This window comes from Cupressus sempervirens, chromosome 8, assembly GCF_028749045.1.
Source record: "Cupressus sempervirens isolate cs-2001-9-10 chromosome 8, ASM2874904v1, whole genome shotgun sequence".
Lineage (NCBI taxonomy): Eukaryota > Viridiplantae > Streptophyta > Pinopsida > Cupressales > Cupressaceae > Cupressus > Cupressus sempervirens.
In genome coordinates this window covers 114,818,716-114,890,804 of record NC_143125.1, presented here as the reverse complement: position 1 = coordinate 114,890,804, position 72,089 = coordinate 114,818,716, and the positions used below count along the sequence as shown (strand labels likewise).

Sequence of the window (72,089 nt, the reverse complement as noted above, 5' to 3'; positions counted from 1 at the left end):
CCAATTTCTATAAAAAAAATTCAGTAATATGGGGTTTGTAGCCATGCAATTTCTCTAGGTAACTAGTTACCTTACCTTTGTGAAGGACGTTCCATACCTCTACTTTCTTCTTCTAGTGCTTATAATTCACTGGCTCTTGCTTCCTCAACTCGCCACCCATACTATAATCCAAACTAAAAACTAAACTTCTACAATAAGGAAAAAAATTGCAAGAAATATTTTTGTTAGCTTCACTTTTGATTCCAATATCACCCACAAAGCGTGCTGATTTAGGAAGGTAATAATGAAGAGGTACCCCCTCGAAAAAAGATTACTACTATATCTAAAGTTATAGATGCCTTCCAAATTTGAAAAAAAACTTAGTTAATGTTTGCATTAAACATAGCTTTGACTACATTTGTCACATCAAATTGAATGATCGCCTTTAAACCCACTTCCTTGCTTAGGTCATCCACTCATGATAGTGGTCTATCTATTCACACTACTTTGTTGGAAATCTAGTTAGTAACCCTATTACCCTCTTGGTAAATATGGGTAATAAAAACTTTTTCAAAATTATTAAGGAGCCTTTTGATTTCTCCAATAATCATTTCAATATTCCAAGTTATGGAATAATTATTTTTAAGCACATTTACAATATTCAAAGAATCCTATTCTAGCCATAAGTTTTGAATACCAGTTTCCACAACCCTATGAACAATAAACAAAGTTGCTACCACTTCCATGTTATGACCAGTGGAGGAACCAATAGGAACAACCATAACATCCACCACCCTAAAATTATGATCTTTAAGAACTCCACCACACCCAACTCTCCCTGGGTTAGCTTTAATCCACCCACTAAGAGGAGATTTTCAAATCAATCCCTCTCTACTAGTTTTATCTTTGATTTCTTTGTGACTCATACGGCGATTAAAATCAAAGATGCCTTCATTATTGTATTGATCAAGGAAATTTTCTTTGAGATCCCTAAGGATTTTGTGGCAAACCACCCAAGTAGGAAATTATTTATCTCTAAAAATCTTATTATTGCTTTCTTTCTAGAGCCTGCAACATAGGCGTAGAAGAGAAAAGTTCCAAAGGGAACAAACTATTGAACAACTTGTAGGAAATTTCCAACTTTGAAGACATTCCATTAGGTTGTTGGGCTAAACCTATTGAAGATTCAAGTACTCAAGAAGGATATTCTAGACATTGTGATTGAAATTGTGATGGGGGATAAGATGATTACTATCTTCATTTTCCTTTTTATACAAAATACATCTCTTAACTATACTAAAACCCCTTTTATGGAGATTGTCAATAGCTAGGATCTTATTTTGAAGAGCGATCCAAATGAAAATTTTAATCTTAGGGATAAGTCCTTTCATCTAAGCTTTGGACTATGAAGGTTGATTGGCATTAGAGTTAGTCCTAAAAATAGAGGCCACTTTAAAGTTTCCACTTGGGCCAATACACCAAACCAAAGAATCCTCCTTGTCCAAATTAAGGCAAAAGGTATTGAGAGAAATTTGGATAAACAAAAGGTCATGACTAATCTCCACAAGATTCACCCATTCATCATTCCTCCATTAGTTAGAAACATAACACCCATAGGTCTTATTGCACCTTTCAATAGTAAGGGCATCAAAGTAAACCTGAAACAACGAAACATCTAGAATCTGTATATCTTCCAAAAACCTCACCTTTATGCCATCTCCAAGCTTCCATCTACACCTTTTATAAAGAATATCTTCTATTCCAGATGGCAGAGGAGTTATAGAACCCTAGACAATTCAAGTACTTAGAGATAAGGGACATTTTAAAGATATTTATGCTTCCAAATGGTACTCCATTCCTTTTCTTCTTGATAAACTCTCCAACTTTGCTTTGCTAACAAAGCTTTATTCATACATCAAATGTTTCTAATACCAAGGTCCCCTTCACGTTTAGGCTTACATATATTATCCCACACAATTAGTGGAAGCCTTTTCCTTTCTTCATACCCTATCTGTAAAAAAATCTTTTGGACCTTTTCAATCACCTCAACATATTTACCTGGAATTTTAAAGAGGATAAGGGAATACGTAGGAAGGCTTTGAAGAGATGACTTGGGAAGATTAACTTTTCATCTTGACTAAGAATGTTTCCTTTCTAACCTACTAGTTTTTTGTTAAACTTCTCAACCAGTTTCTCCCAAAAGGAATCAATAGGTTTTTGGCCCAGCAAAAGCCCAAGATAGGTGCAATAAATGTTATGATGTTCAAACGGGCATATAAATCTTTCTGAATTCATACTCTTACTTTATTAAATATGCCCATACCATTTTTCCTTCAATAGATAAATGCCCATCTCAGTTTTTATTCATTGAAAGAATGCCCATTTGCATTTTCATAGAATCTATCCATTATTCATGTTAGCATAGGTAGTTTGACATTTTTTTTATGGGCCAATTTTTTTGTGCACAATATGATTATGACATAATTTTGTAACCTTTTTTTCCTTGGACATATTTATTTTGATTATAGATTGGTGTTTTGGCACAGAGATTTGATGGTGCTAAACTTGCTTTAGACCTAATTGACCTCGTTGCATTAACCTTGTTTATGCTTCCACACTTGGCATGAAAATGCTCATCCCACTCTAAAGCTCCCATTTCAAAATATCAAGGGAGGATGCTAACAAAAGTTGTAGAATTTGGCTTTACACTTGCCAACTGCATTTTTATAAATGCCTTGAAGGCCTTGGAAACAAAACCATGGGCACATGCCAGAAAAAAATAATTCGATTCATTTTAGTTCAATGTATGTCAAAGGAAATAATTGAATATCAAGAGAACAACATGGAAGGAATGGGTTATTTAGGATTACCTTGCAACAAGTTGTTAGGATTAAACCTCAGATAGAAATAACAATTACATGCAAATATAAACAATATTAAAAAATAATAGATCACACAGAAGAGAATGCAAGACACCAAGATTTAACATGGTTCACCCAATCCCTAGGCTATGTCCACCAAACAACAAGTCCAATATTATTACAATCCAGTGATTACAACCTGATTACAATATGTAATCCCTTATAACTCAATATCGCTACAAGAAGCAATTTTTGTATTACACCTTATGAAAACCCCTAACCCTAAGCTCCTTTTATACAAGAATTTTTACCACTTTAGGGTATTAATTAATAATTGCATGTCGACCCAAAATCTCATTAAAATAGGGCCCAAATTAGAATTATGAAGTATATACAGTACTATCATGTTTAGTCATCACAAACTAACACAAGTAGCCCTGCACATGCTCTTAATTTTGATGAGTGTGTTGGAAATTGTTAGCCATTTTTTGCCCGCCCACCAAAATTTTGAGTTTTGCCTATCAAGCATGGCCAACACCCATATTTTCAAATATTCAAATGTCATAAGGATACATTTAAAACCTTGGGTTATGTTTTATATCCTAAGTCTTCAAGTGGTTGCATGTTATAAAGATCCTGACAGGCCCGCATCCTCTCATCCATCCGATCTTTTAGGATCTATGGTCATCGTGTGGTAACTATGAAAGATTGTACTTCCATTTTCCCTAGCGACATAGTGACAATGGCATCCCAATGGGCCTTTCTCCCTTGTGGCTAGTGGGGATGTCATAGAAATGATAGGTGTTAACATTCTATTCATTACCTTTTGATGTGGGCCAATTTCTTGACGTACCTTATCCACCATCAAATTGAAGATAATCAATGGTTGTCACCTTGTCGCTATGCAAAAATGTATGAGCAATTTTCATAGAGAGATAGTGCTAGAGTGACATGTGGACAAGTAGGGCTTGTTTGAAGCTTAAGTCATGCAATAAGAAAGGAGTTAGGGTAATTTGATGATGTGGCAGTACTTGATGGGTTAGAGATACTAATGAGGATGATCAACTGGGGCTTTGTCATGATTGTCTAATATTTCAAGATCAATGCATGTCGCTAAGGAAAAGTGTATAATGAAAATACATAGTAGGGTAGTGATGATGTAACACATGTCTCAGTGTGCCCATCGTAGTTCATAAGGTATTATGCTTCCTACACCGTCAGATCAAAAGAAAATCGAGGGTTGTCGTTATGTTGCTATAAAAAATTGTTAGACCTTTAGTCATAGTGACATAATGACATGTTGACATATGTCTCAGTGGGCCCAGGTGGAGAGTACGCAATGGTAGTTAAGTCCATTTTTGTAGGGTTGTGGGCATTTTATGTTATATGTGGGCTAGTTTCTTAACGTACCTTATCCACCATCAAATTGAAGATAATCAATGGTTGTCACCTTGTCGCTATGCAAAAATGTATGAGCAATTTTCATAGAGAGATAGTGATAGAGTGACATGTGGACAAGTAGGGCTGGTTTGAAGCTTAAGTCATGCAATAAGAAAGGAGTTAGGGTAATTTGATGATGTGGCAGTACTTGATGGGTTAGAGATACTAATGAGGATGATCAACTGGGGCTTTGTCATGATTGTCTAATATTTCAAGATCAATGCATGTCGCTAAGGAAAAGTGTATAATGAAAATACATAGTAGGGTAGTGATGATGTAACACATGTCTCAGTGTGCCCATCGTAGTTCATAAGGTATTATGCTTCCTACACCGTCAGATCAAAAGAAAATTGAGGGTTGTCATTATGTCGCTATAAAAAATTGTTAGACCTTTAGTCATAGTGACATAATGACATGTTGACATGTCTCAGTGGGCCCAGGTGGAGAGTACGCAATGGTAGTTAAGTCCATTTTTGTAGGGTTGTGGGCATTTTATGTTATATGTGGGCTAGTTTCTTAACGTACCTTATCCACCATCAAATTGAAGATAATCAATGGTTGTCACCTTGTCGCTATGCAAAAATGTATGAGCAATTTTCATAGAGAGATAGTGATAGAGTGACATGTGGACAAGTAGGGCTGGTTTGAAGCTTAAGTCATGCAATAAGAAAGGAGTTAGGGTAATTTGATGATGTGGCAGTACTTGATGGGTTAGAGATACTAATGAGGATGATCAACTGGGGCTTTTTCATGATTGTCTAATATTTCAAGATCAATGCATGTCGCTAAGGAAAAGTGTATAATGAAAATACATAGTAGGGTAGTGATGATGTAACACATGTCTCAGTGTGCCCATCGTAGTTCATAAGGTATTATGCTTCCTGCACCGTTAGATCAAAAGCAAATCGAGGGTTGTCATTATGTCGCTATAAAAAATTGTTAGACCTTTAGTCATAGTGACATAATGACATGTTGACATATGTCTCAGTGGGCCCAGGTGGAGAGTACACAATGGTAGTTAAGTCTATTTTTGTAGGGTTGTGGGCATTTTATGTTACATCAATCTCAAGCTACGAAGCAACAATAGCAGTTAGTATGAGTTCACAGTTTTGCAAGGTAAAACAATTAGTTAAGATAAAAGGTGGCAAAGCTGTGACTAGGGTAAAGATGTGGGTCAACATAAGTTTGAACACTGGCAATGTGGCAAAATGTTTATATATGTCTAGTCCATGTGGTAGAGCTTGAGGATTGACTCTAGTTGACAAATGACATGGCTAACTTGGTGTGCTGATACTAAAGAAAGACAACTCTTTAATGACAAATCTAATCTTTTCAATCACCTTCAACCACTTTAATCATTCTCCATGCCTAATAAGTGAAAAGAACATTCCCTTCACTTCCTGGTTATCCATCTACTTAGTTAAAACATTAATGGTCCTCATTTATGTCTCCTCAAGGTTTTGTTTGATGAAGAGATATGATTTTCCTGCATCTAGATGTGTACCAAGATCAAATCTTTCCCAGATTTGTAGTGATTGTTCTCTGCAATCTTAAATATAGTTGTTGTGCTTTGCCTTAGGGTCAAAGCTATCTGAGTTATGCTCGCACTATAAAAGTAGATTTTGTAACCCTTCTTAAGGTTGGTCATTTCTTCTATGATTCTATAACAAAAATATTCTATACTCTATTACTGTAATTCTCTTTTGTCTATGAGTGAATGTAATCCTCCACTTTACCTCATTCTCCCATCAATATTAGTGCAAAATCTTCTTTCCTCTATTGATGTTTTTTTGTCATTCTTCAATCTGCATAACAATATCTACCCTTGCCTTTGAGTGTTATAGAGTGAAGTTCCTTCCTTATGGAATTTCATTTGATTTCTAATTTGTGTGTAACTATTGGATTAAGAAAAAGGTTGAATCAATGTATTTTCATTTATATTGATAAATAGTGCATTGTTAGGCAGAGATATGACTGAACAAACTATTTTGGTGTATCACCCCCTTTAGATTAGCTTAGGTAGTTTTCTTTCATGCATTCCTTCTTCCTTTTCCTCTCAAGGAGTAGTTAGGTGCACCCTAATAGTAAGGAAGTCAGCCTTCTCTGGAGACTCGATCTCATAGTTCAAGTCCCATAGCTTGGAGATTATTACCATGTTTCACAAGGTTGCTTTTAGGTAAAAATTGTAGGAAAGGGTGCAAGCTTTTGTGACAATAGTTTTTGGCTCATTTTCAAATACTTGGTGAATCCATTTCTACATTCTAGTTTCTAGACCAAAGCTGTTGTGATTCATGCCGAAGCTCATACAAGGGCATCTTCTAGAGGTAATTTTAAATACACTAAACTTTCATTTTCAAACCCTAGGAGAAACAGGAATAGATTATCTCTATCACTAGTTAAGAGTGTAGCAATAGCACATACACCTACAAGATCTCTTTCCACTCCTCTTGTTGATAGATCACAGCCTTGGTTGCCATCTTTTCATATAAATAGGTCATTATTCCATATGGCACAGCCTAGGGCACATTCATTTGCCACCTTTAATGGTGGGAATCCTCTCCTATTGGCTCAAAGACATGATATTCCAGTGTCAGCTCTCAAGAGTATACCTAATTTCACTAGCAAAACTTCCATCTCTCCTATAGAACATATTCAAGAGATTTCAAATGTTTGTAATATACATAGTATTATAGAAGATGATGTTTCTATTAGGTTGCTAGCTTCATCCTTAAAGGGAAAAGTATTACAATGGTATAGAGCTTTGCCTCATAACTCTATTACTGATTGGGATGGGTTAGGAGCAGGGCTCTATAAGCATTTTGAAGACAAAAGTGATCACCTATCACTTTTAGAGTAGCTAACAACTATCAAGAGAGCACCCTATGAATATTTGATAGATTTTAATTATAGATTTCAAAAGACATGGGATAGAATACCTATTGCAATAAAGCCTTCCCCTAGTAATGCATTCTTGTATTACCTTAGAGCCTTTAACAGTGATATTGCTATCGCTCTACAATCTATGGGAGGAGACGCCTTACCTAATGCTTATGAAATTTCCATATGGGCATAAAATATCTTGATACAAAGTGGGAAGTTAGCTCTAAGGCCTCCGATGCCTTTCTTTCCTAACATGCCCAATCATCAACCTATTATAGCCCCTATCCTTACCACATCTACAAGTCAAAATGTTGCTATCGTCCCTTCAACCTCCACATCTTCAAATGGGATAAATGAAATTAAAAATATGATGCAACCCATTATGCAAAATAGAGATAGGAAGGTTCAGGTCTAGGAGAAGAAGTTAGAGGATAGTTTCTCAGTGAAACATAAGATGAGTAATAAGGTGGTGACCCTAGAAAGGAAACAAGCTGAAAACAATAAGCCTCCCCCACTTCAGTATCAAGGTCCCATTCATAATAGGTCTCCAAATTAAAATCAAGGTCATGTTCCATATAATCATAATAGACCTATTGGCAATACCCCTACTGCAAATACAAATCCAAACAAGACCTTAGTCCCTCAAAATAATCTTGCTCAAGATCAAAATTTTGGCCCTTCCTACAACTATTCCCATGGATATTGTATGTTCCAAAAGGAAGAATCATGCTAACATTAGCTACACAAGAGCAAGTAGTAGGGCATCAATATAATGTTAATAAACCTATTGATGGTTCTCACATACAACAACAGGGTGATTGTTCTTTCATAAACCATCGACTAGAGGAGCATTGGCATGCCAGTCATGATGCTATAGCCCACAATACCAAAAGTAAAAGGAGAGTTGTTGAAGATGCTACATCTCCCTCACCTAATCAAGCTTCAACTTTAGATGTTGCTCCTCATGTGCTAGTGATGAATTCACAATCTAATGTTGCTCTTCAACAGAGACAAGATATGAGCAAAAAAAAGTCTATTGAACCTCAGACTTCTCAAATTCATCCACCTATCCATGCAACTCCCAAGGCTTCAATCAAAGCAACTAATACTCCCTTCAATGTGGTAGATCAAATGAAAAAGACTAATATCAATATCTCTATATGGGAAGTTGTTGATACTATACTATTACAAAAGAAGCTACTACAACAAGAGTTAGAGGGTATAGAGGTGAAAGACCAACCACCTAAAGAAGAAAATGTGACAAGCTTGATGCAACCAATCAAAGAAGGAGAAACAAGTAAGAAAATCAGGCCTCCTCCTTTCTATGTCTCTTTGATCATAGGAGATAAACTAGTCCATAATTGCATGATTGATTTAGGGGCTAGTAGTTTAGTAATGCCTAAATGTGTAGCCAATCTCCTTGGTATCAAATATGAGCCCATAGTTAGGGATGTGCTCTAATTGGATGGAAGCTCTTTCAAGACTGTAGGAGTCTTAAAAGATGTAGAGATGGCATTACATGCTTGCCCTAGTTGTATTGTAACCCAAGACATATCAGTGGTTGAGGTACAACCCCATTTTACCATCTATCTTTCTATAAATTTTATTGCACAAATAGGAGGTCACATTGCAGTAGATTGGTCGTATGTGTTTTTTAGAACTAGGTATGGAATAGAAGCTTCCATAAGGGCAGAGCCTCTAGTCCTTAATCAAATAGAAACCTACACCCCTAGCCCTATACAAATGAATTACACAATTAGGGAGGAGGATGAAGGGTGGACATCTAAGGAGCCCACTACTTCTTTAGAAGAGGTGCCTGATTATCTCTTGGATGAGTGGGCCACTGCTTATCAGTTTGATCTAGTACATGAAGCCCTAGAGATAGGCCTTGCCACATATTCAATATCAGAGAAGGCTGCTCCTATTCCTAACCTCATAAAGAAGGAAGAATATATTAGTGAATTGTGAAGCATGTTTTTTGATGGCTTAAGGAAAAAAAATGGTTTAGGGGTTGGTGTCATGCTCATTTCACCTTTCTCTTATAGACTCCAATTAAACTATACCAATAATGTAGCAAATTATGAAGCTCTGATCCAAGGTCTCCAACTTGTACAAAGGAGGGGAATCAAGTCTCTAAAGGTATTTGGGGATAGTGAGTTGGTCCTTAATCAAGTGAGAAGCTAGATATTACCAAGAATAACATCCTCAAATCATACAAACATAGAGTATGGGATTTTCTTGAGGTTTTCAGGCATTCAACATTCAGAGTGTTCCTAGGAACAAGAACAAACATGTTGATAGGCTTGCAACCATTGGTGCTCATTATGATTTACCAGAGAATGTTAAGGATAATAAAGAACAACATATCAGAGTGGTTGTCAAACCTGCAATCCCAGACAACAATACCAATTGGCAAATTTTTAATTTTGATGTACAAACTATCAACTTTTTGCAAAATGGGGCAAAATTCTCTGAGAGGAATCAATCTAGCCTACAAGGCCAGTATGGTGTTCAAATCATGAACCTTAGTTCAAATAAGTTACCCAAATTCCTAATCACTTTGGAGAGTATTTTCAACCCTGATGATCAAGCACAAAGTAGAGGGTAAAACTAGGCTGCAAATATAGATGATCACATACCAGTTACTATTGTTGATGGGAGAACTCTCAATGTGGGAAAGGCATGTTTTGAAATTGAACAAGAAAGTTTTATTCATCTATATCAACAGTTTAATGATATATTTACTTGGACATATGATGATTTAAAGGGTTTTGGCCCAAGTTTCTTTCAAAATATCATAGACTTGAGTAATAATGCCAAGCCTATTAGACAAAAATAGAGGCCAGTTAATCCTAGAATTGAGTCATTAATGAAAAAGGAGTTATCCAAGTTAATAAAGGCCAATATAATATTTCCTATTAAGCATTCTTCTTGGTTAGCCAATCTTATTCTTGTTAGGAAGAAGAATGGAGAAATTAGACTATTTGTAGATTTTAGAGACCTTAATAGGGCTTCTCTTAAGGATCACCATCCCCTCCCTTCCATGGAACAAATGCTATCCAAGGTTAGTTCTTCTAAGAGATTTTATTTCTTAGACGGGGTTTTTGGTTATAACCAAGTATTAGTTCAAGAGTTTGATAGATATAACATTGCTTTAACTACTAAATGGGGAACTTATGCCTATTGCAAGATGGTTTTTGGACTAACTAATGCAGGTGCTACTTTTCTAAAGAAAATTGAAATAGCTTTCAAAAATATGCTTGAAATATTTGTGTTGGTTTACCTTGATGATATCACAGTCTACTCCAAGAATGTGGCAGATTATTTTGGTCATATGAGGAAAGTGTTCATCAAATGTAGGGAATATGGTCTGTCACTAAATCCAAGCAAGTGTATGTTTGCCACTAATCAAGGGAAATTGATTGGGCATATTGTGTCTAAGGAAGGTTTAACTATTGATCTAGAGAGGTTAGAGGCAATTCTTGCTATCCCACTTCCTACTCATAAGACAGGGCTGCAAAGCTTCCTTGGTAGAATCAACTTTATGAGAAGATTTATCCCTAATCTTGCTACCATGGTTAAGCCTCGTATAGCTATGCTAAAAAATAATATGGTATTCACATGGAAAAAGGAGGGGAAAGCTAGTTTTGAAGAAATTAAGGCAACAGTAGCATCAACTCCTACCCTTATCAACCCCAACTTTGATAAGGACTTCATTCTCTACACCCTAGGGGGTGAGGCAAGTATCTCAACTGTCTTGACTTAATTAAATGATGCAAATGAAGAACAGCCTATAGCCTTTTTTAGTGAAGGGCTAAAGGATTATAAAGATAAGTACAATTATGTGGAGAAATAGGTCCTCTTTCTCATAAGATCGCTAAAGAAATTCAGGCATCTTTTATGTCACAACAAGATCCAACTCCTAGTTCCTCATGCAAGTGTGAAGGACTTTATTATTAATAAGGATGTCAATGAGAAAAGGGTTGGATGGATCACTAAGTTCATAAAGTATGATATTGATATCAAGATCACCAAGCTAGTCAAAGGTAAAGAGTTGTGTGAACAGATGATTTCATCCCGGGAGACAACTGAGGAGGTTGCTTTAGTTATAGAAGAGGCAGAATCGTAGGGGATGAAAGTTTGAACAATTAGATACATGACATGATAACCTTCTTGTTGGGAGGAGGATATCCACAAGGATTAGACAAAGCCAAAAGAAGGCAATTTAGATTGTAGTCTATCCCTTTTTTCCTAGTGGATGGGATTCTATTTAGAAAATATTTCAATGGAGCCCTATTGAGATGTATCAACATTGATTAGACTGATAGGATGATCAAGGAATTTCATGACAGTCTTGATGGTGGCCATTTTTCAGCTAGAACAATAGCTATGAAGATCATGAGAGCCAATCATTATTGGCCAACTCTATTAAATGACTATTATAGGTATATAAGAAAATGTGAGAAGTGTGCTTTCTTTTTAGGCAAACAAAGATTAGTAGCTCTTTCCCTCTATCCTATCCAGGTTGATCAACCATTTTCTCAATGGGGGCTATATTTTATTTGTCCAATTAATCCACCTTCCAGCTTTGGTCACAAGTGGATCCTAGCTACAACTAATTATTTTACAAGGTGGACAGAAGCAATAGCTTTGAAGGATGCCACAAAGAATTTAGTGGTAGAATTCCTTAATGGAATTGTTACTAGGTTTGGTACTCCTTCAACCATAATATTAGACAATGCCAAGTCTTTTGGTGGGACTCATATTTTCTCTTGGGCAATTGATCATGGAATATATTTGAGTACATCTTCAAATTATTATCCCCAAGGAAATGGCTTACTAAGTCCTCCAATAAGAACCTGATTAGAATCATAAAGAGGACCATTGAGGACAATTAGAAGTGTTAGCATTCAAAATTAAAGACTACCCTTTGGGCTGACAAAATTACACCTAAGAGCTCCATTGGGAACTCTCCCTTCATGTTAGTTTATGGAAGAGAAGCTAGGCTTCCTATTTCACTAGAGTTCCCCTCTCTAGAATTAGCTCATCAATTGGAGCTAATTGAAGATGATGCTATGATTATCAAAATGTCAGAATTAATGGAGTTAGAAGAAAAGAGGCAACAAGCTATGCAGACTCTTGAGGCACATTAACAATAGGTCAAAAAGAGCTTCAACAAGAAGGCAAGGCTAGAATTTTTAAAGAGGGAGATCTTGTCCTTAAGTGGGATGCATATTAAGCCAAACCAAGCAGGCACTCCAAATTTGATGCTTTCTAGAGTGGACCTTATGTTATCACCAGTTGCAAGTAGGCCAATGCTTTCCAACTATCCAACCCTATGGTGATGTCCTATCGATTCCAATCAATGGAATCTACCTCAAACCTCAAACAGGTAGAGTTATGGTTTCACAATGCATAAGGTTTCATTTTATGACTCCATAGCCCAATGGATGCTTAAGGTCACTGGTCATATACTTAGTAGCCTAATATCCCCTCTGAGTCACCAAATTGTTAGCCATTTTTTGCCCTCCCGCCAAAATTTTGAGTTTTGCCTATCAAGCATGGCTAGTGGTCATATTCTCAAATATTTAAATGTCATAAAGATATTTAAAACCTTAGGTTATGTTTTATATCCTAAGTCTTCAAGTGAAAGATTGTACGTCCATTTTCTCTAGTGACATAGTGATGATGTACCATGCGTCTTGGTGGGCCTTTCTTCCTTGCGGCTAGTGGGGATGTCAGAGAAAATGGTAGGTGTTAAAATTCTATTTGTTACTTGTTATCAAAATTTCATTACCTACAAAATTTTGTTTTAACATTCATTACTGTTTATCAATTGCATTCATTTGCCAATGTTCATAGAAATAGAAAAAGTACATTGCATTGATAAAATGAGAAAATTTCTTTATTTGTATTAAACAATGACAATTTTCAATTTGGAGTTTATACATTAAAGAATTAAAGAACATGTACTGAATGAAAAAGTGATCAAAATCTCTCACACAAGGCCGTGAGAGTAACCTATTCATTATTCTTGCACAAATAAGGAACATGTAGAAAACAAAATAAATGATACAAATGGACATGAAAGAGTATAAGAAAGGGAACTAGCCGTTGCCTAGGAGTATATGGCTGGTTTGAGTCCACATTCCTGAGGTCGCCTTGCTGAAATAGAGTTCTCCTTGATTCCCCAAGCATCCAACTCCTACAAAAAAGAGAAAGAAAGGTATATGTTAGATCCATATGGATCTAAGCAATGTCTAGTTCCGTAAAAATATACATGTACACTTGTACCATTTACCCATGATTCTATTTTGAACAAGAACAGTGAACTCAATCAATCATGGAACAACAATATCAGAGTCGAAAAATAGAAACCATGTATGCAAGTGATTCTGTTGCTAATGTGTTTGTGCCATGTGCAGAGAGGAAAAAATGTTATTCATGAGTGTCACGAGCCCGTGTTCGAAACTCATAGAATAATATGTTACAGGATTACAACAAGTAAATGATGATTAATGTTAGAGATGGCAAATATAAGAGATCAGCAAGGAAAAATACTTCCAAGTTTAGTGAAGATTTTCATTTTTGCGAACATTTTCAAATATGCTAGTACAAGAAAAAAGAGAAAAAAAAAGTGAAATTATTAACTCCAATATCAAAATCTTGTGGAGCAATACTATATATCAGTAAACAATGTGTTGATCATGCTAAAGAAAGTTGATACATGGAAAATATATCCGACAATTATTTCACCCAGTATACTCACTAGCAATGACAAATCAAGGAAACTATAAAATGAATTTGCTGTCACCATGCAAAAGTCTAAAGTTCATAATAAGAGGCCCTGCACAGGGACAAGCTTTAAGGAAGTGGTATTGATCAGTCTGAAGATGATTTATGGGATCGGTATACAGTTGACAACTATAGAGTGCAAGCAGGTTCAGTGAAACAATATACCATGTGGAGCTTAGTTTTGTTAAAATATACACATTCGTGGTAGAATGTGTTGAAACTCGTCTTAATCACTTTGACATATATAATTCAGTTAGTGCTATGAGAAAGAATTATTAAAAGTTAAAAAGAAAAAAGAAAAAAACCCGGCCTAGTTCTTGTTTTAATACAAGGTCATTTTCAAGGAAAGAAATCAAACCCATATACAACAATGAGCCTAGTCACAGTAAGAGGGAAAAAGCCATTTTATTATGTCATTCTGAGAAGAACATAGATCTCTATGCAAAACTTTCTCATGAGCTATGGTAGCAAATAAAACATATAGCAATATAATCAACATGGTCAAATTGATGAACCTGCAAGTATCAGCATGAGGAAAATATTGGGTATTTCGAAGAAAATACACAAGATGATGTTGGAAAGTGCAGTCTAAACATGACTTTAATCAGTACCAAAAAAGTCATGATGACCCAAAAAACTTAATGGGTGTATCAAATAATGAACCCATATGGGTTTTTCTTACAAAAATGGTGTTCTACAGTAGTGTCCTATTTTAGCAAAAATGAATCTCCAACAAAAAGACAGCATGATAACAGCAACAGTAAAACAAAAACTAAAATCAAGTTCTTACCTTTAGTCACGTCTACAATAGAAGATACAACAAATGCCAACAATGGATCAAACTCAGATATAAATGCCGACCACGGTGTGAAGAAAGTGTAGTCTAAACACGGCGCCTGTGCAAGAACCATCGAATTTCCACCAAAAACGACTGATGAAACCCTCACTCCTCCTTCCACTTCAAAAATTCCAGAATGAGAAAACAATAACTTAGGTTTTCTTTAACATATTGTACCCTTTTCCATTTTGAAAAGTCATTTGAAGTCTGCGGGCAATGAGATTTTATCTCATTTTAGCATTTAAAGTGAAGGGTGTAAAATATGTTGTATATGTTTTTCAACCTTGACAATCCTTTTATTTATTTTGCATAAGTTCTAAATATGAATCATTTAAATGAGCAATCATTTTTAATGATTTTGTTACGTGGAATAAAGGATTTTATTTTATTTTTGCCAAAAATCCAATATTGTAAAAAATTAACATTTAATGATGAATTATAAATCATTGAGTATTAATTTTTTTTTATTCAAATACAAAAAGAGAATATGAGTCATTAGGTTCTCCTTATCGTGGTCTTTAAGGCTGAAAATAGTTGGGAAACATATGGAGAAAATATAGGGGGTCAAATTTGGCTTTGTCAAGTCAGTTTGGGGGTCTTTATGACCAGTTTGAGCATTTTGTGGTCAGTGGAAGGTGAGTCATAAGGTTCTTTATGACTAAATGGAGCTTTTTGAGCAAAAGATCATTATTTCATAAGGTTCTAAGCCCTGTTTTGGAGACTATCTTTTTGCATACGACCTAAGGAGTTGGGCATTGTACATATAGATTTTTGTAACTCATTTTTAGAGGAGTTCTGAGTTATGTAAAACAATATTGAGTGAATTTTTTTTATCCTGAGTATTGTTATGCATTTTTTTGTAACTATTTTGGAGATAAGTTGAATATATGATAATCTTTTACAGGTTCATTGTGGGAGTTTTCTTAAGCATTTATTATTTTTCTATGATGTTGTGTAGTGTTTTTTTCTGATTTGATAGATTAATTTGTGAATTCAAAGGTTCCTCATTAATCTGTCTCAGTTTCTACCTTGTCACTGGACTGTATTTTGTCTACAGGTCACTTTTTGTGTTTATTTTATTTTCATCTTATTAAATGAAAATTTCTATTTCCTTAATGAGTGAGAATCAAAACCTTAATGTGAAACACTGTTGCAGGCCAATATAAAGATTGAGTGCTTACTAGTGTGTTCCTATATATTGATGGTAAAAGATTGTTATTTGTTGAAATCTCTCTTTAAACATCTTTGTTGCATCACCTTTTAGAAAATATTTTATTTTATTTTTTTCAGTTTGCATTCTTCCGTAACCCTTTTCTTAGCAAGAAAGTACTGTTAGAAGAATCAATTAGGTGATTTCCCATAAAGGAGCCAGCCTAGAATCTGGAGGTTCAACCATTGATAGGTTACCCACAACCTTTGGCTGTCCTAATGTTGGCTTAAATTTTCAAGTTTCTCTTATAATTTGATAGGGTGCAAATTTAGGTGACAACATTACCATTTGATGTGGGCCAGTTTCTTGACATACTTTGTCCACTATCAGATTGAAGATGATTAACAGTTGTCACCTTGTCACTATGTAGAAATGTGTGACCAATTTTCATAGTGAGATAGTGATAGAGTGACACATGGACAAGTAGGGCCAATTTGAAGCTTAAGCCACATAGTAAGAAAGGAGTTAGGGAAATTTGATGATGTAGTAGTACTTGATGGGTCAGAGGTACTGACGAGGATGGTCAACTAGGGCTTTGTCATGGTTGTTTGATCTTCTAAGATCGATGCATGTCTCTATGTCGCTAAGGAAAAGTGTACGATGAAAATGCACTGTCAGATCAAAAGCAGATTGAGGGTTGTCATTATGTCACTATAAAAGAACTGTCAGACCTTTAGTCATAGTGACATAACAATAGGTTGACATGTGTCTCAACGGGCTTGGGTGGAGAGTAAGTAGTGGTTGTTAAGTCCATTTTCATAGGGTTGTGAGCATTTTATGTTACATTTATTTCAAGCTACAAAGCATTGATAGCGGTTAGTATGAGTTCACAGTTTCACAAGGTAAAATAGTTAGTTAAGATAAAAGGTGGTGAAGCTACGACTAGGGTAAAGATGCAGGTCAACATAAGTTTGAATGTTGGCAAGGTGGAAAAATGTTTTAATATGATTGGTCCATGTGGCGGAGCCCAAGGATTGACTCCAGTTGATCGATGACATGGTTGACTTGGCGTGCTAATACCAAAGAAAGACAACTCTTAAATGGTGGATTTGATATTTTCAATCAGCTTCAACCACTTTCATCATTCTCCATGCCTGATAAGTGCAAATGACATTGCCTTCACTGCTTGATTATCCATCTACTTAGTTAAAATATTAATGGTCACCATTTTTGTCTCCTCAAGGTTCTATTTAATGAATATATATGATTTTCCTGCATTTGGACGTGTACCAGGATTAGATCTTTTCCAGATTTACATTGATTGTTCTCTGCAATCTTAAACACAGTTGTTGTGCTTTGCCTTAGGGTAGAAGCTATCTAAGTTATGCTTGCACTATAAAAGAAAATTTTGTAACCCTTATTATGGTTGGTCATTTCTTCTTTGATTCTATAACAACAGTATTCTATACTTTGTTACCATAATTCCCATTTGTCTATGAGTGAATGTAATCCTCCACTTTACCTCATTCTCCCATCAAAATTAGTGCAAAATCTTCTTGCCTCTATTGATGTTTTGTTGTCATTCTTCAATTTGCATAACAATATCTACCCTTGCCTTTGAGTGTTATAGAGTGAAGTTCCTTCCTTATGGCATGTCATTTGGTTTCTGATCTGTGTGTAACTGTTGGATTAAGACAAAGGTTGAATTAGTGTATTTGAGGTTATATTGATAAATAGTGCATTATTAGGCAGAGATATGACTGAACAAACTATTTTGGTGCATCACCCCCTTTAGATTAGATTAGGTAGTTTTCTTTCATGCATTCCTTCTCCTTTTTCCTCTCAAAGAGTAGTTAGGTGCACCTTGATTGTAAGGAAGCCGACCTTCTCTAGAGACTCAATCTCACAGTTCAAGTCCCATAACTTAGAGATTGTTTCCATGTTTCACAAGGTTGCCTTTAGGTAAAAAAATTAGGCAAGGGTGCAAGCTTTTGTGACAACAAAAACCACAATTAGAATAATTATTATGTTGTCATTGATGGTAAACCCTACTAGTAAGACATTTATTAATAGTGTAGAGTGTCATATCATTTGATTGATGAAAAGGATTTGAAAAGAGGAGATAACAAGGTGAGTTAGTCAAGTTGTTGAGAAGAGAAGTTAAGTATCATGAAATTATAATGGGTACTTGATAAGTTGGTCATTGACAAGATAATGTGTTGTTTAATCATTACATGAAGTAAAGAAGACAAGTGAATTGATGCATGAAAGAAATGACAAGAGATTGAGTAAATCTCTAAGCTTGACTGAGTACCAGTGTTGGTCAGTTAATGAATCAAAAGCTCAAGGAACTTAAGAAGGAGTTGTCCTATGGCAAGGATTTGACAAGAAGTTTCTAGACAGGAGACATATAACATAATGATGAAAGGATTTAATGAATCTGACCTAACCCTAAGATCTACAGATGTGTTTAAGTGGCAAATGACTAAATTACCTATTTAAGGAGGCATATTTGATGTTTTACAACAAAGTTGGAACTGGTTGCAAGGAGAGGTTGGCAAAATTGTGGCATAGAAAAATTGGTATGGAAAGGTGAAAGATCTTCATTGCTTGAAGGGTTTCCAAGTAGACCAGAGATGAGGAACCCGATGAAGTCCAATCAGTGAACCAAAGATGAGTTGAATGGAGATCTAAACATGCAAAGTGAGTTGTAATTTACAGATCAAACCTAACTATTAAGTTTCTAACCATTGTGATAGTAAAATATTTTAATCAAGATAAGCTAACGGTCATTTGTAAATCCTTCAATCAATGTGACATTCTAAGGGAATGTTCAAAGTGCTCTAACAAGGCCACTCCTAACAGGGTGATTAAATCCTTTAACATGGTCACACCTAACAATGTGTTTTGTAACCTTTGCTCACTTTAGAAGAGTGGAAAAATGATAGGATATTACTTGGTGGTTTTTCCCAAATTGGGATGCTATTTACTGTTAGTTGGCATACACTAAAACAAAGAGTTGAGTAACTATATGAATAAGTTGATCTAGTGTTAAGATGCTATATTGACCAAATGGGTTTATGAATTGGATTGAGTTGTTTGAAGCTGTTAAAAGTTGAATTGGTACATATGGATCTGAGGATAACTAATTCACCTCCCCCCCTCCCAAGCATTCTAATAATTCTAACAAAGTGGAGTATTGTCAATGATACAAATTACTCCATCTACCACACTCCTCTTCTTGCTCATCCTCCTATTCTTATTCTTATTGAAAATAATAAAATGTGATAGAAAAGGAATGGCCAAAACTCCAACCACAAAAGCATTCTGGTTTAAGAATCCCATGGCTGAATTGTTGTATGACATTGAGGGTGAGCATGAGGATCTGTCTTTTCCTTCCACATTATTTTGTGCATTGGTAGTGTGCAAAGATAGCCATGTTTGTGGGCTAGGATAGGAGGGTTTAGCACCTGGTTATGGCCTTTTAAATAATAATTAAAACAATTTAGGGCTTTCCATTTTTCCAGTATAGGGAGAACGGTTGATTGCATCACGGGTTACTGAAACCTTGAAGCAAAGGACTTGGGTGAATGTTTGCATTAGGTCTTTTTTGTTATCATGCCACATTCAATTGTATTTTTCCTAGCTATGATTTTCCTCATTACGTATCTCTCTTAGCTATCAATTATGAAAAGGGTTTTCCATTCTTCCCACTTATTTAGTGATAGTCATTGATTACTTCATTTGTTAAATGGGTTACAATTTTTTTTGAGGTAAAGGATTGGGGTTGAAGTTTGAATTGAGTCATTTTGCTATTGTGCTAGAGTTGCAGGTGTTGGAAATGTAAGAGGAGTGACTGAGAGGGGAGGGGTGAATCATTCACCACAAAAACAAATCCTAGATCCCTTTAGATGTCAACACAAAACAAAACCAATACACTATTGAAAGTGAAATACTGTTGTAACTCGGTTAGCACTGAAATCACTCAGTTAACACTAAGAATTTTTGTCACTCAACAAATAGTGAAATACTTACTTCTTAAGATGTTTAGTTTTGTTAACCATAATTAACTTAGTTGTAGAATCATAAAGAAAATAAAATGAACACATGAGACGCTAGAATTTAATGTGGAAACCTAATTTGGGAAAAACCACCAATTGCAACTAGTTACTATTTTTCACTCTTCTGAAGTGAACCATGTTAGGAGCCAACCCTATTAAAGGTTACACAACACATTGTTTGGTGTGATCTTATTAAAGGATTTAGTTCACCCTGTTAGGAGCGGCCTTGTTAGAGGTCTTTAGACATTTCAATCTAGAAATGCCACATTGTTAGAGGATTTGACAAATAACTGTTAAGCTAAGTATGTTAGGAGATTTGATTCACTGCTACAATTATTAGAGAGTAACAATGATATGACATGATTGCTGATGCAAACTATATTTGTTGATTTTAGATCTCTGCTCTGGCTTGAATACTTGATCCCCCTTGATAAGAATGTTCTTTGTAGCTCGATCAATACGCTTCCTTGATTTATCTTTTCAATCTCATGCTTCTTCCACACATTCACAATTCAATCCTCTAACTTGACCTTATATGTTTTACCTTGTCAAATTGGCTTGAATACAATTTCAAATAAATGAAATTCATCCCATGAGTCAGCTAGAACTCACCAACAAAACTGATACAAGAAAATCCTTCGTTAGTCGACCCAACTCGGTCAACACTAACTCAGAAATGATTTTTCCTTCAGACTTCCTTTGGTAACTGAGTGAGCTCGATTAACATTGGTTCCATGCAAACTTTTCTTTAGCTACTGAGTGAACTCGATAAACACTGTCTCCTGCAAACTCCCTTTGGTAGCCAAGTGAGCTCGGTTAACACTTACTTTGGACTTGGTTAACACCAAGATGCTCGTCATACACTGCAACATCCTTTGACTCCCAAGTGAGCTTGACATACATTGATTGCTAGGTATATACTTGACATTTTGTAACATCAAAGACAACATACAATTAAATGATTGTATCCAACAACGGGTTTCTGAGAGAAGATATGATGACTGTTGTCCTGTATGGGAATCCTCTACTCGAGTGTCCCCTATTCAATTCTCAATCCACTCCTATTCCCCCTACTTTGTTTCTTCTGGTTATGGTGTTTGTTACTCTCAGTGCACTGCTCTCTTACAATAAATTCCACAATCAAGAAGCTTCTATGCTTATAGAAAGTTCTAATATAAGACATTATAAATCCATACTTAATGGAGAAATTTTTTAAAAATGTATTTATTTATAATAAAAATTATTTTTTCCCTTACCATTTTTACTCTCACCCAATAGAAATAAAGATAATTAAAAATTTTAATACTTAAAAAATAGACATTAATGTATAAACATAAGACATATATTTATGTTCAAAAAATTCTTAAATATCGTTATTGAGTAAATTTATGTATTTGCATCAAACCAATGCATAAATACCATGCCACAAGGAGAAACTAGCAATTTCTTCCCTCAAATACAATTTAGATGGAACTATTCTTCCCATAGAATAGCTAACACAAATGTATCATCTAATCTTCACAGATCAAACACATGAATTTATACAGATTTGTATTTTCACATTAAAGCAATTTTGTGTGGAGAATTTCAATTGAATTCGGGATACCCGGAGTCGACGGAAGAACTGAATTCTATGCATTTCTCGTTTTTAACAGAGTATAGTAGTATTTAACTGTCTACAGTGAGGACCGAGGATTATAGGTGGAAAGGGTTGTAGTGGCCATCATAGTTTATCTTTTTGTCAACTTGAGAGCTGAAATAAGAAATCCACCATTAAAGATATAAAAGAGGATGGCATTAATTTCAGGGCCTTCTCCATGCTGCAGAACCATTATTCCTACGAACTCAAGGCTACAAAATTCTCATTCTCCAGCTGTGGGAGCGGCCACATGCTTATGCACAAAGATATGGACACGCAGCCCTACAAAACAATTGAAATCTCCGCTTTTGCGGTTGGGAATTGTTGCTTGCTTGCCTTCTCCTTCATTGTCTACCTCAGAGGAAATCGATCCTCTGGAGTCATTGTTGAACAGCAAAAAACTCTTCGTTAGCGGTATGTTTCCTATAAAATCCTCGTTTTGAATACTGAGTTCGCATTGATACGTAAATTCAGTGAGCAAAATAGTTTATTGTATCTTATTTGAGTAGAAACCTCTGTAATATTTTACCCTTAAAAGAACTAATGCCCTTATACCCCGGAACTTCCTGAACCATCTTACTCACGTTCTTGAATGAGTTCCGCATTGCAGTAATAGTTTTAAATCCAGTTGTACATAGGACCAAGCAGTACCTACTAGAATAAACTTGATAAACTGCTATTGTACGTTTTGTCCAACCAAATCTCAGAATATTTTTTCTTGTTGCTTGGTATGATGTTTTTCAGATTATATTTAATAATATTCTTAAAATCTTTGTGAATCCAAAATTAGGCTTTGGGGTGCAAGTGCCGAGGTCGATGTTGTAGCATTTAAGCTTTCTTTCAGGCATCGATCATGAATAGAAATAACACACTCATGTGATTGCTTAGCTCATTTTGGCTATCCCACCTGCTGCTTATTTGTGGATGTGATAGCCCATGTAGCTCATGGTTATTAAACTTTTTTGCTTACTTTTTAACCAGCAGCAATCATAGATAGTATGTTTAAAGTAAATTATTACTCATTTTTGTAGATAACATGTAGAGAAAATGAAGGAAGCGAAAAAAAGAGGGAGATGAATTTGTAAAGCTAGGTGTCATTTTTCTCTTGTTTTTCTCAATAAGCAGCCACTGCTTATTTCAGGCCTCATTTTTTTAAAGTTATTTTCAATTTTAAGCAGTGGCTGCACCATTAAATTGGAGAAAGGTTCCAATTTGTCCTTTCCCCGTAATTAAACTTTTGCATGTGAACACTCAAACTACTTAACAATAAGCATAAATTGTCAAGTATGCTAGCCAAAATAATTACAGCTGCTAGGCTTATTTTGGCTAGCAGCCTCTTTTCAACATATTAAGGAGCATTTTGTGGAGCGTGTGGCCCCATGAATATTAATAATTCTGTTTATTTTTTTATCAGTCAACTTATAAAAAAGAATTAATAATAAATTATATTTTAATTATTAATGATTTGAAATATGTTAATTCTCAATATTACGGACATGATTTCTTAGCAAAAAATTCTGAGTTTCATAGTGTATCCATCTCATGCATTAAAAAAAGTGATTTATACCGCCTGGCTGAAAAGGAAAACTCTTTCAGAAATTTCTTCCATTATTTACAGTCTTCATAAGCATCCTGTATGAGTAAGGAGACATAACATTTGAATAATTATTATTTACTTGTAAAAACATTTTCATAGCTCTACAGCTTTTTTCTAGTGCACAAATTTAGTTCTTCTCCCAAAAAAAATATACACATTCCCTAATTTCCACTCATTGTGAAGCATGGTATGTTACAAATTACAGATTTAATTTGATCAACATATTTACTATTTTCCTCCATGACTTTTATAATGAGAATTCTTTCCTTGGACCTTGGAAGCCATATTTCTTAGATGTCCGTAACAAGGTGAATTAAGGTTAATTAGAGGCGAATTCCTAAGAAAGGTGCAGATTTGTACAGGGGCATGAAATCAAAGGCAGATTCAAGTCAATTTAAACTTCAGCAGAGGCATGGAATCAAAGGAGAGGATTGATGCCTTCTGTAAAGACAATAGGAAAAGGCCACACAGCCCCACAACCAGCCCATTTATAGAATCCACAGTTTCTATCATGACCAGTCACATAGATTTCAATAGCAGCCTTATAAACGTGAACAATTATGAATGATGCTCACTGTAATTGAAAAGTTTTTGTTCAAACAAAGGATAAAAAAAATACTGTGGAATTTCAATGCAGAGATTTAACACACAAAGAGGTTTTTAAAAGATTGAGAAAATAAAAACAGATGATATACATACTGTTAGGATTAACGAGACAGAAATAACAATTACATGCAAATATAATCAATATGAGAAAATAATAAAGCACACATAAGAGAACACAAGACAAAGATTTAACGTGGTTCATCCAATCTTTGGGTTACGTCCACCAAACAGCAAGTCCAATGTTCTTATTATCCAGTGATGACAATCTGTAATGCTTTACAGCTCAATACCGCTACAAGAAGCTACAATCTCATCATACATTATGAAATCCCTAACCCTAAGCCATTTTATACAAGCTTTTTGCCACTTACAAAATTAGCGCTAGAATAAGTTGTCCAATAGAAAAATAACAGCTGACGCTTTTTACAATAATAAAGTCAGTTGAGCTTTCAGGGCAGCGCGTCTGGGGCTCTGTCCCAAGACTCTGCAAGGGGTGCTGCCCCTTGACCCCATCTTGGGGGTGCTGCCCCCAAACCCTCAAACCCCCAAACTCCCGTAGACAAATCTGGGGGAAAACCATGCCGAATGAAGTAGGGAAAAATTGACCTCTGGTTCTGATTAGGCTCCACATAACAACACATACCTCCAAATTTAGAGTCTCTGAAATAGTTTTCATCAAGTCTGCAACACCCATGGTTGGTGAAATATGAAGGGTAACTATTTGTATTTATAATAATACATGTATAGAAAAAATGGAGGGAGAAAAATGGAGGCAATTGTGAAAATGAAGGGAGGAAAAATTGTGAAGACACTTGGTCTTATTTATAGTATGCAGTCACCGCATAACTTCAACCCCTCCTTTTAAAAAAAATGTACTTCTAATTGTTAAGCAACAGCTGTTCCATGAAAATAGGAGAAGATTCTGAGTTATCCTTTTGTGCTAATTAAAAAATTAGATGGAGACACTTTTGCTGCTCATTTATAAGCCCAAAGGAGACTTAAGCAGCCATATGAAGACATGGGGTTTGAAGCCCTCTAGAATCCCTTTACAAGCCTTTAAGCTAGCTTTCAAGCACCTCCCGAGTTTCAAGCATTCTGGGTGTAAGCCGAGTCTTGACAACTTTGTCACGAGTCTTAAGTATGCTAGTAAAATATATTCCACACAACTACAGTAGCCAACCAGAAGGTCAATCTATTTTAGATTCATGTATGTGTCCGAAATTCTGAGTTGAGTCAGTGGAACTGAGCATTGATGGTGCTACCTTCACATTTTAAACTTTGTGTGGTTGTTTCTAAAATGAGCCGACATCTTTGGAGCTTAGCTTTGATGGTGCCTTCTTAAGCTAACACACACAACTAACAAAACACTGATATTCTTGTCTCGTGCTCAGGCTGCCTGTTAGTAACATAGCTAGCAAAGAACCTGATATTCTCGGCTTGTGCTGTGTTTCGAGCCTTCTTCAATGTTTACAACAGATCTAGTTCTTCATACATAACTTTTTATGATTTACCATCACATACAACTGTATCTCTAATAATCACAGACTTATTCGTAGAGACATCAGGCAACTCACATGCCTTTAAGTGCTCCCTATAGCTGACAAAAATATACTTTTTACATCTAGCATTTAGTATGTGTCCGAAATTCTGAGTTGAGTCAGTGGAACTGAGCATTGATGGTGCTACCTTCACATTTTAAACTTTGTGTGGTTGTTTCTAAAATGAGCCGACATCTTTGGAGCTTAGCTTTGATGGTGCCTTCTTAAGCTAACACACACAGTAGCCAACCAGAAGGTCAATCTATTTTAGATTCATGTATGTGTCCGAAATTCTGAGTTGAGTCAGTGGAACTGAGCATTGATGGTGCTACCTTCACATTTTAAACTTTGTGTGGTTGTTTCTAAAATGAGCCGACATCTTTGGAGCTTAGCTTTGATGGTGCCTTCTTAAGCTAACACACACAACTAACAAAACACTGATATTCTTGTCTCGTGCTCAGGCTGCCTGTTAGTAACATAGCTAGCAAAGAACCTGATATTCTCGGCTTGTGCTGTGTTTCGAGCCTTCTTCAATGTTTACAACAGATCTAGTTCTTCATACATAACTTTTTATGATTTACCATCACATACAACTGTATCTCTAATAATCACAGACTTATTCGTAGAGACATCAGGCAACTCACATGCCTTTAAGTGCTCCCTATAGCTGACAAAAATATACTTTTTACATCTAGCATTTAGTTCACTCCTATTCTGTTCATAATTCATTGCAAAAGAAACACATCAAAAATATTCTAGGCACCTACTAGTATTCTGCCTCCTGATCATGCTTCTCAGGCGTGATATTCTACTATGCCTTATGAGGACTCTAGTTAAGCATGTAAAAAACTGTATTCACAGCTTCCTTCCGATACTGATAGGGTATATTCCAGCCATGTATCATGCACATCGCCTTTTCCATAACAATCTGCAGCTCCATTATGTTGTAGAGTATGTGAAGTTGTACACAATTTGTGTATATCATTCTCATTTCAGATTTTGTTGAAGTGATTGGAGGAAAATTTCCCTTAATTATACTCACTTGATGGGTCTATTGTGTGCTAGGAGATAAGAGAAACATCTAAGCTTAGTTTTCAAGATGTAGGCACACATTTTCTTAGGAATGTGTTACATCCCAATTTTTGACCTAGCTTGAAATATAGCCATTGAGAATGAGTTTTAATTTCTGGATTAGATTGTGTATAATTTTTTACCATCAACGTTTTGGATCATACTACATGATCCATCATCAGGATGCAAGAGGATAGGAAGAACAAAAAAATTATGGATAAACCTCAATGAGTTTTAATTTCTGGATTAGATTGTGTATAATTTTTTACCATCAACGTTTCGGATCATACTACATGATCCATCATCAGGATGCAAGAGAATAGGATGAACAAAAAAATTATGGATCCTTATAGATCTTTGTTCTTCCTGTTCTCTTGCATCCTGATGATGGATCATGTAGCATGGTCCGAAATGTTGATGATAAAAATTATACACAATCTAATCCAGAAATTAAAACTCATTGTCATGGATTGTGGAAATCTTATAGATCTAATAGCCATTGACGTTTGCATGAAGTCAATTGGTAGTTTAACTTGATATAATTTGGCGAAACGGTAAGATAGTTGGTCATTGTGATTTCAAGTGAAGATGACATGCAAGTTGATCGTTAATTGCGAATTCATGGAATTAAGATGAAAGGTTCACTGTTATAATTATTTATGATTAAATAATTTATAATTTAATTACTGAGAAATTCCTTGGAGGGAGCATGTTGAAGGGGTGGAAACATTGTCAGAAAAGAATTGGGTAGGGCATCACCATCACTGGACAGACAGGTAGAGGACCTAGTGATTTGAAACAGGATACATTTGTGGAACTGCATGAGTTATTTAAATAAATAATTTAATCAAAATAATTGGGTTAAAATATATAAAAGGATTTTAATATATATCTTTCATCATATTATTTTTAATATTTATAAACATTCATATATGTATAAATGATTTAGCACCATTATAATTTAATAATTAATTAAGTAATGTTGCTTGTACATATAAGATTTTAATAACGTTAGAATTATAATAACATTTCAATTATTATAATTCTCGAATTATAACTTTCCAACCCTATTCTTTTCAATTTAATATTATTTTCTTTTTGATAGCACTTGGCATAATTAATCGATTTAACCATTTGGCAATTTGAGTTTTAATCTTTCCAACTTCTCTTCCTAATCTTTAATTTGAATTTTTTGAGGTATTCAAATAGCTTCTTGTAACTAAAGGAAGCCGTAAAGTCTAGCTTATTCTTATTTATGAATTTCTTGATTGATTATCGGCATTCTTTTCTTTTTCATCCTTCATGATCTTTGAGAAATTGAACTCCTTGCCAGTTATCCTTATTTTGTATGCAGAGTCTACCCGAAACATTTGGTGATATTTGATTGAACATTCATTTTGCCGCTTGATCTTAACTTGTGCCCATGTCCTCCTAAGAAAGCTCAATTTTAGAAACCCGTAGCTTTGCAGAGATCAGAGTATGGCGTAGAATGATACAAGCCTACAAATTCATGCCTTTGCTGGCTAACCTTGTGCAACAAGATGCTTGTGGCATAAAACATCGAGTGACAAGTGAGCACATGGATATCTTGGCTGGCTGCTCCATTTTCAACTGGAGATTTGACAAATCACTCTAATTTTAATTCTCTCAAAGGAAATAAACAAATGAAAGAAGGTCTCATATTAGGTTGGCGAATACATCTCTAAACGCAAGGTTCATTGCAGACAATCGGGCAGAGTCACGTAAGGCAACTTGTGGATTCCTTTACACTCTCTTTCTGTTAAGTTTGTTATCAAATATATTCCTTAAGCTGACGTCTCTGATCATCAATTCCCTTTTTAATAACATATGATGTTATGGCATTGACTTGGCATAAAGCTTGTCGTTTCTTTCTCTTAAGTTTATCGTTTTCCATTGAAATAATAAGACACTGTTATTAGCATAAAGAAATCATTTTTTCTTTTCCAAGTTTGACATTCTCCTGGTATGATATTCCTTACACAGTCTATCGTATTTCTTGTGACAGTATGATATTGTTTTATGCACAAAAAGTCAGCCGATCTCTTATCCATTTGTAAACGAATATGTGAGATGACTCAATAGAAATTGTCTGAATTCGTTGGCATAAATGTTATCATTCCAAATGGATTCAATCCTGATATATATATATATATAATTGAGAGAGGATATTAAAATCAGAACACCAAGGATTTCACCAGGCTAAGATGCTAGTATGTGGTGAAGAAAGTGTAAAGCATCTTTGTGATATTTAATCTGAAAGCGCTAAGGAATTCACCGGCAGAGAAGCCATGAAATGGTGAAGAGGTGGAGTTAATCTACAAGAATGCGGAAAAGAAATCATTAATTTAACATTCAATTTTGACAATCTTTTAAGAACATAATTATGTAATCACAAAGTATGAATTGCTGGATGTATGTATTCTTCATGAATAACTGACAGATTCATCTACTCTAAAAATCCCGAATACCTGGGACTCGCTCGGCTGTGTAGCCGAGAAGAAGGGTGATGAGGTGTGAGAAAGGAATCAGTGATAATATGAATCAGTATCAGATATGACATTTCAATATTTATCATTTAATATGAATTAATTAATAGTTCATGCATATTCCTATTATAGTGATCTCTTGTTGCCAAGTCGTATCGTGAGTTGATTACCAGGAAACCCAGTAGATGGCAAGATGACCCCTGCCTATTCCTGGTAGGGAGGGCCTTTCTCGTTAGAGATCCTGTGGGGATAAGTTGTGGTCCGAGGTTGGGTGGTTAAGCCCCTAACAATGTTTCACCTCTCCCCAAGATGTCAAATGTGCGTCAGACAAAGTTAAGCTATACATTCAATTGTTAATTGGAAAATAGGTAATATTACCTTAATTAATGAGGAGGTAAGCTTAAATTGAGTTATTTTATTGTTGCTATTATTTTACACCTAGATATAAGAGATAGAATCATGGATTGCTTTTCATTTATATGAATATTGAATATAAGCATATTTCTAATCTTGAGATATTGTCATAGTTAAGTAATTGGAGGAAAAGGAATCTAAAGCCCTAATTGATTGAGAGATGATTGGAACCCTAAATGATCCAGTGGTATCAGAAACCCTAATTAAATCTGTGGTATTGAAGCCCTATTTGAATCAGCCCTAGTTGAATCTATGGTAGTGGAAGCCCTAAGTGAGATAGCAGTATCAGAAGCCCTAAATGAACCGAAGGTAAACAATGCCCTAATTGATACAGTGGTATGTGATGCCCTAATTTTATATAATGGTATTTATTGATAATCATCATTTGATTTTGGTTTAACAATATTGGATAAAAGTCATTTTGTGGTATTGTTATAGAGGTAATTGTGGACTAACCTAGGTGGTTGCAGAAGCATCCCTAGTTGATTTCAATCTCAGTTTTCCAAGGTATGTAGTTTTCAATTTCTATAATAATTTCATTTGATGGTACTTCAAGTTTTTAAGTTAAGAAATTTTGTCTAACTGATTTTGATAGTAAATCTTATTCACATGAACATGAAATGATATAACTGTCTTCCTATAAAACGAAGTAATATCTGTATTCTTTGAGTTTGTTATATGTTAATTTAGATCTAGGAATCTGGGATGTTACAGAATGTCATTGAAAATCAATAGAAAATAATTGGTTCCAGAAACAATAGGTCAATTCATTGGGCCACACAATTTAGCATAAATCAGGTCCAAGAATCACGTGGTCTTCTATACTTTATCAATATAAAATGGGGGCTGAGTCGGTTGCATTTGTCTTCCCAATCGGCATCTTGTGCAGACATCATTGAATTTATGCATGGATGAAAGTCTATTCACCATATTGGACTTATTTTAGTAAAGACAAATACAGATAATCAAGTATCTTGCATACCAAAGCATACTGTCGTTTTCTGCTGATGCTATTGCATGAGGCTTTCCTGTTGTAGTTTATGGAAATAGTTAATTTGGGGATTAGCTGGGGCCAGACCAAACCAAATTTCTGAAAACATATCATAGATGTGTAGAAAACAAAATGCCCGAAATGTCAAGATTAAATGTGTTGGGTGGAGGTCACTATAAGATACTCCTTGTTCAAGGGGTAGGGTTTAGATAGCACAATGAATATTTTAATTACACCATTTTAAAATAAAAAATGTTACCCTAAACATTAGGGTTCAGACTATAATAAACTTACAGGAATGGATAAGATACCAACACAATCAAAGAAAGTAATCAGGAGGCTGTGCGACATTTGGTCCGTAAGTTTAAACTAGCTTTGCCTTCAGTTCTTATCTGAGCAGCTTGACTGATTTCATTCAGAGCTCCTTCAAACTCTTGTGCAACTCTGTTATTGTTGCTGATGTGCCTAAGCATTCTTTTGCCAGGTGCATTGAATCCTTGGAAGTTGCTAGCATATGACGCAGAGTCAGTTTGGTTAGAGATAACATGGCCCAATCCTTCCTTCATTTGTTTTGCAATCTCCATACCCAAACCTCTCTTTATGTTGCTGCAAGGTGTCCTTTATGATTGGCTGCTATGCCTACATGGTTCCGTTGTGAGGTTCTCACACCATCTCCCTAAAATTTTGGTGGTGTTGATTTTTTTTAGTCGCCTTGACAATTTTAGCCTTGCCTGGATTCGGTAGAATGGCAATTCGCCGTTGGGCCCCTTAGGCATTTTCATTTTGTTTTCACCCAGTGTCAACTTAATATCGATTTTCATGGACTGGTAGTTTCTTCCATAGGCCAAACAAATTCCAAACGACAACTTTTTTTTTGTAATGATATTTTGGCATGATGAAATTGTGAATTTTGGGACTTAACGGATTTTGGAAATTTGGTAAAACTGAAAAACTTAAAATGTTTTCAAAATCAAATTTGGATATCACTGTTTTGAAAATCTTGAAAATTTTGGTGAAAATGATTTTTTTGGATGAAATGGATTTCGATTTTAATTTTTTCTAATTGCCGAGATAAATTTATTTTTGCAAAATTTGGATTGAAATTGCAAGTAAAAATTGGATTTGATAGAAAAAATTCGTTTGGAATGATTTAAAATGGTCTAACACTATGTTCCCCGGGGACACGTACCTGGCCTAAAACCCAGTGTTTTGGGGATGGGGATGTCCCGAGGACAAGGGGACGGGTATGGGACGTCCCTCAGCCATCCCCAAAAAGTGAAAAAATGCAGGGGATGTCTCGGAACGGTTGGCTGTCCCCCTTTTTTCCCTCTGGCATCCCCAAGTTTTCGAGATGTCTCTAGCATTTTTTCACTTTTTGGGGATGGCTAGGGGACGTGCCATACCCGTCCCCTCCTCCCCGTCCCTGAAACGCCGGGTTTTAGGTTGGGTACGCGTCCCTGGGGAACATAGTGTTAGACCATTTTAAATCATTCCAAACGATTTTTTTCCATCAAATCCAATTTTTACTTGCAATTTCAATCCAAATTTTGCAAAAATAAATTTATCTCAGCAATTAGAAAAAATTAAAATTGAAATCCATTTCATCCATTTCTAGACGTCCCCTTTCCATACCGGGTACAGCTGACCGTCCCCCTTTTTTGTTTGCATAAAATTTAAAAAGTTTAACATAAAAAAATATTTTAAAGCCTCCAACTTTGTCGGCTAGGTTGGCCCCACCCCTCCAAATGCCTTAAAAGGTAGTAGAGGCAAAATAGGGGCAACAGGCTGCTTCATTTTTCTATGTTTTATTTTTTATGTTGAACATGAACATGATTATGATACATTGATACTTATTACTTTATAGCAGTCCTCTATCCTTTGGGCCTATAGCTTTGGGCATATTTTGATTTTGATTTTCAGATTTATCATGTTTATCATTATGACATTATGATATTGACAATTGTTAATGTTCATTGTTTAGTGTTCACTGATATTGATATGCATTTTGACAATTGGGTACTAAAATCGGATATTATTTCCTAAATGGCATTCAAATGTTGTATGTTATGGTTCTATAATGTTTAAATGACATGCTCATATGAATGACATGTATATTTGCAAATTTCAGTGTATATTTTAAAATTTCCCTATATATATATAGCCATCCCCGTTTGCCATCCCCCCTCATCCCCAAAATTGGCAAAAAAATTTGCCGTCCTAGAAACCCGTCCCGTCGTCCCCATACTAGAAACTCAAGGGAACATAGGTCTAACATAGCTAACAAAATTTTTAGAGGGCAATTGAGTTGAAATTGAAATGTGGTTTTAGGCTTCTAAAATTTCGCTTCAAAGTGATTTTAATTGCAAAATTCATCAAGGGGAGAATTTCAATTCTTAATGGCTAATCATTTCAATTTTCCCTTTGCAATTTACAATTTTAGGCAATTTAATTTCCATTTCTTTTAATAAGTTAATCCACTAATAGAACAATTAATTGCAATTTTGTCTTAAATGGTCCATTTAATGAGTGTTTAACCCCCATTTAATATCATGCAGGAGGTCGGCCCTTTGGTTAGAGGCAAAAAGTTCTTGTAAAGGGGATTCCCCCCTCTTTCTCCTCCCATAATTGCACTCCAAGTTGGTTAACTTCTCCAAGGCAGCACTTGTGATTTTTGGCAGCACTCCTACATTGGTGATTTTGCATGCAAACTAGGGTTTCGAGGTGACTTTCTTGGCATCCACACTTGCGATTTTTTTTTCAGCCTTCCATGATGGCAATTTTTCATGCAAATTAGGGTTTGTGGCGGCATTTAAAAGGCATATCAGATCTGTTCATGGGCAGCGAACTAGGGTTTTGAGGCATGTTTTAACATCCACTTTTGGCGATAGAGAGGATAGTATTGGCACTACTTCTTCAGCACTCCATTTTTGGCAATTTTGGGCAAGCATCTAGGGTTTTGGCACCTCCATTGTGGACTGTTTTGGGCAGTATTTGATTCATTTTCAGATCTGATCTTTTGGCGTCATTTCCAATATTCATAGGGCAGGAAAATGCATCATATTTGAGCACTTTCATTTTGGGTGATTTGCATGTGCATGTTAGGGTCTTATTGGCAACAACTTCTAGGGCATTTTGGACAGAATTTGGATAGTGTTGTGGAGGTCTGATTTCCTCTAAGGGGTGTGATTTTTTGCCTTTGAAGTTGGGTGATTTTATTTGTGAGGAAATTATTTGGTCCAAGACCCAATTGGTGGCAAAGTGTGGGCAGTTTCAAAGAGCTTAGAATTCTGATTTTGCAAGGAGATTCAAATTTTCTTTAGAATTTGGTCCAAACTTCAAAGAAGACCTAGCTATTGGTAAAGGTAAATTCAATTCATTCTAGAGTTGAAAGGTGGTTTTTAAGCGGATTTCACTCTTTGTTTTTGCTCGGTTTTTGTTTCCCTTATGTTCTTCTTGCATTCATCATCCACCACTTCATCATCCCATTTATAGGTTGAAGTTTGGAGAGATAAGTGTAAAATCCATGATAGGGCATTTGGCGAGGCAGAAATAAGCTAGACCACCTTAGAAATGAAGTTGGGAGATATAAGTGTAGTCCATCCTAAGGTAACGAAGAGGCAGGAATAAGTGTTAGTCCCACCCCTAGGTTGAAGATTGGAGATTGATAAGTGTAGTGATAGGACTTGGCGAGGCAGAAATAAGTTAAAATCCATCGATAGAAAGAAGGTTGGAGATCGATAAGGGTAGTCCATATCACTTAGAGTGAAGGGGTAGAAATAAGTGTTTAGGATGGTAGATGTTAGTGCAATCAAGAACCCAAAGCGAACAAACACCAAGAAAGACAAAGAGGACATGATGCCCAAGACCACCTTCTTCTCAAAAGTGAGGCGAATAACTGATACCAATATTGGTACAATTAACATGACACAGCTAAAGAATAGATTGAAGGAAGGACAATCCCCCATGGAAAAGAAGATATACAATAGTGGAATTGTACACGCGGCGGCCTTCCCTCCTACCTTGCCTTGCCTAGAATTGGTTATGGAATGTGCATCCAGGTTTGATTTGGTTAGCAAATCCATCATTTTTGATGAAGGGAAAAGAGTGTTGGCCAACATTGGCGGACAGGTGATCGAGGAAGCATTTAACATTCTCCAATACAAAAGCATGACAATGATAATGATGGATCAGGCAGCCAAGTCATTTTAGGATAACCAAGAGGCTTATTTCATGCATCTAAAGCAGGATTGCCTACATGAAGGAAAGAAGGGAGTCACCAGATCATCCAGGCTTACCGTCTCAGACTCCACGTCAGAATATGGCGACCTCATTGTGCTCCTCAGCTGGATCATGGGCCTAGCTCAAGGTATGCAATTTGAAAACTGGATGTACTTCTTTATTGATGAAATTGAAAATGGAAAAAGAAGATTTGATTGGGCTAGGATCATAAACGGGAACCTAGAATTGCAACTTAGGACCGTGCAAAACCAAAAGCAATTCTATATGGCGTCCTATCTGTTCTATTTGATTGCGAGGTTGTATGAAAATCTGGGACTTAGGCTTTAGGAAAAGTTGGCAATGGGCTAGGGCAATATTTGGTACATGAATGCTACCCATAGCTTCATTTGCACAACAACAAAGACTATAAAATATTTTGTGATGCCTTTGCCATGAAGACAGTAAGGGTACTACAAGGGACACCTCCTAAGAGGCTCTCATCGGAGGCAAAAGCAAAGATTAAGAAATATGGAGGTTGGTTCATCTAGTTTCCGCAATTCACATACATTAGAGTAGCAGGAAGCACAGTTTGTCCCTAGAGGCTTCCAAGGTACCCACCCGAGAAGGTAGTTTTGATGGAGTTGGGTAGGCAACTTGAGCATTATGATAGAACGATGAAACTCAAAGGTGAGATAGGCATTACCTTCTCATTCGGAATTGGCAATGATAGTTGCCCCAATCCCGTCGCCTTTGCAGCTGCCAAGAAAGAATTGGAATGGTGTCATCTAGGATGGTATAGAGCAAGGCAAGGATTCGATCCTAATGGTCTTATCAAGGCATCTCACAGAAATGCATTCAAACATGTTTCTACCATAGAAGATTTCTGGGCCAATGCACGGGATGACTTCCACGTGAGGAAGCTAGCTTTCTCAAGATTGTCAGTGAACATGATGAGAGATATCAGATGGAGAGGCCTTGATATTCCCGATCAACTGGAAGATGATGAAAATGTATTAAGAGAAGATTATAATACAGTGGAGGGAACAAAGTTGAATCCAGTGGATTGGAATGATCACCAGGATCCTTCCTTGGAGGTGGTTACAAGAGCAGTTGATTTGCATACCGACTCGTGGTACAATGGGAAGTTGAGGAAATTACAAAGTCAAAGGGTACACCTTACTTATGAGAAGATGAAGCCAAAGGATGGTCCAATGGAATCAGTCGGACAGAAGGGTGAAGGAAGTAGCCAGCAGCAAGAAATAGTTAGAAGCAAGAAGAGGGCTTTGGAGGTTGGGAAAAGTAAAGAACATCCAGAACCTCTAGCGAAGAGGCAGAATGCAGCGCCATCAAGGGAAAGCATAATTGAGGCTAGAGGCCAAGAAGATAACACAGGTGAACAAAGGGCCGCGGTAGAGGTGAGCTCCGATTCATAATCAAGTGGTCACAGTGATAACACCGAGTACTCTCCTCCCTCAGAGAATCAACATGGAGACGATATGGCAGAAGAAGATGGGCCAATTGATATTGAGGAAGTAAGCCAGGTGCCCGAGGCCGTTGGTGATGATCAACTAATCGAACCAGATCTAGATTTGGGGAGATGCACTGCACCACTATGGTTAAGGAAAATGCTTATGCCAAGAGGTGAGGTAGTGACTGTCCGAACAATTGAAGACATCCAAGGATTAGTAGAAAAGGGTGATAGTGAGAACCAGAGACAAATTACAAAAATAGTGGCAAAGGTGATTAGGAGTGACAACGATGGTCACCGAAAGGTTCAGATTGCTATACCAATGGTTAACAAGGCATTGTATGAGATTGCAGCTTAGGAATATGAAACAATAGAGCATGACTTGAGAAGAAACACAGATGACATGGAATGTGAGGAGATCCAGGAGGGTATAGCTTCGAGGAAGGCAAATGAAAGGATCATAAAGTTGGAGGTTGAGAACAAATATTGGAGAGATTGCTAGCCTATCTAACAGTTGCACCAGGCAACCCTTCCTCAAGATAGCGGGAGCAACATAGAAGAGATATCGGCTTAGTTGCATGAAGTCAAGGATTAGATCCATGATACAATCCAAGACGGGCGAAATTTCTTGCCTTCCTTTATCTTGACACTCCGGTTATTAGTGATTGTTAGAGACAAATTCAGAATATTTGAAGTGGAGCGGAAGGATTTCCTTCTAGTCAAAGATTAGCCATTCCCAGGCTACAGACATTCATTGGGCTACCAGAAAAATGTTTGGAAAGGGCCAAGTTGGTTGATGAAGGAGGATTGAGTACGGTTGAGTCTTGGTTTGTTGCCTTGACTACCTGTTAGTAAATAGTTTTGTCCTTCAAATAGAAATGCAAACAATGACTCAATATGTTTCAAAAGAATAACAAAATGTACTAACAATTGGATAGGTTATCACTTTATTGATAATCTTCCTCTGAATTGAGAGGTATAGCTCCCTTGTAAAAGATATTCAATGAATGTGATATTTGGTTATGTCTTTAACCTGAAGACATGAAGGATTTTTCAGACATTCATCCATCAATATGGAATAAATGCGATTATCAGATTGCTAAACTGGTAATGAATGAAAAACCAGTAAATAGCCACAGGACTATCTACCATGCTTTTCATATTACATAGAAAATTGAGAGGGAGAGAAAGCTGTAAATATCTTTATGCAAAAACGTGAATACATAACCACAAGATTACATATATCACATCCGACATAATAATAAAGAATTGCATCTAAAACAGAAATAAAAGGACTCAAAATCCTTCCAAATTAGAAACATAAATGTATGTGACTATAAAATCAAACACACTTATGTCCCTCTTTATTTCAGAAACATGATAAAACAATAATAGTACTGTTCAATCCCTTTATCACAGTCAATCTGCATAAAGAAAAACTGCTTCCCCTGTTACAAAATAGAAATATCTTCTCCTTGTAGCAACAGCTGTAGAACTCTCGCCTCCTGAAAAAAGAACCCTTTGTATATTCTTTGTCTTCTATTTAACCTCTTTTCTTTCCTGTAACTTTTCCATTATTCTAGCAACTGATTCTTGATAAAATCTCTTCTTTAGGCTTTTCACTTGTTTTCGATGACTAACTCCTTAGAGATTATTATTTTTTTGAACTTTCTAATAACCATAATGTATCATTTGGTTGAAAAAGCCACATGGAGCTGATCTGTCATAATTAGTTATACTCGAGGCACATGTACTTTATCTCGTTCTTATCTCTAAATTACATAGAGAAGGCCAATCGACGTATGCATTAATTTGTTTTACCACTCTCACTTTTCCCTTACCATCTTCTATATCTGTTAAATGATTAAACCCGACATATTATGATGGTTGATTTGTTATAAAGATATACTTCTTGCTGACTTGATAATCTGCATATAGGTTTTATATGCAATTATGGTATCACAATGTGTTGGCCCGTCTCTCATCAAAAACCATTCATTTGTTTCAAAGAAACTCTCCTCTGTGTTTTTATGCTCAGTTGGTCCCTCCTAGACATTGGCATTGTTATAATCCATGTGTGTGATTTCATTTCTTTGTCTTTTCAAATTTCTGAGAAAACTTGTCTGCTGCTGAATATTTGTTGCCAACTCTCTTAGGTGAAATCTTGAATCAGTATCACTTTCATTTGATGAATTATCATTCGAGCTACAACCTAAATGGTAGTGTGCCACTGACTTGTCATCTGAGAACATGTCAAGAAAATTTTCTTCTTTTGTTTTAGAAAGTTCTAAATCGGGAAATCTAACTCCTACATGATCAATAGGAGGCCAGTGCGTGCTCCAAGCTTTATGGGCTGGTTTTAGAACAATACGGTATCTCTAAGCTAATAGATAATTATCTCCAGGATGCATGCTTCATCCAGAGATTTTAGTAGCTTGGCCTTGGCAAAAGGTGACAAAATCAAGATGTTTGGAGAAGACCTGTGAGACTAACAAACATCAACATACGACGGCATTTGGTTAGTCGATGGCCAACATGCTTCGATACTTCATTCCTTGCGGAATTGAGAGATTTGATTCTTAATAAACCTGTAAGCAAATTATGCTCTTAGAAACAACCTTTGCCAAGGATTGTGGAGGCATCTTGTATTGCCACGGCTTACACTCGACTTTTCTCCTTTTGTGAGTCTCCGTGCTTGTTGATAATCCCTGCAATCCGAACAACTAGTTATTTGAACATTGAAATGGTACTCCTTTCATTGGTCGAATTCTATGGGACTGTCTTGTCTTTGGCACCGCAGTCCATTGATAACAATGATAATTTTATCATTGACGCCTTGCTTGAGTGCAACCTTTCTTACACGCTCGGTAGTTGTTACAAAATGGATGATCCAATGCTCGGGTTGTGTGTCTGAATCTGTCCACGTAATGTGCCCGGTAACCCATGTGCGATGTGAAGGGCATGCGTGTCACGTTACCATCCCATTCAATGACATCGAAACATACACTCAGTTTTAGTATCTAATTATTTCCATCTCCATGATTAACAAATTCAGAGACATTTATTTTAATTGTAACTTGTCAATGTATTCACCATCCAGATTTTTCATTTGTACTCGAGCTCTGCAACCATACAATGATAACATGATTTATCTTACGATTTAAGATGATTAGGTATGGTTGTGTTTTCATATTATCCTCGTCATTGGAGCCTCTAAATGAAAACTCTTGGCTTGCACTGGTGAATCCGAGCCTTGAACCTGGGAACTGACACCATAGCCTTACACATTCTGAAACGAACCTCTGAATTTTAGCACCTATGTTATATGGTTCACTGCCATTGCAAACATTTAGTCAAGCAACATGCATCTTTTGTTCAATTTCCCATTGACAACACTTGAGATATATTTGTAGAACAGTTACATCTTTTTTGTTGTTCCCAAATACAAACTTTTTCATATGCTCTCATAGGCACCGTGCTAAATAAATTTCATATATCATTGACATGGTCCACATTTATAAGAAGTGTATAACAATGACCCTTCTTTTTAGAAAGATATCAGGTCTTTAGAGTGGTTTCATTATGAATTAAGAATCTCATTAACATCTTGGTATGCTTATTAAATCTGAGGTCTCATGACATATTAAATTCCACTAACTCTCAAATAGTGGGCATGTTTTTTGAAAAAGAAAACATGAAGCACACATTACGGAGCTTTTGAAACTAGAAGTTTGAATCTCTGAATCAATGAACTCTTGAACCTTTAATGGCGTTCCCCACATGAATCTAGACTTTAAAACTGGGCTTCTAAATTTGCATTCATCTGAACTACTAAAACTGATTTTGAACTTGAACCTTGAAGTTGAAGTTATGAACTTGATAGTTCAAGTTCAACTTACCCCCCACAACACTATTTTCTTCACAGGTCACAATTTATAAATAATCATTAGCAATTCATCCCAACCAAAATTTCCTCTACGAGCTGACGAGAAAGTTTAGAATGTTGATGCTAAAAGCATGGTAACACTACTAGATTGAGAACATTGGAGGAAATACAAAATGCAATTGCACAGCACTGCCCAGGCGTTGACACTTCCATTTCGACCATGATGAGCGACGTTGGGGCAACACTTGATTTTGAAGATATCAAGGAGGAGAGCATCAATGAGACAGAGTTGGGATCAAGATTGGATGAGTTAGGGAAGGTTGCTATCAAGAAGAAACATTTGGGCACCCTTGCCTCCCTCAATGCCTTTATCAGATATGCCAAGGAATATGAGGACCATGAGAAGACACTACAAGCAGCAAGCAGCATGATGAATTCAGTTGAGCTCAAGATGAGACATACACCTTGCCCTTCCATGAAGGAAGTCAACAAAAGGCTAGCTAAGTTCATTTCCTTGGCTAAAAGGATGAAATAAAAAGGGAGATTTATATTAGAAGATCATTTGATGTAAGCCCAAGTGACAATTTCTCGTTCTTCTAGGATAGGACAAGTGTCTAATTTTGATTGGTTACCATTTTGGTGCCTTCTCATTGATTGCCACTTTTTTTTTTTTTTCATTGGTCCATTGATGAGATTCTCATTGGCTAATGGGGTGACAACCCTAATTAGTGTTTCTAGGATCCAATCTGGATCATTGGTTTTGCCACTTTATCTCTACCGTTGGTTGTAAATTTTGGCCTCTATATAAGGCCATTTTCTCTCATTTGTAAAGGGTCGGAGAAAATTGTTGCTAAGATAATACCAAAATCGCTTTTCTTTCTCATTGTTGTGACTTGCATGGTGATTAAGAAATTTTGGCATTGTTGCATGGTTTCTACTTCCACTAGTTAAAATAAGATTTTCATTTTGAAGTTGTTAAATAAATTTCATTTCAAGAAGTTGCTAAGTGGAGAAAAGTAGATGGATAGTTGCATGGTAGCATTAGTAGATGTTTGATAGGGATCTATAACTAGGCCACTAGCATCCTAGCGGCTTGTTGGGAAGCCTTGTATGGTAAACAAGTTCCTTTTCCTTTGAATCATTGCATCTATGAAGGTAGAGCCGCTGATAAACTTCTATTAGATTTGATCCCCGTCCATTTGCTAGTCTTTCCATTCATAGGAGTAGGAGTAGAATAGCAAGTAGTTTAGGAGTTGGAGTTTTGAAGAAGGAAAGTTCAGAAAGAGTAAGCCACAAGAACATTCACACCCCATCACCATCACCATCTCCATCAACATCATTTGGAACTCATACAAAATCATCACCATCACCATGATCCCACCAAAAGTCCAAGTTGTCCTCAAACAAATAGTGTAAGGTTGCCTATGTGATTACCAGCAAATCACATCGATATATAGAGTTAGTATCCACAGGTGTAAAGAACATTGGAGTTTTGCTTATGTCTTCATAAGTATTAACTTTTCAAGAGAGGAGTTGTGTGTTTGATAGTCCATATTAGATATTCAATTGCTATATGTTATGTAGTGGTACAAAAAACTGACATCAACAAGTTCTAGCACTTTGAACTTTTTGTTTTTAGTTTATATAGAAAAGGCTGCTCACTGGCCTCCTTACACTGTTGTTGTGCCCTCACATTGATGCACAATCTTGCACATGCAACCTTTGTTGAAGGCCAGTCCAAAGAAATAGAATAAGGCAATTCTCTTGGAAATATGAGCTCCAAGCTAGTTACTCTGAGTCTTGAGTGCCCGACAATGAGCAATGTTTCTCAAATTGTCACCTCCTATCTTGCAGCTTGTGTTTGCAATCCTAAGATTTATATAGTGAGTACAAAACTTCATTGGCAGTGGCAATGACCAGGACATTATAAAACCAATCGAGATACAACATTGCAAACAAAAGTTTCTCAATAGTGAGGCTCCGATACCATATCAAAGCAATTGTCATTTGACAGAAAATCTTGTGCCTGAGAAATCTTTTGTGTTTCAGAAACTTGAAAAAAATCAGAAGATAGAGAAAAAAGAACACACTAAAAAGAACACGATCAATAGCTGAACTAGTAATTTGGTTTCCTTTTCTTTGAGTTCCTTGATTTGAAGGATGAAATTCATCCTCATTTACACCTTTCAAAGTGGAGTAACACCAGTTGGGCCTCTGATGTGTCTTAGGTGAATTTTGTGAAGGCAATATCTTGACTAATGTTTTATTTGAAGCAGAAAGACATTTAGTCATGCATCTTTGATAGACAAGTGGAGAGCCAATCTAAGGTTGATGCATAGGTTGACCTGGTGAACTAGAGAGTTCAGCTCTCAAAGGTACCATGACACTAGATTTAGGAAATTCATTGATCTCCTATTGAACGCATGAAAAAATGTGGCTCCTCTAGATAGTGTAAAAAGCTGTTATTGGCTCCTTTATTCAGGGGTGTCCAAACACTTAATGTGCCAAAAATATCGGTATGTGATTGTTATAGGATTTTTGTTTTTCTCGGTGAGAAAAAGTTACATATAGTCAAAGGGATAGGTGATGTCGAAATTGCATTCAATAATGAAATCAAACTATTTATACAAAATGTTAGGTTGGTTTTAGGTTTGAACAAAAAATTACTTTGTATTAGCTAGCTGCTAGATTTTTAAAAAATCTAACATTTTAGCTCAACATTGTTGCAAAGATTGCATTGTTTTTGATGTAAACTGGGATAAAGTAATTGCTCAAGGCAGAAAGACCTGTATAAACTTGTTGATCTTTTTTTGCATGCTATGTTAGAGGAGCAGCAATCTGATCATAAGTTTGAGATCAAGATAGAAGTTATTATTGTGATACCATTGATAGATATACCTTTCAGTTCACAGTTCTTCCACTGTGCTGGTCTTTGGCTGGTTCTTCTCGACCTATGCATCAACAACATAAAACTGGAGGTGTCTCCGTTGTGGCTACGATTCAGCACACATAGAGTTTGTATCGAGTTGAGACTTTGTCTCTATGGCATTCTCTTCTTATGCCTTGGAGGCTCTAGTGGTGTTTTGAAGGTGAGCTCGATGAGGACTTAATCAAATTAGACATATCACCTCAGAAGAAAGGCAAATCAATTGATAAATTTGTAGCAAGCATGTCCATTATATTCTATTTGTGTATCTTGCTCAAGGTTGCTTGTGTAGATATTTCTCTCCCTTTCTTTATATATCAAGAACTGTATTATAATTTATAGAATTAACCTCCAAATTCTTCTGATTTGGAAATTAAGGGGTGTATTAGAATAATGATGGAATAAAGCGTATGTTTACACTTGTATGCAGTCAATTAGATGGTTAGTTGCAGGTCTTCAAATAGACTTGTTGCAATTGTTGCAGCTCATTAATGAGCTTGTTATATTATTAATAATATTGTTGTTGTAACATTAATGTGTAACTATAATTCTAATTTCTAATTCTAATTTCAAAATATAATGGCATGTCCCTCAACAAAATATTATTCCACAATAATATGTTCTAGGGGAAAAGATCTAGTAGCCACCCATGTTCAATGATTGTTCACCTTTTGCACACATTAGCCTTCATATAAATTTTGCATTATGACCAATACAAATTTTTAAAAATTCTATAAAACTTTTCACATGCATTAGGATATGTTCTATTGTGGATGTGTACTTGACTGATGAATACAGTCAAAATACATGCAAGTGCATTTTTAATATGGTACAAGCTACTCAAAATTACCCATTTTAAAAATTACTTTAAATGTTTTATGTTTTCATACCCACTTGAGTAGGGTGCAAAACCCAATATAGTTTTAATATGCTCATCTATAAGCACAGTTATTGGTTCCTAATCTGCCATAAAATCAAGTTTGATCAACTTGACAAGGGCTGTCGAATGTACATTCTCGCATACTTGCTCTCACATTCACATGATTCGAGTCCATTTGCTATAGGTACCTACATAAACAATAAATAGTTTAAGGCTTCCCTAGTAGTGCCAAACAAAATGTAATTCATAATTCATTCATCTTTCATACAAAAATTGCAACTACAAATTCAAATGATCAAATGTAATTTAAATTATTTCAATTTTAAACTCAGCAGCTTGCAAACTAAGTTGAATGCATTCATCTTTTGTTATATCCCAATTTTTGACCTAGTTTGAAATATAGCCGTTGAGGTTCACATGAAGTCAGTTGGCAGTTTAATTTGTTATAATCTAGCGAAATGGTAAGATAGTTAGTAGTTATGATTTCAAGTGAAGATAATATGCTAGTTGATTGTTAAACATGAATTCATGGAATTGAGATGAAGGTTAACCGTTATGATTATTTATGATTAAATAATTTATAATTTAATTACAAAGAATTTCCTTGCAGGAAACACATCGAAGGGGTGGAAGCATTGTCAGAAAAGAATTAGGCAGAGCACCACCATCACTAAGCAAATGGGTTGAGGACGTGGCGACTTGAAACATGATACATTTGCGGGACCCGCATGAGTTATTTAAATAAATAATTTAATTAAAATAATTGGGTCAAAATATTAAATGTATCTCAAAGGATTTTAATTTATCTTTCATCATATTATTTTAATAAATATTTATATACATGCATGTAATATAAAAATGATTTGGCACGATTATAATTTAATAATTAATAAAGTGATGTTACATGTACATATAAGATTATAATAATGATCGAATTATAATAACATTTGAATTATTATAATTTTCGAATTATAATCTTCCAACTCTATTCTTTCTTTTTAATATTCTTGGTTTTAATTGATTAACACTTGGCATAATTAATTTGATATTTGGCAATTCAAATTGTTTTTCAATCTTTCCAACTTCTCTTCCAACCTTTTTATTTTTCTTCTCTTTAAATTTGAATTTATGATGTATTCAAATGGTCATCTTGGAATTCAAATAATTTATTATCTTGATACCGATGGTAGCCAAAGGGTCATGACTGACCATTAAAAAGAGTATCATGTATCGTGTTTGAGACAACTCTTTTTCTTCTTGCATTGCGTCTACTTTTTCAAGCCGAGTATAACCTTTTCCAATTGAACAATCATTCTGATTTTCATAAACCATTATTGCCTTGATTTTCCCTTAGTTTGCTAGTGATAGAAATCTGCAAATAAGTCTCAAGTTAACGGGTGAATAGGAGTTTTGGCCAAGGCAGGAAGAGCCACATTCTTTTTGCAAGTCACAGGTCTTGATTCTATTTTTCTCTCTTTCAAGGATAAGCCGACTGCAGTTGGATTTCTCATTCCAAGATTGGAAACCATAGAAGCATTGTAATTCTTGATTCGTTTTTCACTGAGTATAATATCTATTTTCAATCAGTACATAATGATAGGTCAGAAAATAAATCAAATATGTTCCAACTCTTTTCTTTTCTAGTTGAATATCCATCCTTAGTCGGGTAGGTCAAGATAGATTAATAATAAAACTAGAATCATTATACTTGTTGATGGCTTTCATGAACTCCATAACAATAGATTGTAGGTTATATTCGATTTTCTATAGCAGTCGGCTAGACTTAGAAAGGTTCCTTCTTGTTCAGGATCACATTATAAACTTTGCTGTATAATCAATGTAATTGATAATGATTTTCTTCAGAACTTTCATAGTTTTCTAGAATCATCATAAAAAGAGTTAAATAGTATCTCTTGCGGGGAGTTTTCCAAATACAATAAAACTTGAATTAAAAAGTACAATAACATTGAAATTCATGGCAGCAATTCTCAACATTTATCATGATGATATTTAGTTCGACTTTTATAGATTGACCACCTTTAAATTTAACCTTGTTCCTAGCAAGTAACCATGGTATGGATCTATAAATTATTATGCCACTGGAAATTAGAAACAAATTCTAGAATCCTTTAAGAACATCATAGATTGTGAAATGTTGGATGCATGAAATGTTCTTGTATATTTGACAGAACCAGTTGTTCTGAGAATTCCGAAAACCTGGGACTCACCCAGTTGTGTAGCCAAGGAGATGGGTGATGAGGTGAGAAAAATGAATCATCAATAACATGAATTAGTACCAGTTATGACATAACAATATTTATCATTTTTAATATGAATTAATTAATAGCTCATGCATGAATTAAGATCTCCTGTTGCCAAGTTGTATGTTAAAATACCAGGATGCCCAGTGGATGGCAAGATGACCCCTGTCTATTTCGGGTAGGGAGGGTCTTTCTCATTAGAGGTCGTATGGGGATAAGATTTGGTCCGAGGTTGGGTGGTTAAGCCCTTGACAATGTTTCACCTCTCCATAAGTTGTATGTGCATCAAACAAAGATAAGCCATACATTCAATTGGTTGTCGGAAACAGTTATTGTCAATTTTATGATTAATATGCAAGAAGGTAAGATTAATTGAGTTAACTCATCGTTACACCTAGATGCAATAGATAGATTCATGGATTGTTTTTCATTTATATGAATACCGAATATAAGTATATTTCTTGATCTTGAGTTACTGTAACAGTTAAGTAATCAAAAGGGAAGGAATTTGAAGTCCTAATTGATTGAGTGATAACTGGAATCCTAAAAGATATAGTGGTATCAAGAGCCCTAATTAGGTCTATGGTATTGGAAACCCTATTTGAATCCATGGTATTGGAAGCCCTATTTGAGTCAGTGGTAATGTCAATTGATTTTAATTTAACAGTTTTGGATGGAAGTCATTTTGTGATATTGTTATAGAGTTATTTGTGGACTAACTCGGGTGGTTGCAGAAGCATCTCTAGTTTTGATTTCGATCTCAAATTTCATGGATTTGGTTTTTAACTTTTACAGTAAGTTTCATTGATGGTGTTTTTTAGATCTTAGTTAAAAAAATTTATTTAAGTGATTTAACTGACTTCCTTTGAAGTTGAAGTAATAATTGTATTTCTTTGAGTATGTTATTCATTAATTAAGACCCAGGAAAATGGGATGTTACATATGGTATCAAAGCATTGGGTTCAACGCTGAAACCTTGGGTCCAACATTGTTTTTGAGAAACTGAAAATGCAATGATGAAAAAGATTTATTTTGCATAACTGAATATTGCAATCAAAACTGGAAAATCATTTAGAATAGACGGGAAGGCTGAAATGATATAAAATGGACAAATGTATAAACTATAATATCATAAAGACAAAACCTAATTAAGAAGATAAAATTGATTGGCAAGTCGAGTGGTGGAGATCGGGTTTACGAACCCAACTTTGAAATCCTTGGCTAGGGTAGATATAGGCAGATGTGGCGAACATGAAATCTTTTTTTGTTTGTCCAGATGCTTCAATTATTTGGGAAATAACTGTTGGGACACTCAAACCACCTGATTTCTCATATGGCAGGACCAAAATGATACATGTGCCTTATCCCAGGAGGGGGGGACAATTCTCAGTAGAGAATGAGAAGATTAAACTGGGTCTAGATGCAGAGGCTTGCGCAATCCAAAACAGTTTCTATAATCTTGATAAAATGTTATCAAATAATTCTTTATGCAATTAATGGCAGAAATAAATTGTTACCTATTTGAACTTGAACTGAAGGAAAACAAAACTGTGAACCACGATCCTTTTTGATTAAATGACAAAATCATTATGTGCTCCAGTATGGAGTAAACACACTTGCATAATTGAAACTATGAATGCTTGTTTGCAAATGTAAATTTTTAACAAGATGGGCATGAAAGCCTAAGTCACAGAAACGGAAAAGATAAATTCCCAAATACTTACAGTTGTATGATGAGCTACTTGACAAGAATCTTATGAGAAATTGTTTTAGATGCTTATGGTCTTGATTAGATGTATGATGATCTTGCATAGTAAATCATGTTTTACCCCTTGAGACACTGTTATTCATGAACAATACACATATAGTGTTGACTTTACATACTGAGTTGTTTTGTATCATCCTATCACGAGATGTTTACTCTAATGAAATGTTATGAGATGGGCATGAAGACCGAAGTTACATAAATGGAAAACATGGATCTATTAACCTTTCCAGGTGATCTGTAAGTTGCAAGGATGATCTACCCATTAATGAGTGCCATATGCCAGATGGTACGTATAAGTGATTTAAATTATGATCAAAGTTGTGATCTAGAACTTGCTAGCTGAAGAATTCCAATTTTGATTACTTATCTTTCTGTTATTAAACCATGAAAATTTTCTTAAATAAAGATATCAATATGGAATCAAACTAATGATATGGTGAGTGCCTACATGAGCATGACAGGAACATGAAATAGAATTAGCTCAAATGATGCCAAGACAACCACAAGTACGGTAAAGTGAACTTAGAAATCATCGAGGACAATGAAACACAAAGGGGAATGGTACATTACATTCCAATTTTAAAATACTCCATTATAATGTTCATTACAAATTCATCGAGGACGATGAACCACAAGGGTAATGGTATGTTACATCCCAATTTTTGACCTAGTTTGAAATATAGCTGTTGAGGTTCACATGAAGTCAGTTGGCAGTTTAATGGTACATTACATTCCAATTTTAAAATACTCCATTATAATGTTCATTACAAGCTCATCGAGGACAATGAACCACAAGGGGAATGGTATGTTACATCTCAATTTTTGACCTAGTTTGAAATATAGCTGTTGAGGTTCGCATGAAGTCATTTGGTAGTTTAATTTGTTATAATTTGGCGAAATGGTAAGATAGGTAGTCATTATGATTTGAAGTGAAGATAACATGTTAGTTGATTGTTAATCACGAATTCATGGAATTGTGATGAAAATTAACCATTATGATTATTTATGATTAAATAATTTATAATTTAACTACGGAGAATTTCCTTGCAGGAAACACGTCGAAGGGGTGAAAGCATTGTCAGAAAAGAATTGGGCAGGAGCATCACCATCACTAAGCAAATGGGTTGAGGACTTGGTGACTTGAAGCAAGATACATCTGCGGGACTCGCATGAGTTATTTAAATAAATAATTTAATTAAAATAATTGGGTCAAAATATAAAATGTATCTCAAAGGATTTTAATTTATCTTTCATCATATTATTTTAAATATTTATAAACGTGCATGTAATATAAAAATGATTTGGCACGATTATAATTTAATAATTAATAAAGTGATGTTACATGTACATATAAGATTATAATAATGATCGAATTATAATAACATTTGAATTATTATAATTTTTGAATTATAATCTTGCAACTCTATTCTTTCTTTTTAATAATCTTGGTTTTAATCGATTAACACTTGGCATAATTAATTTGATATTTGGCAATTCAAATTGTTTTTCAATCTTTCCAACTTCTCTTCCAACCTTTTTATTTTTCTTATCTTTAAATTTGAATTTATGATGTATTCGAATGGTCATCTTGGAATTCGAATAATTTATTATCTTGAAACTGATGGTAGCCAAAGGGTCACGGCTGACCATTAAAAAGAGTATCATGTATCGTGTTTGAGACAACTCTTTTTCTTCCTACCTTGCATCTACTTTTTCAAGCCAAGTATAACCTTTTTCAATTGAACAATCATTCTAATTTTCATAAACCATTATTGCCTTGATTTTTCCTTAATTCGCCAGTGATAGAAATCTGCAAATAAGTCTCAAGTTAACGGGTGAATAGGAGTTCTAGCTAGGGCAGGAAGAGCCACATTGTTTTCGCAGGTCACAGGTCTTGATTCTATTTTTCTTTCTCTTTCAAGGATAAGCCTACTGTAGTCGGATTTCTCATTCCAAGATTGGAAACCATAAAAGCATTTTAATTCCTGATTCGTTTTTTCACTGGGCATAATATCTATTTTCAGTCAATACATAATGATAGGTCAGGGAATAAATCAAATATGTTCCAACTCTTTTCTTTTCTGATTGAATATCCATCCTTAGTTGGCAAGGTCAAGAAAGATTAATAATAAAATTGGAATCATTATACTTGCTGATGGCTTTCATGAACTTCATAACAATAGATTGCAGGTTATATTCGATTTTCTATAGCAGTCGGCTAGACTCAGAAAAGTTCCTTCTTGTTCAGGATCACGTTATAAGGTTTGTTGTATAATCAATGTAATTGATAATGATTTTTTTCAGAACTTTCATAGTTTTCCAAAATCATCATAAAAAGAGTTAAATATTATCTCTTGCAAGGAGTTTTCCAAATACAATAAAACTTGAATTAAAAACTACAATAACATTGAAATTCATAGCAGCAATTCTCAACATTTATCATGATGATATTTAGTTCGACATTTATAGATTGACCACCTTTAAATTTAACCTTGTTCCTGGCAAGTAACCATAGTATGGATCCATAAATTATTATGCCACTGGAAATTAGAAACAAATTCTGGAATCCTTTAAGAACATCACAGATTGTGAAATGTTGGATGCATGAAATTTTCTTGTATATTTGACAGAACCGGTTGTTCTAAGAATTTCAAACACCTGGGACTCACCCAACTGTGTAGCCAAGGAGATGAGTGATGAGTTGAGAAAAAGGAATCATCAATAACACGAATCAGTATCAGTAATGACGTAACAGTGTTTATCATTTTTAATATGAATTAATTAATAACTCATGCATGAATTATGATCTCCTGCTGCCAAGTTGTATGTTAAAATACCAGGATGCCTAGTGGATGGCAAGATGACCCCTGTCTATTTTGGGTAGGGAGGGCCTTTCTCATTAGAGATCGTGTAGGGATAAGATTTGGTTCAAGGTTGGGCGGGTAAGCCCCTGACAATGTTTCACCTCTCCATAAGTTGTCGTACATGCATCGGACAAAGATAAGCCATACATTCAATTGGTTGTCAGAAACAGGCATTGTCAGTCTTATGATTAATATGCAAGAAGGTAAGATTAATTAACTCATTGTTACACCTAGATGCAAGAGATAGATTCATGGATTGTTTTTTATTTATATGAATACCGAATATAAGTATATTTCCTGATCTTGAGTTATTGTAATAGTTAAGTAATCGGAAGGGAAGGAATTTGAAGCCCTAATTGATTGAGTGATAACTGGAACCCTAAAAGATATAGTGGTATCAGGAGCCCTAATTGAATCTATGGTATCAGAAGCCCTATTTGAATCCATGGTATTGGAAGCCCTATTTGAATCAGTCGTATCGAAAGCCCTAAGTGATACAACGGTATCAGAAGCCCCAAAAAATTTCAATGGTAATCAATGCCCTAATTTTTATATAGTGGTATTTAATGATAATCATCAATTGATTTTAATTTAACAATTTTGGATGGAAGTCATTTTGTGATATTGTTGTAGAGGTATTTGTGGACTAACCTGGGTGGTCACAAAAGCATCCCTAGTTTTGATTTCGATCTCAAATTTCATGGTATGTGGTTTTTAACTTTTGCAGTAATTTTCATTGATGGTGTTTTTCAGATCTTAGTTAAGAAATTTTGTTTGACTAATTTAACTGACTTCCTTTGAAGTTGAAGTATAGTTGTATTTCTTTGAGTATGTTATTCATTAATTAAGACCTGGGAAAACGGGATGTTACATCTTCCATATTCAATCAATCATAAGAGAGAAATTATGCATCTTCTGTAAGAAACTTTCTGGCTCTCTCTGTAGCTATGCTGAAGAACGTGTTTCTTTTGTTTTTTGATTTTGCAATTATTTCAGTTTTTTGGAATATATAATTTTTGGTTTTTCAAAGATATATGAAATGCTGAAATTAATAAGAAATAATAACTTCTGAAAATGCTAACACAAATCTGTTGTTTCAGATTATTTGTTTTGTAATAATAACAATTGCAATTATTACAATAACTCTTCATAATAGGAGAAATTCAGTAAAAAACCTGAACATTAAGTTGGCGTCCAGGTATGTGTGTCACTGCCAGTCCTCTTAACTCCATGCTATTCCCAAGTAAAATCTCCACATTGCTTGCAGATGCAACATTAACTACAGAAGACCCAAATGCTGCCTCAATAAAATCTCCGAACACCTCAGTTGGCTGCCCAAGTCATAAAATGATTTTCAGGTTGGCAACACCCAATTGTAGATTTCTTATATGCCTTCTCGTCACAGTGAAAACATTACGAAGGCATGCAAAACCATGCCCAAACAGGGTATAAATCATAGTTCCAGTAATTCCTCAAAAGAATGGCTAACAATGGCCTTGCAAATAACAACAAACTCACGCCAAAATGGAGGAAATAATTGGCGTCCAAACCCTGACCGGAACGCAACAAGATAATGGATAATTTTGGTATACAACAACACCAAAATCCCAATCAGTATAATCAGAATTGATCTGAGAAATTCATAACACAATTTACCATGTGTTTCAGTGGTTCAAGGTGCAAACCAGTGCTCACAAAAACCCTTGAAGAAACTTTCAACCAAAATTGACAAGTAATAAAAATCTATATGCAAGAATGAATCCATTTCCCTCATGAAGTCCTTTCTATAATACAAAATGCAACTTAGCTTCTCCAATACACTTTTCATGAAAGATGCTTCATCAGTAGACCTTTTAATTAGAAGCTTCCATTTAATTATTTTTGAATAAATAACTCCCAAGCTAAAAGCTTCATGAAGCCACTTTTCCCTTAAAAGCCTTATTCAACACGCTATTAAATTATAAGAATATAATGATAATGCCATTTATTAAGATAGTCTTAATAAGCAACTTATAACATGAAGCTCCAATAGTTGACCCAATCCAATATTGATGATGCCAAACACCAGGTGCCTCCACCACATTTCTAAAAATAGTGATCACCCACAATTCACTAATTAAGCTCCAATAGTTGACCCAATCCAATACTGATGATGCCAAACACTAGGTGCCTCAACCACATTTCTAAAAATAGTAATCACCCACAATTCGCTAATTATAAATAGCAAGTCAATCGACAGAAGGCCTCAAGATTATTTGTTATCTCACAAGGGTCGCAATGATTAACTAACCTTTAAAAGCTACAAGAACCTGCTAAAAATGGGGACACTACTGTCCTTCCTCCCCAAGATTGCTTGTCCTCAAGCAATTGCAATCTAGTAACACATCAAACCCCAACCACCATCAAGATCCCATGGGAAAATGCACGTGATGTCCCTGTCATCACCAAATAGTCCCAGTAAATACAACACAATCAGTGTAAACAACACAGTCTATAGAACTATCCTTAACACCAATGCTGATAATGTAGAAACCAGAACATCTCAAGAAAGCAACTCAATAGGAAGACTAGATTTGGCCCCTTTCTCTGTGCCAGCTAAGTTATCGTGCCAAACATCAGACTTAGGCACAGACAAACTCTGCACCCGGTAAATATACTGCACATGGGGGTCAAATGTGAGTTTGTACACATTCCTCATTGCATATACCTCTGCGAACTCTTGATCACGATCATCGTCTAAACCAACAGACTTCTGTGAAGATTTAGTGTCAACCTCATCATGGTACACCCATATAGAATGGTTTGCCCTTCCTTTAGGCCTCAATGAACATGTGTGTCCTTTATCATAAGGTCCTTTGCACCAATAACAAAATTGTTTACTCAGATCCGCACATGATGCCTCATCATTCTTCCCAACTGACTTTATTTTTTCATCAATAATTTGTGGGTGTTCCTCATCTTTCGGTGGAGAGGTAGTTTTAGGTTTTGCTTGCTTCTTAGGAGTTAGAAACTCAATATTCCTAGCCTTCTTGATGCCCCCCTACAGAAAAGGCAGATCAAATGCCTTAAGCTACCCTTTGAGTGGCTCCTATAACCCCTCTACAAATAGCATAACTAAGTGTTTCTCTGTCATGTCAAGAATCATGATAGAGAGCCTAAAAAACTCACTAATAAAAGACTGTAGGCTGCTTGCCTGTCTAAGCTGAGCAAGATCTCAGAAGTAAGTCTCTAGATCCTTTTGATCAAGTCTCTCTAGTCTATCAACAAACTCCTGGTAGGATGTAATCTGGTAATGATGTAAAGTGGCCAATCCATGACACTACCAAACATGAGCTACTCCATATAAATGCAACACAAAAAAGCGAATGGTGCCCTCCTCAGTCATGGGATGCAATGCTAGATAAGTATTGAACTTATGAACCCAAGCTCGTAATGTAACCTTGCCATTTCCATGAAAGTGGGCCAAGGTCATCTTGTTGGCTGCCTCTCTTAAATCCATTTGCCTAGGCCTTTATCTCTCAGGTGTAGGCCTATCTCTAGTGTGCTCTCGCTTTTGTGTAAGAAATTTGTCAAAGTTTAGATTCTGCTTGATGGCTTGTGGAAGACCATCCCACTCAGCATAGTGAAAAACAATAGCTTCTACAAATGGCGTGACCTTAACCTTAGTAATATTCGTGTCATCCTCATGTATGAGGATGGTAGGCCGTTGTGGCCTATCATAAACACTCGTATATCCAGTCTTGTTAATCCTATCATCAACTCTAATCCAATCCTCATCTCTAATCCTATCCCCAATTCTAGACCTATCATCAGCCTTGGACCTATGTGAATTGACATAATCACTCCTAGTACCTCTCTCCCTACTTTGGCCTCTGGGGAGTGCAATGCACTACAATGTATCAAACAACTGCTGCAACACATCGACAACATGGTGTTAACCATGTGCAAGGTCTCCCAATGTCTCCCTCGCCTCCCTATCAATATCGGAACCAATGCCAACATCTCTTTAACTTGTACGATCTGAACCTCTTGAACCACCAACACCCTTGTTACCTATGTCGCCAAACTGTATCTTAGGTTCTCCATCACCAAGTGGAGAATTACGACCTTTGTGGGTGGAGTACATACCAGGTATAAATCTCTATGCCATGTTGAACCCCAATTCTTTGTAGGATGACGGGAAACCGCTCTGATACCACTGTAAGAACCATGATGGCTCTCTCTACAGCTATGTTGAAAAGTGTGTTTCTTTTGTTTTTGCAATTTTTTTGGTTTTTTGGAATATATAATTTTTGGTTTTTTAAAGATATATAAAATATTGAAATAAATAAGAAATAATAACTTATGAAAATGCTAACACAATTCTATTTTGTCAAATTTATTGTTTTGCAATAATAAAAATTGCAATTATTACAATAACTCTTCATAAATAGGAGAAACTCAGTAAGAAACATGAACATCAAGGTGCCGTCTAGGTATTTATGTGGCTGCTAGGCCTCTTAAATCCACACTATTCCCAAGGAAAATCCCCACGTTGCTTTCAAATGCAATGTCAATTATAATAGACCAAAATGTTGCCTTAATAAAACCTCTGAACACCTCAATTGACCGCCCAAGTCATAAAATGGTTTACAAGTTGATAACGCCCAATTGCGGATTTCTTGTACGTCTTCTAGTCATAGTGATAACAGTATGAAGGCAAGCAAAACCACGCCTGAATAGGGTATAAATCACAGCTCCAGTAATTCCCCAAAAGAACAACTAACAATGGCCTTGCAAATAACAACAAATTAATGTCACAATGGAAGAAATAATTGAAATGCAAAACCTTGATTGAAATGCAGCAAGATAATGGATATTTTGGTATACAACAACACCAAAATTCCAGACATTATAATCATAATTAATCTCAGAAATTCACAACACAATTCACTATATGTTTAAATGGTTCAAAGTGCAAATCGGAAGAGAAATCTATCCTCACAAACCCTTAAATAAACCTTAAGCCAAAATTCACAAGTAATAAAAATCAATATGCAAGAATGAATCCATTTCCTTCCTGAAGTCTCTTTTATAATAGAAAATGCAACTTGGCTTCTCCAACACACTTTTTATCAAAGATGCTTCATCAATACACTTTTTAATTAGAAGCTTTCATTTAATAATTTTGAATAAATAAATCGTGAGCTAAAAGCTTCATGAAGACACTTTTCACTTAAAAGACTTCTTCAACACACCATCAAATTATAACAATATAATGATAAATTCATTTATTAAGATAGTCTTAATAAACAACTTATATCATGAATCTCCATTAATTGACCCAATCCAATATTGATGATGCCAAACACTAGTAATCGCCCACAATTGACTTACTATAAATAGCACATCAATCGACAAAGACCCTCAAAACTATTTGTTAGCTCATGAGGGTCGGACCTCTCCCAACTACGGGAACTTGCTAAAAATGGGGATATCATAGTACTCCCTCCCCAAGATTGCTTGTCCTTAAGCAATCACAATCTAGTGACACATCAAACCCCAACCTCCACCAAGATCCTATGGAAACATGCGTGTGATGTCCTTGTCATCACCAAATAATCCTTGTCAATACAATAGCATCAGTGTAAACAATGTAGTCTGTAGAGCTATACTCAACATCAATGCTGATGATGTTGAAACTGGAACATCACAATGAAGCAACTTAGTAGGAAGTCTAGATTTGCCCTCTTTCTCCGTGCCAACTAGGCTATCATGCCAAACATTAGACTTAGGCACGTACAAACTCTGCACTTGGTAAATATCCTGTACATAGGGGTCAAATGTGAAATTGTACGCACTCCTCACTATATGTACCTCAATGAACTCCTAATCATCATCTTTTAAACCAATAGACTACTTCAAAGATTCAACATCAACCTCATCATAGTACACCCACATAGCACGATTTGCACCTCCTTTAGGCCTCAATGAACAGGTGTGTCCTTTATCATAAGGTCATTTGCACCAATAGTGAAGTTGTCTCCTGAAATCCTCATGTGATGACTCATCATTCTTCCCAACTGATTTCTTTTTTTCAACAGTGATCGATGGGTGTTCCTCATCTGTTGGTGGCGAGGTAGATTTAGTTTGTGCTTTCTTCGTAGGAGTTGAAAACTCCATGTTCCTGGCCTTCTTGATGGCCCTCTACAGAAAAGGCGGATCAAATGCTTTAAGTCACCTTTTGAGTGGCTCCTATAACCCCTTTGTAAATAGCATAACCAAGCGTTTCTCTATCACATAGGGAAGAATGATAGAGAGGCTTAGTAACTCACTAATAAAAGACTCTAGGCTGCTTGTCTGTCTGAGTTGAGCAAGATCTCGAAAGTAAGTCTGTGAATCCTTCTGATCAAATCTCGTTACTAGTCTATCAACAAACTCCTGGTAGGATGTAATATGGTCATGATTAAAGTGGCCAATACATGATACGACTGGTCATGAGTTACTCCGTCCAAATGAAACACAACAAAGTGGATGTCGTCCTCCTCAGTCATGGGACACAATGCTAGATAAGTATCGAGCTTATGAACCCAAGCGCATGCTGTAACCTTGCCATTGCCATCAAAGTGGGCCAAGGTCATCTTGTTGGCTACCTCTCTCAAATCAGTTGTGTAGGCCTATGTCTCTTAGGTGTAGGCTTCCCTCTCATGTGCTCCTGCTTTCATGTAAGGAATCTGTCAAAGTTCATCTTCTGCTTGATGGCTAGTGGAAGAGCATCCCACTTAGCATAGTGAGCAACATCTTCTACAAATGTTGTGGCCTCAACCTCAATAATAGCCACCTCAACCTCAGGCATTAGGAAAGTAGGCTGTTGCGACCTATCATAAACATTAGTATAACTCGTCCTGTCAATCCTATCATCAACTCTAATATGGTCCTTAAGTCTAATCCTATCCCTAACTCTAGACTTGTCATCTGCTTTGGACTTGTGTGAACTAACAGAATCACTTAGTACCTCTCTCCCTACTTCTGCCTCTGGGGAGTGCAATGCCCTACAATGTATTAGACAACTGCTACAACACATCAGCAACATGGTGTTGTCCATGTGCAAGGTCTCTTAGTGTCTTCCTGGTCTCCCCATCAATATCAGAACCGGTGCTGACATTTGTAACGTGTACCACCTGAATCACCAAAATCACTAGCACCCTTGTCACCTATGGTGCCGGACTGCATGTCGAGTTCTCCATCACCTGGTGGAGAATTACGACCTTTGTGGGTGTAGTGCATACTAGGTATAAATCTCTGTGCCATGCTTAACCCCAATTCCTTGCAAGCTGACAGGAAACCACTGTAATACCTATGTAAGAGTCGTGTTGGCTTTCTCTATAGCTATGCTGAAGAATGGTTTTTTTTTTTTTTTTTGCTTTTGGTTTTTACATTTTTTTGGTTTTTGGAATATATAATTTTAATTTTTTTTCAAAGATATATGAAATGCTAAAATGAACAATTAAACAAACAACTACTAACAATGCCAATATAGAACCAATGGCTTGCAATTTGGACACTTGCAATTATATTACAAATAAGTCTCATGTAATTTGCAATTAAGAATAAGAACTTGGTTGATTTGAGTGCCAAGATATGCTTGCAGCAGATTATATTTTCTAGTGCCACACTTGGAATGTAATAGGGAGAATTAATGACGTTGCTTGCAGTAATTTCAGCTACCCATACATGCCTTAGATGTTTGCAGAAAATCAATTGCAGCCCTTGGCAATCCAGATGCTGCTTTATAACAGGTATTTGTAGCCCTTACAAACCCACGATCACCTACTAAACTGTCCGCCCAAATCACATTTGCATTTGCAGGTAATGTATGCCAATTTGCAGCTTTGTCAAGTGCCTTCCAGAAACAGAGATAACAGCATGGAAGGGAAGAGAAATATGGCGTCCAACAATAGTTATTGCAGATCTGTGATTTTCAACGGCAGCCTGCAAATTTGGCCTTCAAAGCTACAACAGCTATATAGAAATGAAGGCAAACTTGGTCTCAAAACCCATGATTGACTTGCAGCTAAATATTGGATAATTTAGTTTACAACAGTACCAAATTTCCAATAAGAATAATCAGAATGAATCTCAATAATTCAGAGCACAATTTACCATGTCTTTCAATGGTTCAAAGTACGAATCAGAAGAGGAATCAATCCTCACAAACCCTTGAAGGAACCTTCAGCCAAAATTTACAACTAATAAAAATCAATAGACAATAGTGAATCCCTTCATGAAATCTCTTTTATTATACCAAATGCAACTTGGCTTCTTGAATACACTTCCCATTAAAGATGCTTCATCAATACACCTTTTAATTAGAAGCTTCATTTAATAATTTTGAATAAATAACTCCCAAGCTAAAAGCTTCATGAAGACACTTTTCATTTAAAGGCTTCTCCAACACACCATTAGATTATAACAATATAATGATAAAGTCATTTATTAAGACACTCTTGATAAACAATTATAACATGAAGGTCCATTAATTAACTTAATCCAATACCGATGATGCCAAACACTAGGTACCTCCACTACCTTGCTGAAAATAGAAATTGCTTACAGTTGACATGCTATAAATAGCAAGTCAATCAATAGAGACCCTCAAAACTATTTGACAGCTCACGAGGGTTGCAATGATGAACTGACCTCTCCAAGAGACATCAGACTTAGGCACAAACATCTGAAGACATGCAGATGAAGTTTAAAATCTGAAAACAGAAGTCTAAAAAATTTGAGGACAATGTTTGTGCTGTCGGTAGAAACTGTAGCCGACAGGGTGTTGTCGTCGGTAAAGATTTTGTAGCCGACGGGCCGACGGGTAGATTAGGATTGTTTTGTAGCCGACGGACCTATTTTGGAAGGTTTGGCAGAAAGTATTTATACACCCTCTTGGGTCATTGTAAAGCATCTTATCACCAGTTATGTAATCTGTTGGCATATGCGAATAATCTAAGGAGTTCTGTTGTTCGTGTTCATTATCTGTGTGCATTCCCTAATTAACCTATGCGGTAAACATTTGGCGTCATTGCCCTATGAACCTGGAAGGTGGGAGGAATGAAGATTAATGCCAAATCAGCTTAGCAAGGATTGAAATAAGGTCAAGGGAAAAGATGGAATTCGTACTGCGCAAGAAAATTTAATTCTGGCACAGCAAGCCGAACGTCGAAGGAGATTCCAGAAGATTGCCGATGGAAATCGGAGCACGAAAGAATTGTTGGAAGAAACTCGGCAGTGGGTGGAATTGGTGGAAGAAGCACGGGAGGAGTTTTTGAATTTGTGTTCGCCGAGGGAAGAGAATCCAGACGGGAGAGCATTAACTCGTAGGGCTCGAAGTGCCGAGGGAGCACGAGTGTGGAGTGAACTCTTCGTCTGGGATACACTTCCGCAGGGGACAACTTTAGAAGATCCTTCTTCACCAACGTTCGCAGCTGTTGAGACCGTGGGGGAATAGTCCGCTGGTGTGGGAGAGCAAACTGCTGGTGTGGGAGTGCGGACCGCCCGTGTGGGAGAACAGTTCGCTAGTGTGGGAGACCAGTCCGCTGGTGCGGGAGTGCAGTCCGCCGGTGTGGGAGTGCAAAGCCACGGTGTGGGAGTGAACAACGCCAGTGTTGCAAGAGCGAGCAACGCCTATTTACAAAAACCAATTGTGATGGCGGGGCCAAAAGAGAAACTATTGAAGTTCGGTGGCGGTGGTACGGCCGATCCCATTTGACACTGCAAAACATGTGAAACGATCTGGAGGGCAAATGGCATAATTGATGAAGACGATTGGATGAGGCAATTTCCGGCCACCCTACGGGGCGTGGCAATTGACTGGTTTACTAGTACAGATCCGTAGAAGCTAGACACTTGGAATAACATTAAAAAGGAGTTTCTGGTCAAATTTCAACTGTTGCGTGATGATAATGAAATTGTAGCAAAGATCTTCAATACTAAGCAGGGGAAGAATGAAATTGTCCATGTCTACGCCAGGAAATTAAAAGATTTGATAAATAAAATGGAAAATAAGCCAGCGAACGGACTTCAGAAAAGATGGTTCATGGAAGGTCTACGCTCAAAGTTGCGGAAGAAAATGAAAATTGTGCTGCCGTCGTCATACACAGAAGCATACAACAGAGCATTGAACTTGGAAAGTGAGCAGAAGACAAAGAAGAAGAAGATGAGCTCCTCTGATTCTGATAATGACGAGCCCTCCGAAGAAGATAGTAGCAACGATGAAGGCAGCAGCAAGAAGGTTTGCGCCCTACAGAAGGACATGGTCCGCATGATGAAGGAGTTTAAAAATATGCAGAAGGAGACAAAGGGCAATGAGCTATGGTGCACGGAGTGTAAAACCGACAGTCATACTAAAGGATCCTGTCCAAAGAACCAATTCTACGACATTTGTCAGATCATGGGCCATTTGACCAAGGAATGTCCCTTTAACATGAAGACCAGAGGATCTCCATAGGTGCTTCTTACACAGGAGGCTTCCCCGTCAGGCAATAGTGGAAACACCAATGATGCTGGTGCTATGTCGGGAGGATGTAGGAATAATAACAGAGGGCAAAACAACAATAACAATGCGAACAATAACAATAATAATGGCGAGAGGATTCGAATTCAGTATGATGCAAATTGACAGCCGATCGTTCAATGCCGAACATGTAATTTGTGGGGTCATTTTGTGCGGGATTGTACAACGGCAAACACACCGAAATTGTTATGCAGATGGTGCGGACCCGGCGACCATGAAGATGCCAAGTGCCCAAAATCACACAGGGAGAAGGATAGTTGAAGACAACGAAGGTTGATGGAAAAGTAGAGAAGAAACCAGAGGATGATCGAAGAGTGAGCGGAGTTTGCCTGGGTAGGGGTCTCGCGGACACCTTTTTCGCGGGCTGTGTCTCCGCAGGAAGTCTTTTGTTCCCCGCGGCCTGTCCTTATCTCCCGCGGACTTTTGTTGTGCGGATGGCTTTCTATTCTCTGCGGATTTTGTGGGTTCATCTTGTTGATTGGCGGCTTCACTTTTTCAACCATGGCGTAATGCGGCTTTTTCCTGTCTTCCGCAGATTCTTCTGTAGGGTGCATTGTGATTGCGAGTTGTCTTCATTCTTCCTCGGTGGCATCTTCTTCCACCCCCGGTGGTATTCTTTCTTGCGCAATTTCCTTTGTTTCTTGCACACTTACTTCTCTATCCGCGGATGGCTCCTTAGTTCAGCGAGTGGCGTTGTTATGTATCTTTCGCTCCCTCGTCGTCGTGGAATGGCGAAGTGTGGAGGGAAAATTGAGTTGTATTTTTTTTTTTAAAAAAAAAAGAAGAAGAAGAAGAGAGCAACCGACTGCGGGCACACCTTGCGGACTGTTGCTCCGCGGGCAGGTTGTCTCGCGGACAGTTTTCCGCAGGTGGTTTTGCTGGCCCGCGGGCACATCCCCGCGGATTGCTGCTCCGCGGGCAGGTTGTTCCACGGACGCCTATCCACGGATGGATCCGCCAATGCTTCCCGCGGATGGCTGAGTCTTCTTGTGGTGTAACCCCGCGGGTTGTTTTGACTGTCGACAGATGTCCCCTTCCACGAGCGTTTTCCTCCATTGACGTACGTGGTGAACTGGGAGAGGATCTCGTTGGTGTCTTTGTCGTAGGCTGCATAGTCATTTTTGATGACATTGGAATTGTCAACGTAGCTGGTGAATGCCTGGAGGGCACCATTGTTGTCGATGCCATAGTTGGTGAAGTGGTCGCGAGGGACGTTGGTCTGGAAGCTGTACAGCGTGAAATCCTTCCACGGTTGAGGTTTTATTCCCGTTGATTCCTTCTGCAGACTGTTGGTGTGCTGGTGACTTGCATTCCGTGGGAAGCCTTGAATAGTTCTGATGCATTGAATGCCCTGGTGAAGCCAGAGACCCATGTTGCAAGCTTTGTGGAATGATTTGGCAAGAAAAAAAATGTAGAGCAGAGGAGCATGCCCATCGATTTAGGGTCCCGCGGCTTTGCATTTTTTTTTTCCCTCGGGGATACCTGTGGTGGCGTTCTTTTCTTCCGCTGTGGAGGTTTTCTTTAAAAAAAAAAAAAGTCGACAAATTCAAATTGTTTGGAATGAGTAACGGATAATGCCTAAGGGAAGGGAAACCATTAGTGGTTGCCAGAAAGAGTGTAGAATCAAAAGGAAATGACAGAAATAGTGTGTTCCATGCAGTTTTGTGTGGGTTTCAGAGTGCTAATTTGGTCTTGGCAACGAGGGGTGTTGCCCCTCGACCTTGCCCTATATTGCGATAGCGAGCGTACCTGGGGCATTGCCCCTTGACCCCGCTAGGGGCGTTGCCCCCTGGATCCCTAGTCGTTGCGGATATTAGTCATGGGAAGTGTGACCAGTTGATGAGACTTAGAGCTATTGCAGGCATAGAGTGTCTGTGTACCAGAGGCACTTGGAGTAGGTGTTGGACGTGAGGCTGTTTTGGTGGATGCATAGAGAGCTCAGGAGGAGTTGATCATCCAGTTGAAGGTAGTTCAGCAAAGCTTGACTCAGGGTACCCAGCAGTTGAAAGTAGAGAAAGCGGCACAGGTAGCTATCAAGGTTAGCTTGATTAAGGAGACAGTATGGTGTTCACAGAGGCTGCAAATGTAATACATTTTGGAAACCAATTAGTGTATTCTGTTTTATTTTGTAATTGTCATCCGGAGATGACTTTCTTCTTTTTGGGGGGATGATGTCGTTGGTAGAAACTGTAGCCGACAGGGTGTTGTCGTCGGTAAAGATTTTGTAGCCGATGGGCCGATAGGTAGATTAAGATTGTTTTGTAGCCGACAGACCTCTTCTGGAAGGTTCGGTGGAAAGTATTTATACACCCTCTTGGGTCATTCTAAAGCATCTTATCACCAGTTATGTAATCTGTTGGCATATGCGAATAATCTAAGGAGTTCTGTTATTCGTGTTCATTATCTGTGTGCATTCCCTAATCAACCTATGCAGTAAACAGTTTGTAGACATGTATCAGAAACTCAAAAAATCAAGCATAAACCTCATAAAATGCAATCCAAGAGTTAGTTCTAAGGCCCAATCATGAAGATAATGCTTTAAAGTTTGACTGGTTCCTATAAAAAATTTAGAAGACATGTATAAGGATTCCTCACATAGTGCACTTGAACTCAGAATATTTGGTCATGGACTGGCAAAAGCATGCACTAATGAATTTACTTGAAGATTTAGACTTAAAAACCAAACTTTTCTCCACAAATTATGAATCTGATTTTTTGATTTAGATTTAAAAATCAAACATTTCTTTGAATCAATCAATTTTCTTTGCAAAAAATGTTTCCTATTGTGTCCTAGAATGGAAGCAGGTAGAGACAACCACGTTGGATTTATTTTTTATTTTTTCTGGCAAATTGTAGCTTTTTGGATTTATTTGTAGACTTAACTTTGAGACTTCATGAATTTGCATGCTTCTCAAATTTATTTTTACCTCTGCATTGGATGCCGCACCTTTTGTAGCCTTCTCATTTATCCTTTTTAAATTTGTGATTTTTTACTTGAAATTGCCTTCTTTGGAATTTGAAGCAATGTATTTGCAATCTAATTAATTCCTCTGAATTTCCCTTGCAAAAAAGCAACATGTAGATACACTTCTCAGTCTGTATTCTCCAATTGGTTGTCTCCAAGCTTCTATGTTTTCATTATTTTCTACATTTTCTTTGGCAAAATCGAAGCTCTTTCACTCTTTTGTCAAGTTCAAACTCCTTGCAGATGTCTTCTCCTTGCTTGATTAGTCTTCTTTGTGACCCTTTTGGCTTTCCAACTTTATCAGTGCCTTACATTGTGTTTTCATACTGTTGGTTGATGGCCATTTAAAGGAGTTTAGTTTTGCTTTGCACTTCCATTGCCAAAGTGAGATAAAACACCTTTGCCTCTTAATATTCCAGGATTCATTCAAATCGAATTCGCTCTTTGAATTCAATTTCAAGCCCTCAACGGAGATTTGATCCTTATAGGGAGTGATCCTTGTCATTGTTTCACTTATTCCCCAATGGAAATTTAATCATCACAGGGGCAAATGAGTTCCTTTATATTTTCTTTGTCTGTATCATTCATTCCCCAAAGGGGGAAATCGACCCTCAGAAAGTCATATACTTAACTTAGCAACTTGCCTACCAAGGGGAAAATCGACCCTCGTAGGGACATTCTTGATCCCAACAGTTTGTCTCATTTTCTTATTATAGTCGCCAAGGGGGAAAATGACCCATATAGGGACAAAGTGGAAATTTCATTTAGATAGGGACTAGTGGTAATTCATTGTCCACAAGGACAAGTTGGGCTCCTTACTCTATGTGGAATTATTGGCTTCAGAAGGAGGCAGTTGAAACACTATAGGCACAAGGATAAATGAGAGATTCCTTGTCCGTAAGGACTTTCCTCATGTCAACCCCAAAAAATTTCAAAGTGTTAGTCTTCACAAGGACAAAGGGGAAATTTCCTGTCCATAAGGACTTTCCATTACAACATTTTCTCAAAAAGTTTTGAGTGCTAGGCTTGGTGGAAAATGACCCTCATAGGGGCTTTTACCTTTTGACCTTGTTTTTCATACACGAGAATGGATATTCAATCTCCATAAGGTCAAATGAGATTTTAAACATGTACTTTTACTTGTTCTTGCCTCCCAAGAGCAGAAATTCGACCCCTGAAGGGACAAATGGTTAGGACTTAGTGGAAAATCAATTTCCATAAGGACTTTTGGTCGAAACTTAGAAATTAGATTCTCATAAGGACTTTGAGCTTTTCTTGCAAGATTTCATCATTTTAGTCCATTTTCACAAGTGAAAAAAAAAAACTTAAAAAACTAAAAAAACTTAACCAACTTTTCATCTTGACCATAATGGATTTAAACACTTATGACTTGTCTATGTTTGCCACCTTAATGACTTGAAGATTTTACCATTCAATCCTTTAAGCTCAAAACTAAAACTGCTACTGCCTAAAACCTAAGATTACTAGACAAAAAGAGGGGGTCCCCATTTGCAATGGGGTGATGTTGTGAAAACATTACAACACTACCTATCAATGTGTATTGCACTATGTTTGTACGCCACATTGATTATAGAAATAAAATGCAAAAACCATAATTTCATTGCTGTTTCAATGTATGCTATTTCCTAAATGTCTACATAAATGTAGAGTGAGATATATATATATATATATGTTTTCATAATCTGTGTGTCAATTTTAAAGGCAAATCAGGCATTTCTTGCTTGTTAGCAACTGGCCTAAAGAATGTTTCACAACCAATCATTTAATATCCAATTTAGAATAATTCCATGTCTACACAATATGGACAATTAGCTCGTTTTCTCGGCTTTAGGGATGATAGAAGTTGATTGTTCGTATTGTGTGGTAGTACAGTCATTTACAAGTGGATTTGAAGTGATTGGTTGTGGAGTATTTTGTAGCTACTTGCTATAAAGACAAATGATGCTTGATTTGCCTTTGAATTTAGCTGCAACTATTCTGAGCAGCCAGGGGTAGAACCAACCTGTAGATTGCTTAAAATGGATCTGCTGGAGACAAGATTTTTAACATGTCCATTAAACTTGCCTTTCAGTTGTCTCCAATTGCTGAGCAATCTTCATTCATAGCGTATACTTTGCCATTTTGTATTTTCTTAGCTACTCTTCCAATCTTGTTTTTTATTTCTCTGCCTCATTGGCTTCTTGTTTTGCTTTCCTCTCTCTCTCATCTGCTTCTTGTTCCTTTGTAGAGATTCTTCCAGTTGTTTTTGTCTCTTGTTCATTAAGCATATCACTGTATGCATTTGATATTAAGATCTGTGTTTAAGTACCCTAGACCAAACTCTTTGTGATTTTGATTGCACCTTTTGCATTGAAAGCTTTAGAAATTTATTGAGCGACCCTGTTTGCATCGCATCATCTTGTGTGCATGACACATTGTTGCTTTCTGCCTGATAGTTTATAGCCCAATGCATTCGTAAAGGTAGTGAATGACTTTTGTCATGCCAAGCTATGATGCTAATGGCATTGAAAGACCAACATCCACTTGACTGAAATCTTTCCGTACTTTGAGATTTGTAGCTGCTTCTTTCAAGCACTGAGGTTGGATTGTTTGCATGGAAAAACATAAGACCTCCACTGTCTCATTCCCATCAATATTGTCATTGTGGGGTTTCTCATCAACACCATCACACTTCTTATTGGTAATGGGTGACAATGGCACACATATATCCATGGGATTAAGATCCTAAGGAGAGGTATTACCTTATTGTCTACATCCCATGGCAGAACTATTTTGCACTGTGCAGACCATGACTGCATATGATAACAAAGAGAATATGTATGAATTTATTTGCTTCACAGATTTGGCGAACTTGCTTCCCAAAGACGACGCTATCGAGTCATACAGGGTTCACTGTGAATATGGCTTAAAAGCGCCTCTACCTTTGCTTTCTAATTTAATTCTTTGATACTTCGCCCAAACTTAAAACCAAATGTAAACTAGGTACTAATGAGAACAACACATCACTCTGTGAACAGGCTGTGTGCAGGTCTAGAATGGACCTTATATGATAAAAATACCTGAAAAGCAAGCCTTCAAAAATTTAGGTCTTAAACTGTAACATTTGGTCTGGTGATGGGTATTCAATGGCCACTAGAGCTTCCACAGTTGACTACACTAACATTGTAATCCAAATCCAGTGATCAGAATGGCTCTGATATCATTTTAAATTTCAGAGTGACGATTTAATACATGAATAGCACTTATCTTTAACTCCACACTACTTTTATTCAACAGTACATTATGTATTTATGGGACTTCGTATCTTATTTTATAGGGAACAAATCCTCTAAATATATGAGTTGTTTAAACTTTTAACAACTCAAACAAACACGTTCATACAATAAATATAGTATCCTAATAACAATATTTTAACAAACCATAGCAAATGTAACAAATAATATGATAACCATGTGAACATTCATGCCTAACAGGTTGATGGATGGTTAACAAGCCAGCAAATCCCAAAACAGAGATGGTTGATGGTGCCCACATTCGGGGGGCAATTAATGTGCCATTCAATCCCAAAACATTGTGGTTGATGATGCTTTCTTCAAGTGAAGTGATCAATGATAAATAATGGAATACAATAGAAACATTGTGGTAATGAATAAATTGATGTGATTGCATTTAAAAATTAGATAGATATTTTTAATGCTATTTAGTATGTAGTATTGGCCCTTGGGTATTGGGTTATGGCTGGGTAATGCAGACAGTAATATTACCAAATTTGCGGTGCCTTTAAGACTATAAATAGCTTAGGACACTGGTTGAAGGGCATGGTTTGTGACTATCATCAGTTGTACCAGACCAATCATGTTTGGGGAATGTTTTTGAAAGAGGAGCTTAGCTTGTGGCTTTGTATTTCCTCGCTGGATGCAAGTTTTGGTGAAAATCTGTCATCCATTATGGATCTGGTGTAGATGAGATCTTATAGAAGCTTTGGTAGGATCCGACCAATAAAATGAAAATCTCTGTTCATGAGATTGAACTATATCAGTATTGATACATTGAAGCCAACTATAGACATATTGTATCTCAGTTCAGGGAAATCTCATGCTGCCTTGCTGTTGAGGCACAGAGATGGAGAATGTAGAGTGAAAACATGTCCCTTTTTTGTCATGTAGCTGTGGAGAAATTGCATATGAAACACTTGGTAGCTTAATGTTCCACATAGCCTGAGAAGTTGCTTAGTTTTCAAAGCCAGCTAAACAAATTTGGATGCTACATTAAGGATGTCATGAATTTCGGCAATTGGATGCAAAAGGCATAGATTATGTATTAAATAGCAGTTACTACAAAACTTTGACTACTTTGATTCATAGTTTTTCCACGGTCTCCCATGAAGTGTAGTAAAACTTCACTAACTTGATTCAAATAAATGCACTATGACTGAACTAAGGTAGGCAAAATTTAATATCTGTGAAGATTCTTTAAAGAATCATTTTCCTTTATGACTTGAAGTTTAAATCCAAAAATTTGCAATTTAAACTTCAAAAAAGAATCCTTCAATTTAAAGTGACATATCCTTGATGGGATTTTTTTTTAATACATACGAGGTTGAGATTTACATGTTAGGAAAATCCACAACATAGCTCAAATGGATGTAAAGGACTGAAATTGCCAAGAACATTGCAAAGTACGAGTCAAGCATTAGTGGAAAGACTTGTACCCTTCGAAGAAAAAACTAGGCTTTGATGATTTCCAACTGAATGGCGAGAGGCAAGGTAGATTAGGAATTCAAACAGATTCCCTTAATAAAGAACTTGCTAAGTACAATAATATGATTGCAAAATCTAGAATATTTCTGGAAGGTATGGAGTCCTGAGTGGTATAAGCCATCTCTGGAAAAGTTGCTACCTTATCTAATTGAAGGATTTACATATTGAAAATCCACACATTTGCCAAACACAGTAACATATAATGCTGAAGAAATATTAGATGTATTTTTCCACAGACTATACATATTAGAGACAAACTACACTACAAGGAAACCTAATGAAGTACTTGACCAAACTTATATGAGATGATGATCACTCTATGAGATCAAAGGTGATGTCCACAGCCAATCTAAAATCTAAATTGCTTACCACGAAAAATTCAGAATTGACACTTATGTTGTCTGCATAATCAAGCTTTAGGTTTCTGTTTTGAGGAGTCCTTCCATGTTAAATATAATGTACATCTAGAGTAATGTCAATGCTTGTCGTGTAATATTTATCAGTCCACTATTTAGTATTAACCATGTAGAAAAGTAAATTAGTGTTGATAATAATTCTTCTAAGCGTATCAGTATTTAGTATTAACAAAGCTTTACTTTCGATTAGATGAGGGGGCTTTGCCTGAGTAAGAAAAAATACGAGTTACAATGAAAAATGATGTTCTTCACTAGGACTCCACAAGGCACATGAGTGGTGAAGGCCGTGTGTGCAAGCTTGCTTCTCATGTTTGCTTCAGTTAGATTTTGTAGCAGTGCAACTATAAAGAGCATATGGAAAGCTTGGGATATGGGCAGGATTATAAATCCTTAGATAGATACCATGTGAGTTTATAATCTCTGATGGAATTCCATGTCGACTGAAGAGAACCAACTTTTAGGCAGTAACGTTGATTTTACTTATACGTGCCTTTTACAAGCAATATTATTTTCTGGTTTCTCTTTCAACTTATGTGACTTGCCCCCACCTGAATTTCTTACTCCACAGTTCTCTCTGACTTTTGCCACAATTTGTGTTTCTGGCCCTATACGTGCCTCTGGTTTTGGCTTTGCACCGCCTTCTGTAACTCCTATTATCATATAATTAATAACTCATGGGCACTTCACCATTTACTTGTTAAAAAACAAAGGATGTTGGTTTCATTTTCTTAAAGAAGCAATACATCAGATTTTATGGCTTTAAAAATCAAGTAAAATCTGATGGCTGTAAGGGACACGTGTTAGCCAATATAGCCAAAGCATGTTAGTGGCACTTGTATTTAAATGCACTTTATAATATATGTCATCTTCCAATTTACATTGAATAGACTTACAGAATTGACTATAAAGAGGATTTGGTGGCAGGGCTTTCCTTTTCAACCACAGAGGAAAATTTCAGAAAATGTTTTTCACGCTTTGGTCAACTTGTAGAAGGTATGTGCCTGTCTTTGTTTCTACTCTGAAACTTGGTGGAAATTTTCTTAGTGCATGTTTTTTATGCTCTCGGCGAATGATTTGCAGCAAAAATCATTATTGATAGATTTGCTAAACGATCAAAAGGGTTTGGCTTTATTGAATATGCTACTGAAAATGAAGCACAGGAAGCAATACTAGGGATGGATGGAAAGGTGCAATATGCTAATATTTTTGTAAATCTTTCTATTTTGTTGAAGAGGCTTCCTCATGCCAATGTATGAAGGTTGATCACTGTAAGAAAGTATAGTGACTTTATCTCTGCAGTTTTTGGATGGCAGGGTCATTTTTGTGGAAATTGCAAAACCGAAGCTTACACGGCCTTCTCTGCCAAGGGCCACAGGGCCTCCTAAGATTTTGTGAGACACTATTGAATTGATTGAGAGAAGCCAGTGAAATGAGTCAAAATGGCTATAAGGTGTCTGTAGTTTTTACAAAATTCCTGTAAGTGCATTGTTTAATGGATATGAAGGATAACCGCATTGAATGGCCAGAGATTGATGGGGCAAGAACTGATCATCTTCACAACTTTGATGTGTATGATGAAAATAATTTTGGATGTATTGATGCAGAAATGGAATGCGTTCAAATAACAAGAGTTCTAAGTAAGGGTACTGAAGGGTTATTCTAGAACTGGCATTTGTACTATTAAACAGTGCAATCTGACTATCCTGACAGTCAAATCCAATTGGGACGTAGGGTTTAGAGTTGTGCTGGGCAGAAATGTGAGCTATAGTGTATGGGGTATAGCATAGAATTAGATTTATGTTTTCCTATTTAAGAATTGTCAGTTGCATAACCTGATAAACTTAATATAATTTATTATTTATAAGTATTGACATATTCAACTAAAATATAAACTTAAATGAAATTAAAGATATCAACCAGATAAATACTTGTAGCTATATTATTGTAATACAAATAGTGTTAAGATCTGTCAATTATACTTTAAGATGATTGATATTTTAGTTGTTCAAAGTTAAAAATTGCTATTATAATGTTAAGTACAATTGTAGCCATAATTGTATTTGTAAATCTAATTGTCTTAAAGATTATTTAGATATTGTGTAAATAATAAACAATTTAAATATCATAAGTGCAGACTATAAATAATTTAAATATTGTACAACTCTTTAATGTATGTAAACTCTAGGAAGTCAAAAGTCAAACGCAGTCAATATAAGCTTAGAAATGTTGAATATTAGTATACTATTTAACTATATATTGTATTATTTTTATAAATATGAAAAATAAACTAAGAAGGATTAAATAGATAGTCTTCAAATTGAAAATGACAACTTTATGATGGGAAGAGTGTGGATCATTACTCAAAGATGTAATTATTGTTAACTTGCAATGGATTGAATGAACCTAGAGATGTTAATCATCAATTACACAAACGCTCCCTTTTATATTAACGGATCTTAGAGAGCGTCATCGATTTCTCCACAAAGGTATCAAGACCTGGAAGAAGACAGATTGTCTGAAAGTGATTTAAGTGTAGTGACAACATAGGAATAATTGCAAGAGATCCCATTTCAGTTGCAAGGGTTCTTCATCAAAAGCATTCCAGTCTGTCAAATTTTTACCTCCGCCAATTCAATCACCCTCTTTTATACGCAGAAGAATTTTGTTGTCTTATGAGATGCAGTTGCAGTGGAGAATGAGAGGTGGGAGCGAGCAGAAGAAAAGGGAAAGCAATACAGAC

General features: G+C 36.3%; 1 protein-coding gene across 2 annotated transcripts; it reads left to right on the top strand.

The window, feature by feature from the left end:
• The first annotated feature begins 21,478 nt into the window (after positions 1-21,478).
• On the top strand, positions 21,479-71,216 carry LOC149541855 (small RNA-binding protein 11, chloroplastic-like). Of its 2 annotated transcripts, none has more exons than XM_089796938.1 (4): positions 21,479-22,057; positions 70,274-70,342; positions 70,430-70,536; positions 70,663-71,216. In XM_089796938.1, the coding sequence occupies exons 1-4, from the start codon at positions 21,796-21,798 to the stop codon at positions 70,732-70,734; spliced, it is 510 nt and encodes a 169-aa protein (XP_089653064.1). In that variant the 5' UTR covers positions 21,479-21,795; the 3' UTR covers positions 70,735-71,216. The 2 variants fall into 2 exon arrangements, with proteins under 2 accessions (XP_089653064.1, XP_089653063.1); XM_089796937.1 differs by having other exon boundaries at positions 21,485-22,057; positions 70,649-71,216.
• The last annotated feature ends 873 nt before the right edge of the window (positions 71,217-72,089 follow it).

Bases quoted from the DNA above. Each gene is read 5' to 3' on its own strand.
- LOC149541855 (XM_089796937.1), top strand. From the start codon at position 21,796: ATGGCATTAATTTCAGGGCCTTCTCCATGCTGCAGAACCATTATTCCT. The intron at 70,343-70,429 runs GTATGTGCCTGT...AATGATTTGCAG, and splicing joins CTTTGGTCAACTTGTAGAAG to CAAAAATCATTATTGATAGA. The intron at 70,537-70,648 runs GTGCAATATGCT...TTATCTCTGCAG, and splicing joins TACTAGGGATGGATGGAAAG to TTTTTGGATGGCAGGGTCAT.